Raw genomic sequence first — 72,089 nt, forward strand, 5'->3', positions numbered from 1 at the left:
TCCACATGTCGTCATCTCAGTTGTGTGTGATAGATATCTTGGTTAGGGTATTGGATTCGTGGGTTATATCTGGTACTTCTCTTTATATTATATATGTATCCCCTTTCTAGGATGTTTCCACTGTACCAAGCTATTTATCACTATAAAGCTAATATACCAAATCTCTCACATTTAATAGAAAACTTCAAACTCAATTAAGTATGACGCACATCTATTGAAATATATTTTTGAAGTCTTCTACAAGAATTTATTTTATACAAAGATCTATTTTGAAGAGTAGAAACCCTAATATTGTGATTTAGATTCGTCCTAAAAAGAAAACTTTATGTCACCTTTATTCATAATCAAAAAATAAATAAATCCCCAAGCATTCTGTTTACACCAGGGGAGCGCTAGTCTTCACGAAGGACTATGTAGCAACTCTTAGGCCTATAAAGGATGTCATCTATAGGAATCAAGTGCGTAGGTTTCTATGGGGATCAAGATATGTAAGGGCGCAGCTGTACTAGCGTGTCTTGGAGGGATTACTCTGTCTCAACCATATTCCAGACCGAAGTAATTATAGTAGGATAATGTTTGTAGCATATTAACATGGTATATGTTAAGTTGGACGAGGTCCCAGTTTTTTTTTTTTTTTTTTTTTGAGTTTTCTTCGTTAATTTTTTTTGGTATCTTATTGTACTTTTATTTTCCGCATTATATTGACTTTATCTATATAGTTAATAAATTAAAATCAGATTGTACGTTAATCATCAATGTGATTCAAAAGTTTATTTTTGAGATTATCCCAAGGATATTTCTTATCTACTTTGATTTTTGTTTTAAGTTCTTGCAAGGAATAAATCTTTAGGTTTTCAAACGAAAATGTGAGTAGTTTACTTGGTAAGCTATTCTTTTTGATACACGAGTCCTATGAATGAAAGTGCCTAAGATCAAACTTCAGATCAAGATATCCTAAATATTACTCAGTTACTATTTGGTATCTGCATCCTACTCTTTTTCTTTCAACTGTAAACTTGAGCAATTTAGAGGGAAAAAATAGATGGATGGTAACATGCCCCTTGCTGATCTTATGCTAAGCATGTTCAATAATCCTCGCTTTCTCACTTCTATATTCCATGGTTTTGTATGATAGTCATCCCTTAGCTACTGCATTGAATTCAAAGAGACATATTCATAAGGGTGTTTTAATATATTTTTCTTGATTTATATACTCAAATATGTCTCTTCAAGATACATCTTCACTTTTCCGTATTTTGGAGAATTACTTCCGGCCAATCTTCTACCTGATGCATCCTTCATTCGAGTTGATTCTGACTCTACTTCTTTTTGTTGCTCCATGACTGTTATTAAGAGTATTTTTTTCTTGGTTATCTTGTTGTGTGTTGAGTGGATCTAGTTTTTTTTCCATTGTTATGGGTTTCTTCGTATCCCTTTCTATGTACAAAAGATCGTTAGGTCATGAGGGTTTTCCATAATAATTATGACCCATCCCTTTTACCAATTTGGCTATTAATACAGGATCATTCAAGTCAGGTTCTTTTGTAATTGGGATAGGTGAATTCGTATGGATCCATCCCCCGAAGGAACTGGACATGATAATTTTTCATCATCCGTCTCGAGCAAGAATCAAAGGAGTAAAATAGATCTAAATATATATGTCACCATATCCACACATATATGACTCTATGTAAGAAAATATTTAGCGGATGCAATTTTCCGGAGTTGCAACTACCCATTGCAAAGAATTCAGTTCTTGCTTGTAAATGCCCAATACCCAAGTAGGCTTAAAAATTTGATCATGATCAAGTGCGTTTTGGGTCGTCTCACACCTTGTAATTTTTTCTCCCAAAAATATCTCGAGTCTTATTACATACAAAGGATTTACTTGTTACTAATATAGTTTAGCCTTTGTTCTTCTTTAAATCCCTTGTTTCACTCCGATAGTATTATAGATCGAAAACGATGCAAATGAAATGAATGCATTTCCATACTATTAAGTAAGTTCAATTGATATAACATAAGCCGGATCATACCACATCACTTATTCTATTGGATCTTACGGAGCCTGGTGATGCAAGACATCATTCGTCTTTGATCATAGAAAAATCTCTCCTCAAGCGAACCAACCTATCTTCTGTATGGGGCGTACGCAGTAGTTGGAACATAGACACATTTGGTTTTAAATTCCAATGTGGCGGATAAAATCATATATCTGCATGGGCCAATCAATAGTTCAAGTCACACACTCCTATAATCCATTCTCTATTCGTAGGATCCACTTCAACTATTCATATCAAATAAATAATATAATATTGTAGAGTTGAAGGTAAATATCCAAAAAAATGTCTTATTTTTCAATAATCCATATTTCTAGCAATGAAATACTACTCCTCCTCACCAAACAAATATATAATTAATTACAAATATCTAGGGTCTGTCTTCTCTATAAAGGACCAGAAATGCCTTGCTTACGTATCATTGGAAAATGCATTACATAAATACGACAGTAAGAAGAGCTAATACAAAAGTGTGTAAACTGTAAAAACGCATTAAATAGATTGGCCCACACTAGCACTTCCAATTTGTACACATTATTATTTTTATTTTTTTGACTATTTTTCCAGATGGATTCATGGGTGTTCTTGCTTTTGTCATAGACGTTGGTAAAAATTTAATGGAGATGTGAAGATATTAGACAGTTTCTGTCAATCAGTTCTGGGAGTCGCCGTGATGGTGATAATTCATACACGAAGGTAAGAGTCTCTGTGCATACTAAAGCCCGATTAACTAGGTATGGTAAAAAAAGTTCATTTAAATATTTGGGTGTTCCGCGGTTGACCTATGCTATCATCCATTGAAATGACGAGGGTACCGAGTACAAAACAATCTTTTCGATATCAATCTATACATACATACCTTGTGAAATTCTACTAAAAAAAACTTCAATAAAACACAAATGGTATATAGTTAAAGTTCAAGAGCAAACTAATAATGTGATCGTACCAAGTGGATTAACATACAAGTGCAATTCATTAATTATAACAATAACTATAATGCGGAAATAATTTAATAGCATGACACTCAATATTTTGTTTACGAGGAAATCTGCGCAGCAGAAAAACCTCGGGACCTACTCCAGTTTTGTATACTCTCAGAATCAAACCGCTATAAAAATTGACTATCGCAACTTCGTATAGTTGAGACCAAGTAAGCACTCATTCATTATTCAGTTCCTTCAGTATTCCTGATTCTCTAACCAATCCAGTCTGTATACGTGTCCCAAGATAGAGTATGTTAGAGCACTGATCGGTCGAACTCGCAAGCGTTGCTATCTCAAGCTTGTTTGTCAAGTTTCATTGCCAAAACTATAAGTCTTGATTTCTAGTCTACTTATAGCTAAGTCTCGGATTATGATAGTAAGTGTAGTTGAGCTTTAGACTCCACGATGTACATCGAACGACGACGAAAAACTACTCAAGGGAACTTTTGGAACTTCATTAACAAAAGGTATGTGGAGACTTGAACTTATCTATCACTCAAAAGTCTATCTATTCTATCTCCTATTTGAGACAAAAGTCGTATTGTGGTGTGCCAATGGAAAACACACAAAAACTCTTGCAAGTATACAAGGACAAGTTTATAGAATAGAAGGAAAGCAGGGGAAAGTCCACAGGGAGTGGGAGCACTATAAGAGAAACCTAAGCTAACAATGAAGACAGTGAGCAAGACAAAGCAATATGGCATACAAAGTGGCAGAAGTAAAGAACCAAAGCAGCAAGGTAAAGCAAAGCAGCAAAGAAAACAGCTAAGAACCAAGGCTTGGAAGCCAAGGGCAGAGGTGAGTTTGTGCACTGACTTCAGTGCACAATAGGCTTCAAAATGCAAGAACTAAGCAAAACAGTAAAGGAATGTAACTAAGCAGTGAATAAAAGCAGAGCAGGAATTGTAAATGACTGAAGAAAGGAATTGTGGCTAAGCTAAGGCTTAGATTCCACCTTGTGTCCTAATCAAATAGCATATTCCTAGGTTGAGTTGAGTCCTATGCATACAATAGAAAGGAAAGAAAAACAGCTTGCTAACAGAAATACCCCTAGTATTGACTGTGTTTTGACAGCACAATCAATCACAAGCAATCATAGCACTGCTTTCTTCCCAATGCACAAGAAAAACAAGCATATGGCATCCTATCCTAGCAATTTACCATTTGACAGTGCACCAAGGCTTCATCAAAGCCTTAGCTTGTTGCTAATTAGCTCATACTACACATGATAACAACAATAACATTCATAATATATGATAAATGAAACAACATTCTCAACATTGAAGATAAAAATCAAAACATCATATAACATTCACTATCAACTGTCATGCAGTAACTGAAATTGAAATTGTGACATAAAACAGAACAAATGTTTTTCTGGCTAGTCCAGAGATCATCCCCCTCTAACCCTCTACATCACCCCCTATTTATATCACCAAATACCCAATTTTTCCGAAACCCTAGAATTGAAATTAGAGTTTTCAATTTCCGAAATTTACTCACCAAAACTTTGAATTGACGTCGCCCCATGTCTTCTCTGCCTCTCTCGGTTCTTCTCCTGCTCCCAATTGCTACAATTGCTCCCTAATTTGAGGTGTTTTATCAACCCTCACCTAGGTCAGTTGGTGAGAGAGGTTAAAGCGCTTCGAATTAGGGGGATGGGTCGTGTCGGGTAATGATGGAGATGGTGGAGGTGATGGTGGTGACATGAGTGATGGATGATGGAATGGGTGTTTCTGTTGCAGAGAGGGGGAGAGGAAGACGAAGGTGGAGGTCGATATGGGTTAGGGTAGGGAGCTGTTTGGCTAGGTCATAGGGTTCGAGTATTAGTGTGTTAGGCGGGTGTATCAAGATGTGTGTACCACGAGCTGAAGCCGCTGGATATGGAGATGGTAGGTGGATCGGACGGATAAGGAAGAAGTAGCTTGTAGCGACCGTAGGATGTAAAATACAACGAAGTCTACGGTGCGAGATTAGGTTAGGTGTTGTAGTGTTTAGCGGAATCATCGGGATTTGATGCACATGCATAGGAGCGACCGTAGGATGCTGAAATGCTTCGATCTGACGGCTGAAATCCGAGACGGGCTTGGATATAGAAAATGGGTTTGGGTGAGGGTTTTGGGCCTTGGGTATGCCAAGCCCATATCTTCTTTAAGAACAATTCTTCCTTCTTGAGCCCATTCCTAGCTTTTTGGTCTTGTGCGCACCATTCTTTGCGGCTTCCTTGCGTAATTTCTTCCGGCTTTTCACCACTCTTCAGCTCTTTTCCGCTCCGCAATTCATCCAGACTTTATTTATTACCTAAAAATGCAAAATTAAGTAAGAAAAATATTTATTCTTGAAAACAATGAAAATACAGAATATGGGATAAAATGTAGTATTAATGCACAAAAAATGAGTTAAATGCCAACAAAAAGGGATAAATATATACAATATTTGGCACTCATCAAATACCCCCAAACTTGAATTTTACTTGTCCTCAAGTAAAACAAAACTAAGGAAATCCTACCTATACCACTGTCGCTGGTCTCTCGAATGCATTTAGCGTATGCACTAAGCCTTTTAAACCACTAAGTGTCCCTAGTGGACGAGTTGAAGTCTCGTGAAGGTTTGCTTAGAACGTACCTACAAAGTTCTAGGACAAAATATAAGCTCAGATTCCATCAAATGTGACATGCGCAAGTCAGTAGAAGCTCACAGCAAAATGGAGATGTCAATATAGCTATCAAAGGCACAATCCTAGCACTGATAACAAATAAAGACATGTGATATGAGTGTAAAGTGTATCTACACATGTGTAAAGAAAGATCGGATGTTATGACTACTAATCACCAAGAGATAGTTTCTCAGGCTAAGAACCAAGGTCGAAATCTAGCTAGCTGTCCGGACTTTACGAGAATTGTGAATGAGTTGGATGTATTTCACAATTACTCGCGTTGTACATCAATGGCATACACCCTCCTTGCTTATTACAATGAAACAACAAAATGACTATTTACATGACTCTTATTTACATTGACTACTCTCTTTTATTTTTGGAACAAGAGAGGATGGAATTGATAAATACTTGATTTTTTTTTTTTTTTTTGAATAAGGAAACACTTTTGATACATATAAAAAAGGAAACAAAAGATTACATGACACTTTGCAAGAGGTATCCCTTTTTGATGCACCCAGTTAAATTCGATGGTTGTCTTTCTTAATGTAACCTCCACCTTCTATCCCAACCAACCAAAGAACAATCTAGTCAAGTTTCGTTCAGTATTCTAAAGTGATTGGAAATCGTGACTTCCTATCAAACACCTTGAAGATCGAGGCTATACATGTATTGGTAGATCGTGCGCGTGCAAATTTCTTATCACTATGTGAATTGTGCTAGAATCAGGGTGCCTAAATATCTAGACTAAGACTCCTAATAATTACATATTTGCACAAGAGTCAACATTTCAAGGTAAATGAGCTCCATTTTTATGTTTTTTTTTTCAATTTTTTATTTTTTAATTTTTTTGAATTTTTTCGATTTTTTCAAAAGAAGAAGGAGTTCGTTTTCAATTATAGCATATTATCATGGTATCCATTCCATACCCCCAAACCTAAACTAAACATTGTCCTCAATGTTTCAAAAGATAACAAAATTATAATGCAACATATGAAGAGGAACATGCTGAGTAGAGTAAAAGGAGAGAGAATACCCGATTGTACGGCGAAGCTCGATTAAAACTCCGTTATTCAAGGCAAAAATCCATCATATTAGGAGTCACAATGGATGAGCACAAAATATATACAAAAGGAAATTTAACTAACACATTATCTACAAGAAAATTTTGGTTTTTAATGGGATTGGACTTTTTGGGAAAAATTTGGTTTTGTTGGGAGACATTTGGTTTTGATGGGAAAAAGACAAATTTTGGTTTTTAGGGAAACATTTGGAAAACTTTTTGGTTATTTAGGGAAAGAGTGGACCAGTTTAGTCCACATAGACTGGGTCCTCCAGGTTGGTTGTTTCAATGTCGGGTGGAATGGCTCAAGGAATGGTTTAATCTCTGCCCGTTGACTTTGAAAACGTTCTTGTTGGAGACATCCTCCAGCTCTACAGCTCCATGAGGAAAAACTGTGCGTACTAGGTACGGACCCTTCCATCTGGAACGCAGTTTTCCTGGAAAAAGATGTAATCGGGAGTCATACAGCAAGACTTTCTGACCAGGAGTGAAGGATTTGCGTAGAATACGCTTGTCATGAAAATCTTCATCTTCTGCTTATATAACTTGGCACTGTCATAAGCCTCATTTCTCAATTCTTCCAACTCGTTGAGTTGAAGTTTCCTTTGAATTCCAGCTTGTCAGAGAAAGTTCAGTTCTTGATTGCCCAGTAAGCTCGATGTTCTAATTCCACAGGTAGATGGCACGGCTTTCCATACACTAGACGATAGGGGGACATGCCAATTGGTGTCTTATAAGCTGTTCTATAGGCCCACAAAGCATCATTCAATCTCAATGACCAATCTTTCCTGGACGGGTTAACCGTTTTCTAGAATGTGCTTAATTTCCCTATTAGAACTTCCACTTGTCCACTGGTCTGAGGGTGGTACGGAGTAGCAACCTTGTGAGTTATTCCATACTTGCGTACTAAAACTCAAAGTGCCTTGCAGAAATGTGACCACCGTCACTGATGATAGCTCTAGGGGTACCAAAACGTGAAAATATGTTTCCTTTAGAAATGAAAGTACCACCTTGTGGTCATTTGTTCTGGTTGCTATGGCTTCTACCCACTTAGAAACGTAATCAACTGCGACTAGGATGTACAACTTGTCAGAATGGGAAATGGACCCATGAAGTCTATCCCCCAAACATCAAAAATCTCCACAATCAAAATGGGGTTCAATGGCATCATGTTTCTCCTCGAAATGCTTCCTAGCTTTTGACAGCGTTCACAAGCAACACAATAATCATGGCAATCCTTGAACAATGATGGCCAATAGAATCCACACTGCAAGATCTTTGCAGCGGTTTTCTTGGCACTGAAATGGCCTCCACATGCTTGGTCATGACAGAAAGATATCACATCTTTCTGTTCAGTGTTGGGGACACATTCCTAATGATTTGGTCTGGGCAGTACTTAAACAAATATGGGTCATCCCAAAGGAAATGTTTAACTTCAGCCAAGAACTTAGCGGTCTTGTCTCGACCAACGTGAGGGCATCCTACCTGTAGCGAGGTAGTTAACAATATCAGCAAACCAAGGAAGGTCTGAGATAGACATCAGCTGTTCATCTGGGAATGATTCTCTAATCAGCTCAAATTCATCAATAGACTCTAAAGTTAATCTAGACAAATGATCAGCAACCACATTCTCACAACCTTTCTTATCACGGATTTCGAGATCGAATTCCTGTAATAAGAGTATCCATCGAATAAGGCGAGCTTTAGCATCCTTCTTGGAAAGAAGATACTTCAAAGCCGCATGGTCTGTGTATATGATGATCTTAGACCCTATCAGATAAGATCTAAACTTGTCTAATGCGAAAACGACGGCAAGCAATTCCTTCTCGGTAGTTGAATAATTGAGTTGGGCATCATTAAGGGTTTTGCTAGCATAGTATATCACATATGGTAGTCTATCAACTCGCTGTCCTAAAACAGCACCAACAGCATAATCAGAGGCATCACACATAAGTTCGAACGGAAGCTTCCAATCGGGTGGTCGGACTATAGGAGCGGTGGTGAGAAGGGTTTTTAATTCCTCCCATGCCTTCACACAAGCAGCATCGAAATTGAAGGCAACATCTTTGGAGAGAAGACTGCACAGAGGTCTGGAGATTTTGCTGAAATCTTTGATGAATCGCCGGTAAAAACCAGCATGACCTAGAAATGATCTGATCTCCTTCACAGAGCAAGGTTGTGGTAGATGTTGAATGAGGTCAACTTTAGCTTTATCCACTTCAATTCCTTTTTCTGAGATGATGTGTCCTAGAACTATTCCTGAATTCACCATAAAATGGCATTTTTCCCAATTTAGAACAAGGTTCTTTTCTTTACATCTGGATATCACGAGGGCAAGATGCTTCAAACATTCGTCAAACGAGGAACCAAAAACAGAGAAATCATCCATAAAGATCTCGAGAAAACTATCTATCATGTCAGAAAAAATGCTCATCATGCAACGCTGAAAAGTAGCAGGTGCATTACACAACCCGAAGGGCATACGTCTATAAGCAAACGTCCCAAATGGACACGTGAATGTAGTTTTTTCCTGATCTTCTGGAGCAATGTGAATTTGGTTATAACCGGAAAAGCCATCTAGAAAACAGTAGTGACTGTGTCCAGACACACGTTCTAGCATTTGGTCAATGAAAGGGAGCGGGAAGTGATCCTTCCTTGTTACTATGTTCAACTTCCTGTAGTCGATGCATACTCGCCATCCTGTGGTTGTACGAGTAGGGACTAATTCATTCTTGTCGTTCTGAACTACAGTAATGCCTGACTTCTTAGGCACAACTTGAATGGGACTAACCCATTTGCTATCGGGAATTGGGTATATGATACCCGCATCAAGTAGTTTCAGGATCTCTCCTTTGACTACATCTCTCATGTTAGGATTAAGTCTCCTTTGCATTTCCCTCGATGGTTTGGCATTCTCTTCAAGGTTAATGTGGTGCATGCAAATGGTGGGACTAATTCCTTTGAGATCTGAGATGGTCCATCCTAAGGCCTCTTTGTGTTCCTTAAGTACTCCTAAAAGCTTACTTTCCTGTTCCGTGTCTAAACATGATGAAATAATGACAGGTAAAGTATCAGAAGAACCTAGGAATGCGTACTTCAACGTACTAGGCAACGTTTTCAATTCAAGCTTGGGTGGCTCAACAATGGATGGAATAAGCTTGGAATCAGAGAGTAAGGGTGGTTCCACTTCATATTTCCTTTCAGTGATGTCCATTTGAGGTACAGATTCGAGCAGAGATAGGACGTCACTACAGTATGCATCATCGTAGGAATCTGGGTTAAAGTTCTCCATACATGCTTGAAAGGGGTCGACGGATAGAATGTTAGTCAACGAATCTTGCATTAATCCTTCAATCATATTAACTTCATGCACATCATCATCATCAAGATTCACAGGTTGTTGACTAATATCGAACACATTCAATTCTACCGTCATGTTACCAAAAGACAGTTTCATCACTCCATTACGACAATTAATGATCGCGTTGGACGTAGCCAAGAAAGGACGTCCTAAGATGACAGGAATGTGACAGTCTGGGTTTTGTACAGGTTGAGTGTCTAAGACAATGAAGTCTACGGGAAAATAGAATTTGTCAACCTTGATCAAAATGTCTTCGACCACTCCACGAGGAATCTTGACAGATCGGTCTGCCAGTTGTAGAGTGATAGATGTTGGTTTCAACTCCCCAAGACCTAACTGCTCATAAACAGAATATGGCAGTAGGTTAACACTTGCACCTAGGTCTAATAACGCTTTATTGACTGTGTGTTCTCCTATAGTGCAAGAAATTGTTGGACATCCTGGATCCCTAAACTTGGGTGGAGTTTTGTTCAGAATGATGGAACTCACCTGCTCAGCTAAGAAAGCACGTTTGTGCACATTGAGCTTGCGCTTTTGAGTACACAAGTCTTTGAGGAATTTGGCATAAGCAGGGATTTGCTTGATTGCTTCAAGAAAAGGAATGTTGATGTTGACTCTCTTGAACAGATCTAACATCTCATTATAATGGGTACTTTTCTGTTGATAGATCAATCTTTGAGGAAATGGGGCAAGAGGAGAATGAGTTGGCAAAGGGACATTCACAGCAGTAGAATTGTCGGGCTTTCCAACTTGCTCAGATTCTTTGGTTTTCTGGGGTTGTGGAGATAGCGTGGAATTTGTATCAGATTCATTAGGTTCGCCCACGTTGTTCTCGATGACTTTACCACTTCGGAGGGTGGTAATGGCATGGATTTGATCGGGTGAGGTTTCAGTGCAGGATGTTGTGCCTGCTTGAAATATCCTCTTTGGATTTTGTTGGGGTTGGCTAGGAAGTTTACCCTTTTCTCTCTCACACATTTGATCCATCTTTTGATCTAGATTTTTCTGACTTTGCATCAAACTCTGGAACATTTCCTCTAGGGTGGATAATCTCTTGTCGGTATTGTGTTGAGGATATGATTGTTGTTGAGAGTTTGATTGTTGTTGAGGGTTTCTCGGGTGTTGATAACCTTGATTGTTCTGATATCCTTGATTGTTTTGATAGCTCTGATTGGGTTGAGATGGTCCTCCCTGAGTGGGTCCTTTTGACCATGAAAAGTTAGGGTGGTTTCTCCATCCTGGATTGTAGGTCTGTGAATAGGGGTTATGTTCTTGTTTTTGAAACATGGCATGTGCCTGTTCAAGCCTAGATTCCTGGACTGCAAGCAAATCGGGACAATTTTGGAATTGATGGTTGGGGTCGTTACAAGCAGCACAAACAGACGAAGCGACATGTTCTCGGAGAGTAGTGGTGGAAGGTTTTGAATTTTTATGTAGTTCTAACTCTTCTAATCTCCTAACTATTGATGCCATGTTTGCTCTTCCCTCGAAATCTGCTTCAATCCTAAAAGCCTTCGCTTCGGATGTAGTTTTTCCGGGTTCACGTATGGATTCCCACTGTTGCGTCTTTTCAGCTACTTCAATCAAGAAGTCCCAAGACGCATCAGCAGTTTTGTCTACGAATAGACCATTACACATCGACTCAACCGTTGTTCGGGTGGACACATCTAGACCTTCATACAAAATTTGCACAAGTCTCCATTTTTCAAAACCATGATGGGGACATTGGAGCAATAATTCATTGAATCTCTCCAAGTATCTAGCTAAGGTCTCACCCTCTAATTGCACAAAGCTATTCAGACTTTGACGAATTATCGCAGTCTTGTGATTCGGGAAAAACTTTTTGAAAAACTCCTTTATGAGGTCATCCCATGTCATGATGGATTGAGGCTGTAAAGCATAAAGCCAGGCCTTTGCTTTATCTTTCAGGGAGAAAGGAAAAAGCCTTAACTTTAGGGTTTCGTCGGACATTTGAGTGAAACGCAGAGTTCCACAAATTTCCTCGAATTCTCTCACGTGGTGGTACGGGTTTTCATTCTCAACACCTCTAAAAATAGGAAGCATCTGTATTGTGCTTGATTTCAGCTCATAATGGCCATTAGCCTCGGGTAGCACAATACAAGAAGGTTGACTGGCTCTAGTTGGGTACATATAATCCTTGAGGGTACGGGGTTCTCCCATTGTTTCTGGTTGATCTGGACTGTCTCTCTCAGAACTTAGAATTTCGATAGGTTCGTCTGGGTTAATTCTAACAAGTCTGTTTGTTTGGTCTCTGTAGGTCACAATCATGTCCTAGTAGGTACCTTAACTAACATGTTGGTCAGACAGAGCAATCGGAAACAATTTGGCCCACAAGGGTTATGAAGATTTGGTTTTGAATGGGTGTTGGACTAACAAGGGATTTTGGTTTTTGGTTTAAAGTTGGGCTTTGGAAAAAATTTTGAACTAAACCTAGCATAAATTAGCACAACTCATAAAAGAAAATAAAAACAATAATAATAATTACAAGCCCATAAAAGAAAAATAAAAGAAAATAAAAGAAAAAGAAAATAAAAATAAAAATAAAAATAATTATTACAAGCCCAAATTAAAAATAAATTAATTATTACATACCCAAATTGAATATTTAATGGGGCCCAAGTGGGTTACTCATGGTTTAGGCTTACTTGGTTAAGGAGGGAAGCCCAGTTAGGCTTTTGTTCCCTTTAGTTGCACAACCCAGTTGGGATTTAGGATCGTCCTAAGCAGCTCACGCTCAAGCCCAGCAACAGTTGAAGTGACTCAGCAACACAGGCCCAGCAGAATCTGCAGCGAAGCCCAGCAGAAAAGGCAAGCCCAGGAGCAGAAGTTGCAAGCCCAGCGAAATTGAGGTTACTAAGCCCAGCTCAGTTGGTTCAAGCCCAGCACCAGCACCTTTGGCAGGAGCAGCAACACAGCACAGCTTGGCAGAGAAGGCACCAGCAGCAGCAGCACATCCAAGGTGGTACCTGCAATGATCACAGAGTGCAAAGATAGTCAGGCCAACCCTGCAATGATCACAGTGCAATCATTGCAGTGCAATGATTGCAGGCAAGTATGCAATGATCTGCTGCAATGATTGCAAGCAGAGGGTTGCAATGATAGTGAAGCAGGCCTGCAATGATTGCAAGGCAGAGATGCTAATGGAACTCAGCAGTGGCAACACCACTCCCCGGCAGCGGCGCCAAAAACTTGGTGTGCCAATGGAAAACACACAGAAACTTGCAAGTATACAAGGTCAAGCTTTATAATATAGGGATAAGAAAGAGTTAGTCCACAGGGAGCGGGAGCATACAAGAATTTTCCTAAGCTATCAATGGGTGCAAAGCACTATGGCAGTGAGCAGTGATGGATGAAGGCAGATACAAAGAACTAAAACAGTTAACACAAGATGGCAGCACAGCAAGGATTAGATGGCAGATGATATAAAATAACAACAGCAAGGAACCAAGGCTTGGAAGCCAAGGGCAGAGGTGAGTTTGTGCACTGACTTCAGTGCACAATAGGCTTCAAAATGCAAGAACTAAGCAAAACAGTAAAGGAATGTAACTAAGCAGTGAATAAAAGCAGAGCAGGAATTGTAAATGACTGAAGAAAGGAATTGTGGCTAAGCTAAGGCTTAGATTCCACCTTGTGTCCTAATCAAATAGCATATTCCTAGGTTGAGTTGAGTCCTATGCATACAATAGAAAGGAAAGAAAAACAGCTTGCTAACAGAAATACCCCTAGTATTGACTGTCTTTTGACAGCACAATCAATCACAAGCAATCATAGCACTGCTTTCTTCCCAATGCACAAGAAAAACAAGCATATGGCATCCTATCCTAGCAATTTACCATTTGACAGTGCACCAAGGCTTCATCAAAGCCTTAGCTTGTTGCTAATTAGCTCATACACATGATAACAACAATAACATTCATAATATATGATAAATGAAACAACATTCTCAACATTGAAGATAAAAATCAAAACATCATATAACATTCACTATCAACTGTCATGCAGTAACTGAAATTGAAATTGTGACATAAAACAGAACAAATGTTTTTCTGGCTAGTCCAGAGATCATCCCCCTCTAACCCTCTACATCACCCCCTATTTATATCACCAAATACCCAATTTTTCCGAAACCCTAGAATTGAAATTAGGGTTTTCAATTTCCGAAATTTACTCACCAAAACTTTGAATTGACGTCGCCCCATGTCTTCTCTGCCTCTCTCGGTTCTTCTCCTGCTCCCAATTGCTACAATTGCTCCCTAATTTGAGGTGTTTTATCAACCCTCACCTAGGTCAGTTGGTGAGAGAGGTTAAAGCGCTTCGAATTAGGGGGATGGGTCGTGTCGGGTAATGATGGAGATGGTGGAGGTGATGGTGGTGACAGGAGTGATGGATGATGGAATGGGTGTTTCTGTTGCAGAGAGGGTGAGAGGAAGACGAAGGTGGAGGTCGATATGGGTTAGGGTAGGGAGCTGTTTGGCTAGGTCATAGGGTTCGAGTATTAGTGTGTTAGGCGGGTGTATCAAGATGTGTGTACCACGAGCTGAAGCCGCTGGATATGGAGATGGTAGGTGGATCGGACGGATAAGGAAGAAGTAGCTTGTAGCGACCGTAGGATGTAAAATACAACGAAGTCTACGGTGCGAGATTAGGTTAGGTGTTGTAGTGTTTAGCGGAATCATCGGGATTTGATGCACAGGCATAGGAGCGACCGTATGATGCTGAAATGCTTCGATCTGACGGCTGAAATCCGAGACGGGCTTGGATATAGAAAATGAGTTTGGGTGAGGGTTTTGTTACCAAGGTAACTCAGATTGCAAACCCTGATTTGAAATCTATATAAAGGAGAACTATAGAAATCGGGAAACCTAATTCCCACACCTCCTGTGTGATACTAGTTGCATAAGCTAGAGCCGATTCTCCTTTAACCTTAGGTTTTCACGAAACCCTGTAGGTTAACGACTCAAAGATTTCATTGGGATTCTGAAGCCAGACCCAACTATTTTCTCTGTAGTTGCGTGTTCCGATCTTGCTGTTTTCTATTGTGATTGAGTACTATCTTCTTTAAGATTTGCTCGAGATTTTATCTCTGATAGGCAAGATTGAAAAGTAGTCACAAACACCTTCGTCTCGTCGTTTGTGATTCCACAATATCTTGTTCCGTTAATCGATTAAGATTATTGTGAGGTGATTGATAATACTAGGATGTTCTTCGAGAATATAAGTCCGGTTTATCAATTGGTTCCTGTTCACCTTGATTTACCAAAAGACAGAACAAAACTCGTAGGTATTTCTGTGGGAGACAAATTTGTCTATTCAATAAACTTTTCTGTGTGATACAAATTTGTTTGGGTCGTAGCAACTCTTAGTTGTGGGTGAGATCATCTAAGGGAATCAAGTGCGCAGAATCTGACGTGGTTATTGAGGCGTAAGGAACGCAACTGTACCTTGATCAGTGTGAGATTGATTAGGACTCAACTACATTCCATTCCGAAGTTAACTTGGATTAGGCTAGTGTCTGTAGCGGCTTAATACAATGTGGTGTTCAAATCTGGACTAGGTCCGGGGGTTTTTCTGCATTTGCGGTTTCCTCGTTAACAAAACTTCTGGTGTCTATGTTATTTCTTTTCCGCATTATATTTTGTTATATAATTGAAATATCATAGGTTGTGCGTTGAATAGATCAATTGGTAAATCCTAACCTTTGGTTGTTGATTAAAATTGATTGATCCTTGAACATTGGTCTTTGGTACCGTTCAAGTTATTTCTCTTGTATTCAATCAGGCTCGCAAGTTCCTATTTGTTTGATTGCGGATTGAATTGGGAAATTGAGATATAACTCTTTGATATACTTTTTCTTAAGATTGAGCCTGACTGTCTAATTGATTCCCTTGAAAGTATATTGGAGTTGCTATGCAGACATCCATTCTCAACTCATTTTGGATTTTAAACCAAAACAACAACGGACTAAATATGTTTTAGTAACAAACTCACTTATTAAAATGCCAAATCAATATCTAGATTAGAGATAAAGTAGACAGTTTGGTCATACATCAAACCAAGAATAATGAACTAGACAGTTTGTTCGATCTTTACACAAGTATTATGTCTATTAAGATATACGGATTGTTTGGATCTCATAGAATCAAGTGTCCAAGAAGAATCACAAATATCAGGAACAATAAGAAGAAAAATCTTCAAAGTAACAGCTGCACAAACAACTTGATTCCACTATTTATTAACACACACAAAACGAAGCTTATTAATGTTGATCGATCATCATTTCTATCTACAGATCTTGAATCACCAGATTGTAATAGCTAGATACGCAAACAAACTTGAGTGTCCTTATGTCCGAAGAGAATGACCATAAAATAAACAAGTTTGATATATCAAGGATAACTGTACCGTTGTTTCTTAATCAAATCAATTCATCAAAAAACCAAAATAACAATACGATTTAGCTAGTTTCTTACCAACGATACTACTAAAAGCTTCTTGATCCCAAACAAGACTTTAAACGAAGACAACATAAGATGTTTTACCTAACTAGATTACTCTTATATCTTTAAAAGTAAGCTTCCTACAAAATCACTTAAGCTGTGTGCCAAGGGGTGAGTTTATAAATATATAATCTCCACTATTTATAGTTTTATGGCCAAGGCTTGATTGGAAAACGAGGTATTATTAACTCAGTAAATCCTTAAAATATTCAAAATAAATTTGTTTCCTAATTTGAAGAATTTCAACTTTACTCCAACTATTAAAACGATGTTACTTGTAGTTCACAAATAATGTTATCTAGCACACATCAAAAAATAGTAACTAGAGATATGCAAATTTCTGGGATATGGTAAGCATATATTTTCGATATCTAAAAGATATTAGAGTTTAACATATGGTCAAATCACTATGTCGAAATTTATGAACAATTCCAGTTTAACTAATATACACCTCAATCTCGATGTCTGTAAGAATTCGAAGATCACAAATCTAGCGAAAAGCGTGTTTGAACGGTCCTAAATTAGATCCTCGGGGTCGGTCCATGATTAGATCCTTATCAGGGATCGGTCCAAGATTAAATCCTTGAGATCGATCTTATATTAGATGCTTATTTGCGATCGGTCCTAGAATAGATCATTGAATCTAGTTTTCAACTTCGAAATACGTTTCGCAAGTTTACTTCCTTAAACTATGCAAATAAACACAATTCCAAGGTATGGACTCATCCGTAAATTCAGTACACTAAATAAAAAAGAATCACTAATTAGTGCAATGTCGATAACACGAAGTTCATTGATAACCCATACTTCGTAACTCTATGTTCAAGTCGCAAAACAACCGGCATATCATTTCATAATACTTTGATCATAGTATAATAACTAAGTCACCAATACTAAAGTCATTATAAATAAAATTTACTCCATATACTATGTTTTTAATAATTACTGGCTTGAAAGAACAAATGGAAGAAATTAAATAAGTCATGCCTGTGGTTACTAACCTTGAAATGAAGAATGATGTCTTCGTTATTGCTGATGCTTCATCAGGTTCTTTATGAGTAACAAGAGAAAGTTGAAAAGACGAGGGTACCCAAATATACCTCAATCTAAAACTTTTCCACCTATAAGTCCTTTCTCCGAAAGTGATTGTCTATGGACTGAATCGAGACAATACAACAAATCGGTTCACACTTCGTGGGATCGTCTATGAATACGAGATCGAGACAATACAACAACGAAGTATGTTTACTTGATAAAAAGGTTCGGACTTAACCAAACACAACATGATTACTTATCAAGTAAAGAGGAATTAACGTTTGTGTAATTTACTTTAAATTATAATAACAACAATTATAATTGCGGAAAATAAAAGAAAATGACACAACAAGATTTTGTTAGCGAGGAAACCGCAAATGCATAAAAACCCCGGGACCTTGTCCATAATTGAATACTCTCAGGATTAAGCCTCTATACAAAATCAAACCAACTTCGTATAGTTGAGACCAAGCAACTAAACCTATATTTCACCTAGTTTCGTTTGTATTCCCACGCCTCCAACTTATAATAAGTGACGTACTTGGAACAATTTCTTTGGTTCGTATTCCAAACAGTAAAGGAACAACAAATATGTTTGGTAACAACTCTTTTCAACCAAGTGATATGAGTTCGACAAAGGCTCTTCTGTTTATCTCAATAAACACCTTCGTCGGGTTCTTATATCTATCTTATTATCAACTACCGAAATAATTTTTAAGATTTTCAATCAATACTTTTAATCACAAAGAATTGTATTGATGCCGATCTACACAACTAATCAATCTAATCTACCACAAGGATAAACCGATTATAGTTGGATCCTCTTTTACGGAAACAAGTATTGTGCACACCAAAGATTATGAATCCCAAATCAGAAATCTTCAAAGTCTTCTTTGTCTTCAAATCTTCTTAGATCTTCAGTAAACACCTGCACACAATCAGCTTGAATCTCTTGTGATCAATCACGCACAGAACGGAGTCTGTTAACAATGGATTATCACAAGACGTCTTTAGATCTACAAACAGTCTAAAGATCCCCGTCGAAACTTCGATCTAGTTTGAGTGAATCTCATATCAGAAGAGAAGATTCTCAAGCATAAACAAACTAGGTGCAATCAAATTTCAACCACTGTTAGTCAATCAAATCAATCGAAAACAAAAGATAAACCGCAATTATCTAGTTTCCCACCAACGGTACTAATAGAGCTTCTCATTCCCAAAGAAGACTTTAAACTGAGCGGTCGTAAGAGATTTCTCCTAATTAGGTTACTCTCCTCTCCGAATAGGTGCCTTCACCAGTACCAGCACAACTGAGATAGTTCTTGTTGTACGAAGGATTAGTTTGCTCGAAATGCAAACTTTGATATTTATAGACCAAGGAAGTTTGGACACCAAGGAATTTCCAAAACCGAAAATATTCTCAAGATATGCAATATATTCCAGATTCGGTTTCCATAATTCATGGAAATGCTTTTTCCAAAATAATGACCGAAAATCTCTTGGAAAATCTCCAACTAGTAAATGCATATTATTAATTTTCATTTTCCTAAAATAAGATTAAAAACCTTAAATAAAAGATTCTCAATTTTATTTTATTCGATCTGGGATTTTCTTTCTTTAGCTATTAAGGAATAACTTTGAACAATTAAAGATAAGCGTTACTGCACATGTTCAAAGTATGTCGACATACTTACTTTGTAAGTCCTCTTTCATACTTACAATCTTGAAACCGATTTGCCACACTTCAAACAAGTTTAGAATTGGTTCATCTGACTTTCAAGAACTATGTGATTGATCAAGAACACTCAATCACAAATCATGGTTTAACGGTTCTACCAAAACAAGTTTCGGTTCTACCTCCATGTGAGTACTGTGCATAGTCACACTAGCTTTCCCAAATTCGGTTGACTAGGCACTAGGATCGGTTCCCCACATATATATGATATCTAACTTTTACTTGCTACACATGTCCATAGGATCGGTTCCCCTTTGCCTAAAAACGTGTTGCACATGTCCATAGGATCGGTTCCCTTTCTGCTAAAAATTTGTTGCACCTCATACAAGGATCGATTCCCCTTTGTGATAGGTTGCACCTCTTACTAGGATCGGTTCCCCTTTACCCAGAGTCGGTCATACCAATAACACAAAATCGATCATACCATCTTAGGTGATTACTTAAGATCGGTTTCACTAATAAAAGTCATACCAATACAAAAGTCAGGACTTTGTGAATAGCTTTACCAAGAACATAAACAGGTCATGAGCGGTTATACTAATCACACATATTGGTAGTTCAAAATATATGCAATGAATAACAATACCAATAATGCCTGACGATTTCTCTTTCCATTAACAAAACAAGTTCATGAATTTACTTCCTTAAAAAACATGTAAAACATTGTTTCCTAGGATGAAATCTTCATCTTATACCCATACATAATCACAATAGCATTCAAAGGATTATGTCGATGTCTTATCTACAAAGCTTAATGGTTAAGCAATAAACCTCGTATTGTATTCCTTAATACTATGTCTAACTAGAGTATAATTCATGCTTCGCAGTTTTGTTTTCAATATGCACGACTTGAAAGATACGTTAGGAATGAAATAGTTCAAGTCAAATATCACTAACCTCAAGTGGAAGGATGATGTTGTCGTTGTATCTCCTTACTTCTTCACTTCTTCAAGTCTCCGCAATACTTGTAATGTCTCATATCCCAATACTTTCAAGCTAACCTATACGAAGTTGACTCTAGTACATAATCAAACGACTCTTAAATGAGTTTTGGCTCACTAAAATATGACAACCAAACTTGACATACCAACGCTTGGTGGGTTCAACCGAGCTGTGCTCTAACAAAAGTCTCAATATTTCCATGTTCCTAGTCTAACCTAACAGAGTTTACTTTATAATTATCCGGTTGATGGCAAGACTTTTTTTGTTTATGCAAATCAAGCAACTCTGAGTTTTGGAACTAAACGTTTCCACCAAACTTGACATACCAACGCATGGTGGGTTCATCCGAGCAATGCTCTAACTATCTCCTCATTTCCAAATCTTAATAAAAAAACATATGGAGAATAGAAGAATTAAAAGACCGAGATATTACATTACACAAAAATCTCTTAATTCTATCTTCATATGATTGATTCCAAGTCTCAACAGCACTTCTCTCCTAAAAGTATTCAGAAATAAATGTCGTTATTGAAGCACTTGGATAACAAAATTTCTACTCCCCCTATAGGTGAGCTAGGCATATATTCAATCCGAAAATAATTGTTATGCAGTTCTGTAGTATGTAGTACTACACAACATGATATGTTTCTCCACCTTGATTAATGCTTTATCTCTTTTATACTATATACTTTACAACACACATATATAACATTCTCAAGTGATTGTAGATCACCCTATACTCCATATATTTCTCTCCCTTTTCGTCACAAAGAATGACAAAGGTCCGAAAAGTAAAACAAGTATTTCGAGAATAACTTCACAAGTTCATAAGAACTCGATACAGCCTATAAGAATCTAGGAGAATTGGAGGCCTAACATACCATATATGAACAACTGCTTGTACCAAACATAATGTGGTCTGCACTTGAGAAGATTTGTTGGAGCTACGTAGATTACCAAAAAGTTGTTGAACGGACGTCCATATCAAATCCACTTCAAACATGTTATTGTTTTGGGGTAAAAACGAATAACTATTAAAAAAAAGGGTGGGTGGTAAGTTGATATTTGTGTGAGAAATGCGTTTGAACTCTAAAATAAATGTACTAGTACTTTTAGATTCGAGAAATCAATTTGTACAATTATGTCCTAAACCAAAAAATGGGTGTTCCAGTCTTGCGTCAGTCATAAAGATGAGAAAGGTTGATCTTAGGAAGGGAAGAATAGAAAATATTGGGATCAATAAGATTATATTGTGTTTGATGTGTTTGTACTGCTACGTAAAGAGAGTTTTTCTGTGTTAAAACTGAGAGATAACTTCTGTAAAAATCAAGGTTAGATTATTTGAGTAAGTCTGAGATCTTTTTGAGAAATAGGTTGAAGGACCTATTTGTAGCAGCAGTAGTAGTAAAACCATTGATCTCGTAAGTGGTGGAAGTTTGTAAGAGAATGGAAGAGTAGGGAAGTGGAGATCATGGTGAAGTCAGTTCTGCTTCGTTATGGAGATTCACGGTTGTACATCCACTACTCCGTTCACTCCTTCAACTGCTAACACGACTTAGCTGCTTTATAATCGTGAGTGTTTCCTACACTGCACTTGTTGTAGGCCGCTAGATGGATATCGGTCTATTTAAGTCTATTTTAACTACAGATGTAGGCCGTAAGTGTTTGCAACTTTAATTATGTAGTGTTCTCTGCACTACACATGTTGTAGCCCGAAAGTGTCTCTATTATTTTAGTTTATTTAATTATAGATGTATTACTTATTTGAGTCAATTGATCTAGTTAGGCTGATGAATATCAATCCTAGAAACTTGGTGAGACTTATGTATGAAGACCTAAATAGGAAGATTAAGCTGGTAAGACCCGAAAATAACTTAAGCAGAAATATCAAGATATAAAAACTTAGGTATAGTTATCTAAATAAAACATGCAAAAATATTTAGGTAGAATTACCTAAGTAAAATTGGGTAGAATGACCTACTTAGAAGAACTTAAGTAGAAGTGGCAAGAGGGACCTAGGTAGAGACTTAAGTAAAAAACGTAATAAATAACAAAAAAATAATAATAATGAGAAGAAGAAGAAAATAAAATAAAAATAAAGAAAAAAGGGAGGGACCAGCCGGCCGGCGCTGGTCCTCCCTTTTCTCTTTTATTATTATTATTATTATTATTATTATATATATGGGAGACAAAAAAGAACCGAATAAATTTTTTACAATGAGTTGGTTGGTAACCTAGCTATAAGCTGGCTACCAACAACTTTTTGAGTAGCTACGCCCATAGTATGAAAGATAAAACTGCATACACCACTATTGTTGACTAAGCAATCTTTAATCGCTTTAATAAAACCATAATATCTTCGCCCAACTCACATAGCGTAGAGAAAGCAAGTACATAAACAATTTTTATATATATTTATTATTATTCTTCTTTTTTTCTTCTCTTTCCTTAATTATTTAAAAATGAAAAAAATCTACAAAGTTTAAGAAAATTAATACTACCAAACGATCAATAATTTGTAACAAGAAGTTGATTGGTAACCTAACAACAAGCTGCGCACGAACACCTTTTTGGATAACTACACATATTCTATGGAAGGGAAAGTTATCTATCCTAATATTTGCATCATGACTAGCGAGACAATTTTCAGTCTCTTCAAAAAAAACTATCGAATCATTGCCAAGGGTAGTGAAGGCAAAAATACAAAAACGATAACCATAAGCAGTGCACTTGTCAAGATTTTTTTTTTTTGCGTTTCCGCATTATAGCATTTGAAATAGCACGCACGGGCATAAAAGTGGCGTTACCTGTGAAAGGCGAAACTTCAGAGACATCAAAACATAAAACTTGTCCGTTTTCCCATTTGTAAACCAAGATATCAGCAGGACGCAATGCAGAGTCGTTATCAGACAAAAAGCCAAGCGATACTTCTTTCCTAGTTGCCACACCATCCTTATAGCAAATATCCGCAAACACATCTCTTATTATTATTATAAAAACTTTTATTACTAAACTAAAAAATTATTATTATTATTTTACCTTCCTCTTTTTACCATAATCTTAAGACCTTCTTTGTTGCGCACTCGTAATATATTTTTTGGGTTGTCCGGTGTTAGACAATAAGTCTGAAATGACAAATATCCACGATATATGTATAGAATTCAACCGAGAATGATTATAAGTTAATTTAGTGATTTATTTTGATAAACATAGAGTAATTTCTATGAATTCAGTTTTATGGAATAGCAGTAGAATATTGTAAGTTGTTTTATACCAGTAGAAATATATTAAGGAGCATTATATTTATTCGAAAACAAGGTAAAATAGGGGAATGACACAATACCGAGTTTTGATTGTGTATTTTGTATAATTAAATAAGGGAACCTCTAAAAAGTGTTGAACAAACACCAATAAGTTATGAGGCCTCGAAAAAGTGAGTTTTTAATACAAAAATAGATACTGAGTCGTGCAATATAAATATTAGATATTCATATATAAAATACTGAAAGCTCAGCCGAGTGAGACTCTAATAGTATATCAATAGACAATTTTCATAGAGGCTACATGATCAACATGAGATGCTTGTAGTTAGAGTTTATATTTTTGATTCTCTTGCGGAATATGATATAAATATATAAATTTCATATTTCTGATATCTAGTCAGTAATTTACAAAATTTTGATGCTTCTAAGTTTCTACTATCGGGTTGAGGCGATTTAATAATTTTCGTATTTGTCAAAAATCCACCATCAGCAGCTACTCAACCACCTCCACTTGACCACAACACGAACTTTATCCTCATATACCTATCGAAACTTAAAAATGTGAAGCTTTTTCTTCAAGGAAGAAAAATGTGAGTACGTTGTGGTTAGTTGTTGAGAACCATCATGTGACCTAATGGTTTTCATTCAACCTTCTTTGGAGTTGGAGGAAGTAGGGGTTCAATTCTAAACATAACATTATAAGTGGTAGTAATTTTTAAGGGCCACTGACTTACTAACCCATCAAGAAAAAAAAGAGAACGTTGTGGTAGAAAATGCCAAAAGCTAAAAGTCGACTCACAGCGAACACATTGTTTTTTTTAGCAACTTAAAATGGCCATTTCTTCTGGAAACAACAGTAAACCGTATAAAATTGGTAATCAAAGAGAGAGACTGAGACTGAGGAGACGATAACTCTTTCCATTTTGTTTTTGTTTTAAGTGTTACTATTTTTGATATTTTTTAGAGAGGAAGGATTCCCTCACACTTTTATTATCACACTATCTCACACGTTGGGCGTCATTTTTATGAATAAAAATCAAACCGTAACGAATTTGAAGCTAATATTTTGGGGATATGTTTCTCTTACCAAGTTCTACATACCTACCAAAAATGAGCACATTCTGAAATATAAAACCTCACAATCGAAACCGCTTCTTTACCAAATCCAAGCTTGTTCAATATTCAGTTCGACCTTGGTTTTCATGGAGAAAACCCCTTCTTTTTCCCATTTTTGTTAAGACCAGTAGAGGATTTTCCCCTTTTTATGTTGATTTCCTAAGTTTTCAATTGATGTTTCTTTTAATTTAAAAAGTTGATCTTGCACAACATCATTTTCCCCAACCATTTATGCGGATCTGTAGTTCGGTTGTATGGGATGTTGTACAATAGAAGAGGAGATTTCTACAATATAATGGGTTCTGATGCAATCCAGTATCCTTCTCTCTAGTTTAACCACGAAGAATTCTTGAGTATTAGGCTCCACTTTACATTTCTCGATCTTATAATACTGTTGCGTCTATGGTTTAATTTGGTTTATCTTTTGTCATTGATCTCTTCTCTTTATCTTTTATCTCCTTACTCTTCTACTGATTATTTTAGTTTTTCTTTGTCTTATGGATAACTAACCCTTTTGTTACAGCATCCATGTCCATTAATCAGTTGTAAGTTTAAGCAGTAGTGTTTATTCCAGTGGTGGATTTTCTCTAGCACTCATTTCTGATTCAATGCTAGCAGTAGTGCATCCTCCGGCAGTTGTGCACTCTCCAACAGTTGTGTTCTCCATCAAATCCATGATGGTTCCATCTACGTTGCGTAAAGTTGTTCCTTATCAATTTGGTCATAGTATTGAAGAAAGGTTTCCATCACCAATCAAGCTCAACCATCATTATCCAGCTCCTCCTAAAAAAAAAACAGAATTTGGAACGCTTCATCTCCCAGCAGTCAAAAGGTTACAACCATTTCAGTAATTATTGGCGTAACGTAAATATCAATATCTCTGGGCGTGAATTTAGTACCAGTAATTTTTGGCGTAAGTTTAGTCTTATTGCCTTCCAGCAACAAAATAATCCTAAAAATCAGCAATATCATAATTTCTTTTCCATGCACGCCAATATAAATAACCTCTTCATTTTTCTCTCTTCTCATCACAAAAAACTAAAATCGATATTCTTTTCCAATATCACTCAAACCATCCTGTTCAATTCTCATCGTCCTGTTATGGCAACTTATCCTCAACCTCAAGTCTCTAGTATCACTTCTCAAATGCAACAAACAAATATTGGGGTTGTCAAACCTCAAAGAAGAACGCTAGGATCTGCTCAAGTTATTAGCAACGCTGTAGACGAGTGGAGCAATAGTGTGCTTGGTAAGGTCTTTTGCCCGGAGATTTTAGAAGTTGGAGAAGTACGAGATGAAATCAATGCGATTTGGAAGAAATACAAAAGCAAGGAAACAAAAGTTATGGGTCCTAATCTCTTCGTCTTCAATTTTAGCACCACCAACGATCAAGAGGATATCATCAAAAAGTCCCCATGGACAGTAAAAGGTTACCTGCTTGCTGTAGAGATTTATAATCCAAGGATTCCATTGGCTGATATTAAATTTCTTCATCAAAACTGGACTGTCAAATTCAGAAACCTTCAACTTGAACATCTAAATGTGTCCATGATAGATGAGATTATTCAAGATCTTGGTAGAGAAAAATTGGAAATAGATCCCCCTAATGCACATCCAAGGATTGGCAGAATGGTGAAGGCTAGGATCAGAATGGAATTAACTTCCGCACTCAAAAGAGGTGTTTGGCTGAGAACAACATCTGGAGGTGAAGTTTGGATCAAGTATCATTGGGAAAAGCAACCGTATAATTTATGTGATGAATGCTTCGTTATTGATCATTCTGATAATAACTGTGAACAAGTTGCTCTTCAGCTACAACTTGATTCTATGTCAGCTGAAGAATATGATGTATGGAGTCGGGAACAGGAAGCTGAAAACTTTTTGTGGTGGCTGCGCTTGGAGAAAATAACGGTGATGTTAACATAAATGGTGGCAATAACACCGGTACCCCTATCCCTAGCTCGGGTCCTAATATCAGAGAAGGGTCGGTATCTCCTCTTAACCTTGGAGATGATTTCGATAATTCATAGGAGAGGAAAAAAAAAAGATCTCGCAATGGTGTTTCTGAGTCGTCTTCAAACAACATCGATTCTAAGCAATCCATCTCTTCTCTTCTTAATTCATCCGCCATTCCTCCAACTCAAACCAAATTGATTCTCTCTGCTACTAAGAATCCTGAGACCTCTTCTAGCAACCTAACTGAACCGATGGAAGGAATTGAAATGGAGGAAGTTGATGAGGAAACATCAGTGGAAGAAGGTATTACACTGATTAATGTCATGGGTTCTGCTAATAAGGTAATTCTTATCCTTAATTTTATTTCTCCAAATTTTTCAAACCCTAAGTTCTTTATTTCAGTATTTTCTCTCTATCAATCACTCTCTGCATAAAAACCCTAATTCCCTTTAAAAACTTCTTTCTTATCAACATAATAGTCCACCCTAACTCGTATTGTCTGTTGTCCCTTCGCATCTTTGTTTATTACAAGTTGCTCTTCTGCTTATGTGTGTTTACTGTCCTCAAATTCTTATTGATTGGTTTTGTAATCTTGGGTGTATTGGTTATTGATAATCCTATCCAACTTGATTACTATCTTGTTATATGTTTGATTGACTATACTTCCTTACCCAATTCTCCTGCTTGTTTAGGCTGCATTGTTGAATGCAGTTCAATTAAAACTGCAGTTTTTGGGATAAATTTTACCCGTTCTGGTTGTGTTGCCGTAGTGAGTTTTGGTTGGATCTCTATTTGCATAGAATTCTCTTATAAGTTCAGTTATCTCTATTGGTTCCCCTACTTGTGCTCAGTGTGTCTTCATCTTTCCTTGTTTTTGTCCATCAATAGTGTCTTTTTGTTCTCACACATTTGCAGTTCTAGTCCTTTTGTCATCTCTCTCGTTATGAGAATCTTGTCGTGGAATTATCAGGGCTTCGATAATCCTACAAACTAGAACTGCATTAGGTAATCTTATTAAGAGTCAAAACCCTGATGTGATTTTCTTGTGTGAAACCAAAAATGACTCCACTAAAATGGGCCAATATTTGAGAAGATTCAGCTATCCTAACAATTGGATATATCCCTCAGCTGGTCTCTCTGGTGGTATATCCTTAATGTGGAAGAGTGGGTTCAATTTAGAAATAGTAGATTATTCCGATAAAATGATAAATGTTATTATTTCTTATGATCCTAGTAAACCAGAATTCCTAGTAACCTTTCTTTATGGTTCTGTATACCATGATGAGAAGTTACAACAATGGGATTATATTAGTAAGATTGGTGAACAGGCTAACCTTCCATGGGTTCTTATAGGCAATCTCAATATTACCATGTATAACCACGAAAGGTCTACGTTCACCAGCCTTACTACTGAAGAATTTCTTATAATTCAACAAATTATAGATAAATCTGATCTTTATGATTTAGGCTTTGTGGGCTCTCGTTTCACTTGGTCTAATCGTCAGTCTGGCAATGACAATATAAGAGCCAGATTGGATAGGGCATTGGTAAATGGTCTGTGGTTGAGTCACTATGCTAACTCTAAAGTTTTCCATATTGACTCAATAAGTTCAGACCATCTACCAATTATCTTGGTGACCAACACTCTTTCACACCAAGGTAAAAGACCCTACAGATACTATAAATGCTGGTTTAGTGACCCTTCTTCACATAACGTGATCAAAAATGCTTTTTCTATTTCTGTTAGAGGGTCCCATGCTTTTCAATTTGTCAACCGACTTCGAAATGTTAAAACAGAATTGAAAAAATGGAATATTTTGCACTTTGGTAATGTCGACCAGAAAGTCAGTTCTCTTGGATCTCAACTTCAAGCTCTGAATAATCAAACAAATACTATTCAGAACCTTGAGGCTATTAAGCAAGTTGAGGAGCCGTTGGAGCATTGGCTAAAAATCCAAGAGGACTTTTATGCGCAAAAGTCTAGAGTCGAGTATATAAAGGGCCATGATATATATACTAACTTCTACCACACCTATGTGAATAGAAGAAGACATTTCAAACAAATTAGCTCTCTAAAATTGAACAATGGCCAATGGTCTAGGGATATGAATTAACTTGAAGACCTATTGGTTAACCATTTCAGCTCAGTTGGTACCACGTCTAATCCTTTTCGAAATAGAAATGTTCTGAATTGCATAAACCCTTGAATAACTAATGAGGACAATGACAAATTATCGAGTCCCATTAGTCTACAAGAGGTGAGAGATACTATTAAGCATATGAATTCTTGGTCTGCCCCAGGACCTGATGGATTCCCACCAGGCTTCTATAAGCAGAACATGGGTCTTGTGGAAGATGATGTCTTTAATACAGTCCAAAGTTTCTTCCACTCTAAACATCTGCTAAAAGAAATGAATCACACATTTCTGTCTCTCATTCCTAAAGTCAATAATCCGGTTACTCCGGCTTACTTTAGGCCAATCTCTTTATGCAATAATAGTTACAAAATAATCTCTAAGATTATTGTTAACAGAATGAAACCTCTGTTAGGCAAACTTATATCACCCTTTCAATCTTCTTATGTACCTAATAGGAACATTCAGAATAACGTGATCATTGCCCATGAGTTAGTGCATTCTATGAAAAGGAAAAGTAAAAAAGATAAATGTGGTATTATGGGTCTAAAATTGGATATGTCGAAGGCTTTCGATAGAGTAGAGTGGTCCTTTTTAATAGACGTCCTTAAGTGTTTTGGATTTTCAGATGCTTGGTGTGAGATTATTTATCAATGTATCAGCACTACTACTCTCTATTTTATTAAATGGGTCACCTTGTCCTTCTTACAAACTTAGTAGAGGTATCCGACAAGGTGATCCATTGTCTCCATATTTGTTTATTTTATGTATGGAGGACTTTTCTAGTTATCTGATTCATGCTGAACAGTGTAATCTCATCCATGGCTTTAAAGTCAGCAAAGAGGCCCCTAACATATCCCATTTACTCTTTGCTGACGACTGCCTTCTATTCACTAAAGCCACTCATGATGAGGCTGAAAATTTAATGTCTCTCATTAAAGATTTTAGCCTCATTTCTGGTCAAGTGATAAATTTTCAAAAGTCCGGATGATTTTTCAGTAAGAATGTCCATCCAGATCATTGTGTCTCACTCATTAGGTCACTTAATGTTAAGAAAATTGATCCCAATGATAAACACTTGGGTATTCCTCTTTTTATTAAAAGATCAAAGTCTGAGTCTTTCTCTCACCTTGCTGACCATTTTGCTAATGGAGTCGCTAAGTGGAAGGGTAAGCAATTGTCCCAATCAGGTAGGTCTGTAATGGTTAACAATGTTTTGAACTCCTCTCCCATCTACCACATGAACTCTTTTTTTCTACCAGATAATCTGATTCATAGAATGGAGCAATCCCAAAGGGATTTGGGGTGGGGGAAAAGATCAAATGGTGGTTCTTATTATCTAAAAAAAATGGGATAAAGTTTGTATGCATAAAATGAAAGGTGGTTTAGGTTTTAAGAGTCTTAAGTTTACTAATGAAGCCCTCCTGGATAAGACTGCTTGGTTGCTTATTCTCTCTGAAGATGAACTTTGGTTTAAAATTTTGAAATGCAAGTACTTTAAACACTGCCATCCTTTGCATCATAAAGTTATTAGAGATACCTCTTGGGTTTGGAAGAGTATATGTCATGGTCTTTGCATCATTAAGAATAATGCTATTTGGGAGGTTAGGAACGGTGATAGTATTCATGCTTTTCTAGATAATTGGGTGCCTAATATGTCTTCCCCCTTATGCATCTCTTATCCTAACCCTGATATGTGTGTGAGCAACTTTATTGATCAAGTTACTAAAACATGGAACCCAGACCTAGTACACGCTTTTCTCTCTCAGGAAAACTGTCAAAAAATCATGAATGTTAGGATTCCTTTGACAGGCCAAGACAAATTGATATGGCCTTTTACTAAAAATGGTAGTTTTACTGTTAAGTCGGCTTACAAGTTGTTAGCTGGTGAATTTCCTACTGCTGATCATAATACTCAAGTAAATTCAATCTATAAGAATCTGTGGAAGGCTTCTCTTCTGCCTAAAGTCCAACTGTTCTTGTGAAAATGCATAGAAGGCATTCTGCCAACTAAAGTTAGGTTGTCTGTTTTTAATTCCAACTTGGAAAATACTTGTACTATGTGTGTATCTAACACTATTGAAACTGTGGAGCATCTTATACTTCACTGTTCCTTCTCTAGATTTGTTTGGGCTTCGCTACCATTTGGTAACTTGGTTCTTCGTGATTCTGTAACTATAGCAACATTCATGCCTGGATTAACAAATACCTTTTAGCCAACAATGACCCGTGTTGCTCTGTTTTAACCATAGCGTGGTTTCTGTGGAGGGATAGATGTTTTCACATCTTTCAACAGAAACAACTTAAAACTCTAAGTACTGCTAGACTTGCTTCTAGACTCATTAGTGATACTAGTGAATTCCTTATTACTAGTAGCTCTAATATTCATTGTCCTGCTAGTCAAGTACCTGCGCCACCATCTAATGGACATCTTCCACATGACTGTTATATTATTTGTTGTGACGCATCTTATGATAATGATACTAATAAATATGGTATTGGAATTGTCATTTTCAATCAAGCAGGTGAATGCAAAGGATGCAAGACAGTTGCAGGACAAGCCATGAATTCTGAAGAGGCTGAATGCTTAGCTCTACTTGAAGCTTCAAAATATGTTAAAGCAAGAGGATACAACAAAATTTGCATTAGAAGTGATGCTAAAAATGCAATCTCGTTTATGAACAATAGTACAGATCAGATTAGCTGGTTCAACAACTCTATTTTAGAGGATTGTTTATTTATTTTAGGTGATCTTAGTTTTGTTAAATTTGAGTTTAATAGAAATTACAATGGTTTGGCGGATACAACAGCTAAACATAGTAGAAGATTCAATGTATCAGGTGAATGGTTGGACAATAATCCTCCATTTGGCCTAAATATGATGTAATCTTTCTCTCTTTTCAATATATCATTTCATTCCTAGCAAAAAAAAAAAAGAAAAAATGCACGACTAACTTCTGAGGTAATCATCAAAAAAAAAAAACCCTCACAATCTATCGGTCTTAATTTCGACGGCCAGAAATCCGTTGATTTTCAACGGCTCATTTTCAAAGTAGTAGATGGTGGTGTTATATGTCTCGGAATACGCTCATTTTTGGTAGGCACGTAGAACTTGGTAAGAGGAACATATCCCCAAAATATTAGCTTCAAATACGTTACGGTTTGATTTTATTCGCAAAAATGATGTCCAACGTGTGAGATAGTGTGATAATAAAAGTGTGAGGGGATCCCTCCTCTTTTTTAGAAGCTATCTTAAGTTTTTTTAGAAGTTATTTATGTTGCCTCTTTGGTTTATGGGGATGGGGAGTCTTTGAACCCCTCTTGTAATTTTTGTAATTACGTTTTTTATTTTAATAAAACTTTGGATTAAAAAAAAAAAAAAAAAAAAAGGCTAAAAGTCTCCTTCCAAGCAATTTCCAATTTGAAGTCGGTCACATACATGAATATTCATTGATCACAAACCTTTGGACTTGGCAAGAAAAAGGAAAAAAAGGAAGACCAAAGGCTAAAAGTCTCCTTCCAAGCAAATTCCAATTTGAAGTCGGTCACATACAAGAATATTCATTGATCATGGAACTCTCATGTTTATATTTATATCCTCTATCCTCATTTTTAATAACTAATGTCTTCATTTTTTACTCTTTTTTTTTTTTTTGAAGAATTGATTAATAGCTTTATTTGTTCTTTTGACAAATCACAGTTCAAAATATATATATACAATGAATTTATGGTCATTAACTTGTAACCAAAGGAACGATTAGATGACCGACCATAACCGAAGAAAAGTTAGTTAGCATTAACTATTAAACTGGTAGGGTAATCAATGAATATGACCAAAAATTCTTTGCACACCTCTTGTTAGTTGTTACACAGTTAGATGTCATTTAACCAGAATATTTGCAAACCCCTTGACACCACAAATTCAAGGACAACACGATATACACGCTGGTGATCTGTTTAGCTATAAGAAATTAAACATTTCTTTACACAAAATTGGTTAAAAAGACCAAAATCAACAATTCCTGGTTAAAATGGACAGTTAGATTTTGATACTGTTTAAATGGATAAAAATGTAAAAATAGGCAGGATGTAACCAGTTTCATCGCGCCCATTTTTAAATATTTTTTCTTATTTTTAATTTACACAGGATGTATCCAGTTTCATCCTTACTATTTTTAAATTTAAGCTAGGATACTATTTTTTTTTGACATTTCACCCAAACTATTTTTTACTCGTCCATTTGAACCGTGATTTAAAAATATTTGGACAAATGACCCATTTTCCGATTTCTTTAACCCTTAGTTTAGCTATAACGCTTGTGAAAGTTTTTGATAAATCGAAGACCGAGACCTCTCTCTTCTAAAAACTCTCGTCATTAAGACACTGGATACCTAAATCCCATGATCTAAGATTATCATTACAATTAAGACATTGTATACCTAAATCCCATGATCTAAGATTATCATAAATAAATTAGTAAGTTTTGAATTGACTTTCTACTTTCATATTTCTAGGACGCCTAATGTATCATTTTACGTCTCATTTTTTCCCTTCAAGCAGTAAAGACATTCTTAAATGAATTTCCTCAGGCTCACGTAATTTACACAAACCGAAAATACAATTCAGCAGCAGACATAATTGCCAAGGAAACAAGAATAAAGAGCTTATAACAATTATCTACGGAGATACAACAAGGAATTAAGACCTCTAGTATTTCATCTAATGTCTTTGATAGAAATGAAATTGTAAATATCCTGTACTACATTTGCTAATTAATATATTTGCATCATTACATCAAAAAAAAAAAAAAACTCTCATTTATTGAAACACTTGCATTGGAAAACATAAATATGCACCAAATGTTTCAAATGTTTTTTCTTCAAATTTGTTAGCATGATAAGGTAAGGCCGGTTCTTACTGGGTGGCAAACCCAATCATATGCCATCCCAAATGGTCTGGCAAACAGATCGCGCCATTATGGTAATACCGTTAAGCAATGGAGTCTCTAGCGAATGATGGAGACTAAACTGCTAGCGGTCAATACTCGATCGTTGGTGATCAAGACTCGATCACTAGCGATTTAGTCCATGTCGTTCGGTGGAGACTCCACCTCCCACGGTCGGTCGGTGCTTCATCGTATATAAATTGTACCATCCTCTTCAATTTTCGTTTAAACATATTTTTTCCGGAGAAACTTTTGTGAGCAGTTAATTTGAAAATGAGTACTAAAACATCTAGTCAAAGAAAAAGAAATAGAAAAGACAAAGTAAAATCCATATCCACAATATGTGTTGGTGTCTGGATTCATGATAAAAAAAAATGTTCGCAAATGTTAGACAACTAGTTGGTCCTGGTGTATTATCGATGCATATATCTAGCCATCCCAAACGAGTTGGTTTAGCAAAACTAAGAGGTGGTGATTTAGATCAATATTGTGTTTGAGCTCTTTTTCTTGCATGTTCGAAAAAACGTGCGAAGATATCCTTGGCAGCGTTTATATCATAAGAAAACTAAAAACCACAAGACTCAGGTTGTGTGTTATATTGGTACGTTGGTGGAAAACTACAAATACGTTATTTTTCAAGGATTTCAAATGTGGTAAGTTTTATTTTTCTGATTCAATCGTTTAGTCTAATTTAAATTAAATTTTTAGATTCAGATTCAAAATTTAATTACAACCATATTGGTTTAGGGTTTACATTGTTAGATTTATACATGTTGACGGGAATAACACGTAAGGGATTTACTTCCATTTAACAAAATAAAGTGGGAGCCGGAAGGAAAATGGAAACAACTACTTCCCTTGTACTCAAATGATGTTGGAAGAAAGCCAGAATCCAGAAAATTACACGCAAATGGAATAAAGGTATCTGGGTTGGAGTTTTTTAAAGCCTTATGCTAAAAGGGTTGAAGAACAGGGACATTCAAACACTGACGATTATCCTGAGTTTGAACGTATTTTTTTGTTATACGTGCTAGGACAAGTTATGTTCCTCGATGCTCTAAAAGATTTAGCGAAAGCAACAACATATGATTGGAGGATGCAATTTTAGGTGAACTATACTTAACTCTCGGTGAATGCTCGTATGTCCATTCGGATAGCTGGAATGGATTTTGGGTCATATTGGAGGTAAGTACCACAATCTCTTTTCATTTATTTGATCCAATTGTTAAACTGGTAAATGTACTAAAACAAAGATGTTTTTATCAATGTTATTTTAAGTATCAGTGGTATACTTATTTTGGTGTTTGTCAACCTGGGCTTCACGATACTCGTATATGTTTCGGCTACAAGGCAGAAAGGTAAAGGCAATCAACCAGTTTCCAACCTCGATAATTTCATTTGATGACTGGGTAAAGTTGTTACTTAATCAACAACATTGGAAAGAAGCTGAATATTTGATCCAAACTCCAGAGAATGATTTTGATTACTACAGTTGGTTCCAGAATATTTACAAGCCATATATTGTTGTGCAACCACAAAACTCGGGTAATATGAATTTTCCAACAATCGGTAATATGCTACTTACTGATATTCTATCTCGACCTCCACCATGGTCGCGAAGCATATACGCAACCTAGTAGTCAAATGGGTTCATCAAATATGCCCCAAATATCTTGGGAAGTCAAGACTTTATCTCCTTCGGGAGATATTATTACTGTTCCCCTTGGTAACGAATGTATTCCTCAGAGGTATCCATATTAAGGGGTGGTGGCATCACCAAAAGAGTATCAGAACCAGTTGAACACTTTAACGCATTTTCTCGATGGATTCCATACTTTTCACTTGAGAGAGATGCATAACCATAGGAAAATTTGACGTTCTCAATGCCTCACACTCTAGCAGTTTCAACTTATGATGGTATAAGTTTAAGTCGTGTGGTCCACATCGTCCCGATATAGGAACAAGTGGTCGTGATGACATGAGTACAAGCCCTGGTGTTAGCAGTTAAAGAAGTCGTGGAGGTTGTGGGGCTCGTAATAGTTGTCATTCTACTTAGAATTTAGTGGAAGGCATTTTGGTAGGTGATAAAGGATATGTGGAGATGATGGATATCCGGGTCCAAACCCCTGGTGTAACTCCTGGTTGTTTCTTGCAAATGCCCCAAGGTCAGGCACACATTCCTGCTGGTGGTGGCTCGAACATTGATACATTTAGCAATCTGCAATTTTTACTCCCACCACATTGGCATTTCACCCGTTTCAAGCACCTGCTCACCCAATTCAACCATCTCTTGTACCATATCAAGGTTATGCTGAATCACTTGATGCTACTCAACCACCATCTCAGACTCAAATTGATGAATATGACAGTTTAGATTGATTGAACTACGCACAACCAGTGATATTTCAATTATATAGAAAATATAATGCGGAAAAGAAATAACACAGACACCAGAAGTTTTGTTAATGAGGAAACCGCAAATGCAGAAAAATCCCAGGACCTAGTCCAGTTTTGAACACCACACTGTATTAAGCCGCTACATACACTAACCTACTACAAGTTAACTTCGGACTATAAGGTAGTTGATCCCTAACCAAGTCTCACAACGATTAAGGTACATTCGGGTTCCTTACGTCTTTGAATCCCAGCATGACTCTACGCACTTGATTCCCTTAGATGATCTCATCCACAACGAAGAGTTGCTACGACCGAAAGTCGAAGACTTATAAACGAATTTGTCTCCAATTCTGATAGATAAATCTGTCTTCCACAAAATTACCTATGAAGTTTTTTCCTATCTTTTGATAAATGAAGGTGAACATGAACCAATTGATAATACGGTCTTATATTCCCGAAGAACAACCTAGAAATATGAATCACCTCACAATAACTTAGCTATATGGTAGTAGAAGAAGTTATTGTGGAATCACAAAGAATGAGACGAAGAGATTTGTGATTACTTTTTATATCTTACCTATCGGAGATAAATCTCGAGCAAATCTTAGAGAAGATAGTACTCAATGCAATAGAATAAGTAAGATCAGAACACGCAACTACAGAGAAAAAAGTTGCGTATGGCTTCACGAATCCCAAATTAAGTCTTTAAGTCGTTAACCTATAATGGTTTTGGAAAAACCTAATTTAAAGGAGAATCGACTCTAGTAACAACTAGGACACAGGAAAGTGCCGGGATTAGGTTTTCCAGTTGCTAGAGTTCTTCCGTATATAATCTTTCAAATCAGGGTTTGCTTTCAATCAAATCTAAGATAGCTTAGTAACAAAGCATTTAATATTCACCGTTAGATGAAAACATGATTTAAGATTCAAGCTAAGTCTGCTTAAAACCAAAGAAATATCTCTCCACCGTTAGACGGTCTTATCTTGTTACACATAAATGAAATATACCTTCATTTAGATATGGGTAACCGTACCTAAACGTGTATATTGAGTTGGCTCAACAATAGTTAACCGAAGTTATCCATATGAACACTTTTGTATTAACCACATTCATCTAACACTTCTAGATAAAATATGATGATCAATCAATCATGAAAGATAATCAAATGAATCTAATTGTGTTACTAATAAAGTTGTTCAGATGTATAAGTCTCATAGCTTCTGACAGAGATCCATCTAATATTCAAGTTACTAAATGATTTGGTGAAAACAAGAGGAAAGCATGCCATTCAAGCTAAAAGATACTATACATTTTTGGGGCAAAAATCTAGAATTCAATGGATTAAATTTGGATCTACTAACACTGGATTTTTCCATGCAAATTTGAAGATCAGGCAAAAAAGAAATACTATTGGAGAATTGGAGGATGATAATGGAAGACTATTCACTACTAAAGTTGATATTGGTAACACTCTTATAGAGCATTTCAACAACAAATTCAAGCACCAAAATGTTACTTTTGCAGATGGCATCTTTGGTAGTATTCCAAATTTAATTACTCAAAATGATAATCTGATGATGAAGTTGTACCCGAGGCTGAAGAAATTAAGAAAACTGGTTTTAGTTTAAATCCAGATGGAGCTCCTGGTCCAGATGGATATTCTGGATGTTTCTGAAAAAGCGGGGGGTACAACAACCACACCCAATATTTCGATTAGCAATCTGTATGGACTAAATCCAATATACTTTCAAGAGAATCAACTAGACTCAATCTTAATAAAGTATATCAAAGAGTTATAATATCTCGATCTCTCGATTTAATTCTTACTCAAGCAAATAGAAATCTGCGAGTCTAATTAAATACAAGAGAGATAACTTGGATGCTACCAAAGACCAATATCCAAGTGTCAATCAATGTAAATCAACAACCAAAGGTTGGATATTCTAATTGGTTGATCTAACGCACAACCTGTGATATTTCAGTTATAAAGATAAAAAATATAATGTGGAAAAGAAATAACACAAACACCAGAAGTTTTGTTAACAAGGAAATCGCAAATGCAGAAAAACCCCGGGACCTAGTCCAGATTGAACACACTCTATATTAAGCCGCTACAGACACTAGCCTACTACAAACTAACTTCGGTCTGGACTGTAGTTGAACCCAATAAATCTCACATTGATCCAAGGTACAATTATGGTCCTATGTCTCTGATCCCAGCAAGATACTACGCACTTGATTCCCTTAGCTGATCTCACCCACAACTAAGAGTTGCTACAACCCAAAGTCGAAGACTTTAATAAACAAATATGTATCACACAGAAAAGTCTACGGTAATAGATAAATCCGTCTTCCACAAAAATACCTACGAGTTTTGTTCCGTCTTTTGATAAATCAAGGTGAACAGGAACCAATTGATAACCCAGACTTATATTCCCGAAGAATAGCCTAGTATCAACAATCACCTCACAATAATCTTAATCGACGCGACGAAAGAAGATATTGTGGAATCACAAACGATGAGACGAAGATGTTTGTGATTACTTTTATATCTTTCCTATCGGAGATATCAATCTCAAGCCAATCGTTACGATTATACTCAATACGATAGAAACAACAAGATCAGATCACACAACTACTAGAAAGTAGTATCGGTCTGGATTCGCAATCCCAATGAAGTCTTCAAGTCGTTAACCTACAGGGTCTCGGTAGAAACCTAAGGTTAAAGGAGAATCGACTCTAGCTTATACAACTAGTATCACACAGGAGGTGTGGGGATTAGGTTTCCCAGTTGATAGAGTTCTCCTTTATATAGTCTTTCAAATCAGGGTTTGCAATCAATGTTAGCTTAGTAACAAAGTATTCAATATTCACTATTAGATGAAAACCTGATTAGATTCAAGCTAATATCTTTCAACCGTTAGATCGAAAACTTAGATTATTACACACAAATGAAATGCACGTTTTAGGTTTGTGTATCCGTACCCAAACATGTACATTTGTTGGTTCAACAGTAGTTAACCAAATGGTTAGCCATATGAGTACTTTCATATCAACCATGTTCTTCTTCACCATAACTATTTCAAATGACTCAAATGAACTAGTTAGAGAGTTGTTCAATTGTTTAGATCTTATATAAGTATACAAGACACAATCGAAACAAAAACGATTTGATTCACTCGAATCGATTCATGAACTTTATAGCCACGGTTTGGAAACTTGCATTCCTTAGTTAATATAAGTACAAGTTCACGAATAATCGTTTTTAGAAAATAACCAACGTAAGTACGCGGACCAGGTACGTCGACTTAAGTACCCGGAATAAGTTTGTAAAAGTTTACAAACTCCAGCAGATTTTCTCGGGAAGAGAACCTCCGACAGTACGCGGACTGGGTACGCGGACTGGGTTCGCGAACTCTGTTCCGGTTTCCTGAGCAGCAAAGTACACAGACTTTGGTTCAAGGAATAAGGAATTATACATGTATGTGTTACCACACAATGCTTATATATAACATTGGTTATATAATCTAAATTCTCATTTCAATCATTGAAACATTCTTAGAGGAGGCTTATATAGTTGTTATTCACAAACCATTTTTCGTCAAAGCCAATTTCAAGTGATTGAAACATAACATGATTTTCGTCACTAGGTAAAGATGAACTTGGCCAAACAGAAAGCTTACCAACACATATTTCGAGAAATAGATAAGCGAGATAAACTCGGCTCGAAATAGAAAATGTGTATGATCAAAGTCTATATAGCAAAACGACTTTTTTATCAAGATAGGAGATAGAGTAGATAGACTTTTGAGTGATAGATAAGTTCAAGTCTCCACATACCTTTTAGTCGATGAAGTTCCACCAGTTCCTTGAGTAGTTCTTAGTCTTGTATGATCGCCATGGAGTTCTTGAGCTCAACTACACTTTCTATCCTAGTCCGAGACTTAGCTATAGTAGACTAGAAATCAAGACTTATAGTTTTGATCACTAACATTGACAAACATGCTTGAGATAGAAACGCATACGAGTTCGACCGAGCAGTGCTCTAACAATCTCCCCTTTTGTCAATTTTAGTGACAAAACTATCAATACATATGGAATACAAAAATAGATAAATAAACTTTTGTAGCTCTTCTTCCACATGCCTTATCTTCAACATTACTCGAAATCTTCGTCACTTCCAAGTACTCAAATGATTCCAAAGGTTGTAAGTTTAGCATCATCGTTGTTGAAAATCCGTAGCTATAACAATGAGAAAACAAAAATTCTCAATCATTGTTATACAGTGTCATAGTATTATTATACAACATCAAAGTTCAATTGTATCACAACTTCGACAACAATACTATGGTGATATGTATCACTCCCCCTTAGTCAATACTCCATCTCACATGGAAACCACTCCCCCTTACATAATGATCCGAAAACCATATGTATTTGTAGTGTGAACTACACAATTCTCCCTCTTTTTGTCAATAAAATTGGCAAAGGTACGAAAACGGGATCCTAATGAAAATTTCCATAGAGACATTTCATGACCAAAAGAAAGTGCATATCAACTTGTTTAGATGCAATCATATAGCCGAAGCTAAATGCTTTCATCAAGATACAAGATAACTCCTATAATATTCCACAGCCGTACTCCCCACAAAGATTTGGCAATTAAGCAAAAACTCAATTAAGAACTCTCTCCCATAAAATGTCATTCCCGAAAGAACAACAAGAGCGACCTTAATTTCATAAGAAAAAAAAGGATTTCTTTGGACATAACAAATCACATACGAATATGAATTTGAATCCAAAAATACTCAATTAGATTAACCACAAGAGAACCCAAAATTAATCTAATCGGAATTTCTCAACATAAGAGAACTTACGGAGCCTCACAATATATACATAAAATATGGATCAGGGAAGATCAATACTGCGGAATAGACAAGGATTCATTATATTTTCCATCACTATTTGAACAATGACATACATTAGATATAATCCTCGTAAAAAAAAGTTCATCCTATCTTCCATCAATATTTGCATAATGACATAATAGGCTTCAAACTTTTGTAATGTCAAAAGTTCATTCATTCTTTTATCAATACATGCATATCGACATACGAAGGACTTAACTTTTGACAAGGTATGGGACAATCATAGTTCACGGACGCAAACACACATATCCCATAACAAATTGCAATATATAAAACCATAAAGATTAATACTGCAAAAATCATCTTCCAAACAATTTTTTTAGAATTTAAACAAATAAACCTAAAAACATGAAGATGAACACATTGGACATAGCTATGTGTAATCACAATAATCGCTATCCCAAATTCTAGTTATTCTTCTAAACAAAACAATAAAATAAAATTCTTAATAGAAGATTTACTAGGCAAATAAAATCACAATTTACTTATCATCTTCATCATCGGAAACACTCCAAGATGCTTGAATCATGTTCAATTCTTCCTTGAGCTCGGGAAACTTAGTTGCAACCAATGACAATTGTTCTTGCACGCACTTCACCCTTGAATTTAACTTACACACACCCTTGTGAATTTTTTGAAGAAGACTCAAGGTGGTAGGGTCATAATCGTCAAGGGAATTATCTCTTTGTCTTTTGCAGACATTCTCCCTTATACGTTTGAAAGTACAGGGACGAACCGGTTTGGGAACCCCAAGAGAATTTCCAATTGAATCAAAACCACGTTCATAGAAAATTTGACTAATCAAGCAAAGGTAACCTAACTTCTTGTTGGGTGAAGTCATCGAAGTCATTTGAGAAATGATGAAACCACAAATATCAAGACTCGGAACACCCAATTCAAGGAAATAGACCACTTCCGCAAACTCGCGACTCCACCGAGAATTCCCAATTGTGGAGGGACAAAGATTAGAGATACCAAGTTTTCCGAAAGCCATCAAATCAACACTAAGAACATTAGTAGGAAACTTCCCTTGATTCCAAGCAACCTTATTACAACAAAGGCCAAGAGAGATGTCCTCACGCGATGGTCATTCATCACTTGGTCTAGGTAGACGAACATTTCCCAATGGAATTTTGGTAATCTTCGAAATCAACTCTCTATTAACAAGAAATATTTTTCTATTTATCATGGTTTTGAATTCCATTTTTTCGAGATCAACATCATGAACGTTGGTATATAAAATTCTTGTGAGAGTATCAAATCCTTGACCAAGACCATCAAAGATGTTTCCAAGATTGAATTTTTCAAAGCAAACTAAATCCTCTTTATGCCCACTAGAAGAATCCAATTTCTTTTCTAAAATAAAACCCATAGATGAAATCCTTTCAAAAACATTAGCACAAGAATCATTGACAAATCTAATTCTAATAGAATTTTGGTCTAAAGGAAGATTCATGCTAGCGGAACCCAAACTTTTTGAAGTTCTTTTTGAAACCTTGAAATTCATCATGAGATCTAGAAATTGGAAAGAAACAAGAGGGGATTACTTACTTGGAATGAACTTTGACTACCCCTTTGTCTTATTTTCCTCCAAGGAAGATTTAATGGAGAAAAATCATGAACCCTAGAAAGTTCACGTACGCGGCTGATGGGATGAGGAAGAAGGTGCGCATACTTCTTCTTTATATGCCCCACTAATGGGATTAGACCCGTTTATGAACCGCGACCCACAAAGGAAATATGGGATTTTCTTTGATGTTCGCACATCAAGGTTGTGCATCACGTGACAACACAATTTCTGAGAGAAGACGTATGCAGTAGAAAGCTCTATTCGAAACTCCAAGAAGGATAGAACAACATTTCAACCCAACTGTACACAAATCAAACCATTTCTTGACCCATCTCAAGATATATACAAATAGGGTGGTGCCACGCTTGTTACAAAGAGGCATGATGTCCAGAGGAATCCTCATGCAACATTTCTTGTTGATATTTGTGAGCAGTTCCAGTGAAATAATTAAAGTAATGATGATAATCAGGGTTGTCAGAGCTTTCTATCTTCCTTTTGATGTGACTAGAGAGAAGATTCTTCCGATTCCTAGTTCCTATGTCAAAAACATGAGAACCCACATTAGATTTGCTTGTGTTGACAGAGTATTCGGTTTGTACATCATTATTCCATGGTTTTACATGTACAGAACTTTTATCGGGTCGATTCTTAAACTTAACTGAATTAAGTTTCTCTAAGAATCTGAAAACGCTTTCGAAAGCTCTGAATAGATCTTTGTCAATTGATCCATTACGATAGTATTTCTCTAAAAGATTAAGAGTTAATATAGTGAGGTTCCATATCTTTGAGCGTAAGCGTAACATACGTTTTCTCAATCTTCCCTTCTTTTTATTTTTTTCTTTAGATTGTTTCTCATCTTCTAAATTTTCCTTTTTAGACGAAATGAGATTATCATGAGAAAACGGAGGTTTTATCCATAATAATCTTTGAGCAATCTTTAAGGATTTCTGGCGTGCGTTACAGATGCCAAGAGCAAGTTTTCCAAAGAAATTTCCCATAGGGTAATTTTTAAGGATCAGACAAACACAAACTTATCAGGTTTAAAGTGTTTGCCTGCTCTGATACCAATTAAAAAAGTGGGGGTACAACAACCACACCCAATATTTCGATTAGCAATATGTATGGACTAACTCCAATATACTTTCAAGAGAATCAACTAGACTCAATCTCAATAAAGTATATCATAGAGTTATAATATCTCGATCTCTCGATTTAATTCTTACTCAAGCAAATAGAAATCTGCGAGTCTAATTAAATACAAGAGAGATAACTTGGATGGTACCAAAGACCAATATCCAAGTGTCAATCAATGTAAATCAACAACCAAAGGTTGGATATTCTAATTGATTGATCTAACACACAACCTGTGATATTTCAATTATAAAGATAAACAATATAATGAGGAAAAGAAATAACACGGGCACCAGAAGTTTTGTTAACGAGGAAACCGCAATTGCAGAAAAATCCCGGGACCTAGTCCAGATTGAACACACATTGTATTAAGCCGCTGCAAACACTAGCCTACTACAAACTAACTTCGGTCTGGATTGTAGTTGAACCCCAATCAATCTCACACTGATCCAAGGTACAGTTATGCTCCTACGTCTCTGATCCCAGCAGGATACTACGCACTTGATTCCCTTAGTTGATCTCACCCACAACTAAGAGTTGCTACGACCCAAAGTCGAAGACTTTAATAAACAAATTTGTATCACACAGAAAAGTCTACGGTAATAGATAAATACGTCTCCCAAAGAAATACCTACGAGTTTTGTTCCGTCTTTTGATAAATCAAGGTGAACATGAACCAATTGATAACCCGGACTTATATTCCCGAAGAACAGCCTAGTATTACCAATCACCTCACAATAATCTTAATCGACGTGGCGAAAGAAGATATTGTGGAATCACAAACGATGAGACGAAGATGTTTGTGATTACTTTTATATCTTTCTTATCGGAGATATCAATCTCAATCCAATCGTTACGATTGTACTCAATACGATAGAAACAACAAGATCAGATCACACAACTACAAGAAAGTAGTATCGGTCTGACTTCACAATCCCAATGAAGTCTTCAAGTCGTTAACCTACAGGGTCTCGGTAGATACCTAAGGTTAAAGGATAATCGACTCTAGCTTATACAACTAGTATCACACAGGAGGTGTGGGGATTATGTTTCCCAGTTGATAGAGTTCTCCTTTATATAGTCTTTCAAATCAGGGTTTGCAATCAATGTTAGCTTAGTAACAAAGCATTCAATATTCACCGTTAGATGAAAACCTGATTAGATTCAAGCTAATATCTTTCAACGGTTAGATCGAAAACTTAGCTTGTTATACACAAATGAAATGCACGTTTTAGGTTTGTGTAACCGTACCCAAACATGTACGTTTGTTGGTTCAACAGTAGTTAACCAAATGGCTAGCCATATGACTACTTTCATATCAACCATTTTCTTCGTCACCATAACTAGTTCAAATGAACTAGTTAGAGAGTTGTTCAATTGCTTAGATCTTATAGAAGTATACAAGACACAATCGAAGCAAAAACGATTTGATTCACTTGAATCGATTCATGAACTTTATAGCCACGGTTTGCAAACTTGCATTCCTTAGTTAATATAAGTATAAGTTCACAAATAATCGGTTTTAGAAAATAACCAACCTAAGTATGCAGACTTAAGTACCCGGAATAAGTTTGTAAAAGTCTAAAAACTCCAGCAGATTTTCTCGGGAAGAGAACCTCCGACAGTGCGCGGACTGGGTTCGCGGACTCTGTTCCGGTTTCCTAAGCAGCAAAGTGCACAGACTTTGGTTCAAGGACTTATACATGTATGTGTTACCACACAATGTTTATATCCAACATTGGTTATATAATCTAAACTCTCATTTCAATCATTGAAACATTTTTAGAGGACGTTATATAGTTGTTATTCACAAACTATTTTTCGTCAAAGCCGTTTTCAAGTTATTGAAACACATGACTTTCGTCACTAGGTAAAGATGAACTTGGCCAAAGCGAAAGCTTACCAACACATATTTCGAGAAATATATAAGCGAGATAAACTCGGCTCGAAATAGCAAATGTGTATAATCAAAGTCTATATAGCAAAACGACTTTTGTCTCAAGATAGGAGATAGAGTAGATAGACTTTTGAGTGATAAGTTCAAGTCTCCACATACCTTTTAGTCGATGAAGTTCCACCAGTTCCTTGAGTAGTTCTTCGTCTTGTATGATCGCCATGAAGTTCTTGAGCTCAACTACACTTTCTATCCTAGTCCGAGACTTAGCTATAGTGGACTAGAAATCAAGACTTATAGTTTTGATCACTAACATTGACAAACGTGATTGAGATAGCAACGCATGTGAGTTAGACCGACCAGTGCTCTAACAGTTTCTACAGAGCAACTTGGAGTATTATTGGGAAAGACCTTATAAATGCTATTCAGTTCTGTTGGAGAAAACAGTTCATTCCTAAAGGTATGAACTCAAACTTCTTAGTACTCATTCCTAAAATTCAAGGAGAAAAAAAGGCTGCACATTTTAGACCTATAGGTCTAAGTAATTTCTGTTTCAAAGTATTCACCAAAATAATAACTTCAAGATTTAGTGCTCTGCTGCCCAAATTGGTGTCTCCCCAACAAGTGGCTTTCATTAAGGACAGATGTATTCATGAAAACATTGTGCTTGCTTCTGAATTAGTTAATGATATGAAGATCAAAAGGAGGGATGGAAATGTTGGATTGAAACTTGATATCACACAAGCATATAATACTTTGAGTTGGAATTTTCTTTTAGAGGTTCTAAGAAGATTTGGTTTCTCCAACTGGTTTTGTAAATGGATTTTCAAGCTACTTGATTCTGCCAAAATATCAATTTTATTAAATGATGGTCCTGTGGGATTTTTTGATACTGGAAGAGGTTTGAAGCAAGGAGATCCCCTCTCTCCAGTTTTATTTGTGCTTGCAGAGGATGTTCTTAGTAGAAAGCTTTCTACAGCAGTTAATATGGGGCACATACAAGCTATGGTATCCAGAGGTGGAATTCAACCTTCTCATCTACTTTTTGCAGATGATATATTCATCTTCTGTAATGGAACAAATAAGAGTTTGCTCAATTTGATTAAATTACTAACGGATTATCAACAATCTTCTGGCCAAGTGGTAAGTAGAGAAAAGAGCAAGTGTTTTGTGGATGGTGTGGTGGAAACTAGAAAAAGAAGTATAGCTAAAACACTTCATATGGACTTGGCAACCTTTCCTGATAAGTACCTGGGAATTATGCTAATGCCTGGCAGAGTGAAGAGAGTGCATGTTCAACCTTTTATTGAAATGTTGCAGAATAGACTTGCTTCTTGGATTGGTACTCTTCTTTCCTTTAAATCAAGAATTACTCTATTTAAACGTGTGCTTAGTAGTATACCTGTATACAACATGGCAATTTATAAATGGCCCAAAAGTGTGATTCTTGAATGTGAAAAGATTATTAGAAACTTTCTTTGGACTGGTGATCCAGAGTCAAGGAAATGTATTACTTTGAAATGAGAGGAAGTTTGTATTCCAGAGGAAGAAGGAGGTTTGGGTATTCGCAGTCTGGAGGCTATCAATAAAGCAATGTTAATGAAATTGTTATGGAAAATTCTGAATGAGAATGGAGAGTGGGCTCAGTTTTTTAGAGCTAAATTTATGAATGCTCAGGGTAATTGGATAAATCATCATAAACAATCCTCTATTCTGCCTGGTATTAAATGGGTAAAACAGGAAACTTAAGCAGGCATTAGATGGTTAGTTGGTGATGGAAATCAAATTTCTATTTGGTTTGGTCAGTGGATTTGGGATGGTCCCTTAATTAATCAGGTGGACTCTACTATTCTTATTGTTACTACTAGCTCACAATGGAAGGTGAATTCTCTAATTCTAGATGGTCAATGGAATGTGCCAATTGAACTTCAGCCTTTTCTACCATTAGATCAATTACCAGTTATTTCTCAGGGTGAAGACAGAAGGATTTGGTGTGGAAACCAGCAGGGAAAGTTTACAGTAGTTGATGCTTATAATAAAGTTAGATTTAAAAAACAAGCTCATTCTTCTTTTAAGAAAATTTGGGTTCCATGGATTCTACCAGATATTCCTAGTAATGTATGGAAATTAAAAAGAGGCATATGTGCTACAGATAAAAATATGAACAAGAGGAGTTTCAGTTTGGCCTCTAGATGCTTCTTATGTAAGCAAGATCAGGATAGTGTGGATCATATTCTTTGGTATTGTAATTTTGGGCACATTCTGTGGAAGTGGTTGGGAGGAATTTTTCCCTTCCTGAATCCTGTATCATTTGCTAATATCTTCTCTTTTGGAAAAGACAACAGTTCAATCATAAAGCAATTATGGAGAATGTCAGCTTTTACACTAATGGTGAAAATATGGTTTGATAGAAATATAGCTGCTTATGATGGGGTAAATACTTCAGTTGATCAAGTGAAAAATAAGGTCTTGCATCTCACATCTGAATGCAGTATCAGGATGAAGGGATGCATGTGGAATGATATGTATAATTTGCTGATTTTAAGACATTTTGGACTCAGTTGCAGGCCTGTGAAACAAATGAAGGTGATGGAATGCTTTTTTCTTTTACCAATTCTTGGATGTCTTCTTATTTGCTGTGATGGTGCTTCTCGTGGAAATCCAGGTATTTCTGGTTATGGTTTTATATGTAGAATTGCATCAAGGGAATTGTATGTGCTGAAAATGGTGGACTTGGCATTGCTACAAACTTCATTGCTGAAGTTATTGCAATTATCAAATCCCTAGAGTGGGCAGTAGAGAATGGTTGGTTCAATATTTTAATCCAGTCTGACTCTCAAGCTACAATTAAAGTTTTAACTCAGGTAATCTCCCTTGGATTGTTCTGGCTCGTTGGTACAGGTTAAAAACTATGATCAATTCTCTTCAATTCAGACATGGGTTTAGAGAAATTAATTTTTCGGCGGACTCTAGCTAAAAAAGGTTGTATGCTGAGTTTGGGTCAAAGCAGAAGATATCTTATGCGTCCACCTTTCCTCTCAAGACTGGAATGGCCAACAGAAAAATATTTTAGATTTTGTTGATTTTTGTTGTTTTCAGTTTTAATTTTGTAATGAACTAGTTATTATTTGGTAATAAAATTTAATGACTTCGCAAAAAAAAAGTCTCATAGAAGTATATAAGAACACAATTGAAACAAAATCAGATTGATTCGTAATCGTACAAAGTACTTATACCGAAATCAATTCATGAACATTAAGCCACGGTTTGCAAAATTGCATTCCTTAATTTGTTAATGCATTTGCTCCTGAGTATGAAAATATACTTAACTAATTTTAGAACTTAAGTAATTAAGTTTGCAAACAGATACGCAAATTATAGCTTTCGGACTTTGGTCTTGTCCAACAGTTTGCAAACCGATATGCATATTGCTGTCCCAGACCTTAACTCAGGTAGAACCATTCGCATATTGGTATGAAAACTTGGTTGCCGGATTTTAACAGTTAAAACCGTTAGCATACTGGTATGCAAACAAGGTTTCCGGACCTAAATCATACCAAAACAGTTTGCATACTGGTATGCATACTGCGCTGTATCCAGACTAAGGATAATTATATAAAATTCCTATTTCAATTATTGAAACATCCTTAGAAGACGATAATGGATGTCTCACACATACCATTAGCTTATAAGTAATTTTCAAGTGATCGAATGATCAATACAAAACTTTCCGAGTCGACATCAAATGACCGTCTAACACAAATCATGTAAGATATTTCAAGGCAATTTTTACATGATCATCTTTTGACTTATTATTTAGTTTCCGACAAATAGATTGTTTCCAACTAACCTCGTCAAGAATATGATGAACGTGGTTAAAGAAAAAAGCTTCCAACACATATTTCGAGAAATAGATAACCGAGTTAAACTCAACTCGAAATATCAAATGTGTATAATATAAAAGTCTACATAGCTATACGACTTAGTCTCATTACGAGATATAATAGAATATACTTCTGAGTGATAGATAAGTTTTAGTCTCCACATACCTTTTGTTGATGAAGTTCCTCCAAGCTCTCCTCAGTAGATCTTCGTCTTCAATCGATGAACTCCGTGAAGTCTAAAGCTCAACTACACATTCTATCATAATCCGAGACATAACTATAAGTAGACTAGAAATCAAGACTTATAGTTTTTATCACCTAAACTTGGCAAACAAGCTTGAGATAGCAACGCTTGCGAGTTAGACCGAGCAATGCTCTAACGGTTACTATGATAGATGTAATGTAATCTCACTTTTGTTGGATGATCATTTAATGTAATTGCACTCTTGTTTGATAAATGAAAATCTACTTTTACATTCATGCTTAAACTAAAATTCAAGAAATTAAAACATATAAACTGGATTAAAATTGGGCAAAAACTCTTAAGATTTCATAATAACTTCCATATTTTAACTTTTCTCCGTTGTTGGAGAGCCACTCCGCCTGATACCCTTGTTCAAGGTCCACCAGGCTTTCACCACTCGTCATGTTTCGAGCCGCTTCCATTATCAAAGGAATATACTTTTTAACACCTTAGAAATTATGTTGAATCGAGCACTCAATACCATCACATAACGATTGTTGGGGCTTATCGTTTCTTCTTCAAATTTCAGAAAAACACATTCCCAAAACTACATGGCTTGGAGCGCGCCACCAACGATGGGATGATTAGTGAACAAAACATAATTCCTGCAAATACATTCATCTTCTGTACTATTAAAATTTCGACTATGTGCTCTTGCCACATTAATTCTTGATCTTCTTTTTTCATTTTTCACATTGGCTCGGTTTGCAGCTCTTTGATTTTCGACAGCATGTTGATCTTCTATGAACTGACCCATGTTCATATTTTGAAAAATTGGAAGAGCTAAGAAAATATGAAGAAGGTGTGAGTTAATGAAATTGAATTGGGGTATTTATAGGGTGTGGATTTATGGTCGTGGGATCATATATTAAGCGGTGTAGTCTGCACTGGGAGGTCGAGTTATTACCACTAGACCGCTCGGTAGAGACTAGCTCGCCTGGATAATTTCTGTTTGTCATTTTGTCATGCCCATATTGGGTGCAAGAGCGGAAAACTCATGGTTTTTCCATGCCCATAGGAACCTGCCTAAGGTGACATATTTATGGGAGAATTTTTAGGATCTTAGTTAAATGCCTCATTTAATCTATATAATTTTTTTTGATTGTTTTCAACGGTGGTCTTGATCTACATCCTTAACTCCTAATGGAGTTATTTCTAACAATTACGGGGTTCGAACCCCCTAACTCCGCAGTGGGAGGGAGTCTGATGGTTGGAATTTAATTTATATTTGTTAGTGAGTATATTATTTAGTTCCGACACAATAAGGTTATTGCACCTCCGGCTACACATATTTCCCCCTATAATATCCAAGAACTATGATGTTAATAAAAATAAAGATGAAGTGGTTTATTTGAACTGTTTACGATTGGTAAAATTTGAGAGACTATACTAAAGTTAATTCTTGAAACACTTAGATTTCCTAGATTTTTGTTTCTTATTCTGATATGTGATTTCAATGTGGGGACAAATTAGGAAAACCTTAGGAAAATATGAGAAACTTTCATCTATTTTGTGATTAAAAATAAACGCTAAATATTCATGTAAATTGGGACAGAGGAGGATACTTTAATAATTTGGTCCCAGATTTAAATTTATCTTTATTAAGGGCCTGACAACATGTATAAGGGTATGGACATCTTTTGATAACTTAGGGCTTAAATTAAAATATACTAATAAGACAGATGTGCTATGCACATGCTTGAATTTAGTTCTTTTAACAACACCAAATTTGATAACAATGAAAAAAGAATCTTAAAATTTAATATTCTTATTTGTACTCATTATATAGATAATTCAAAAAGCTTTCCAAATATACCAATTTTGCAAAAATCCGATGTGTATTTTGAAAGATATTAAATTTTTTGATCTATTTTTAAAACAATGACATTCCCGTGAATAAACAAACATTGATTCAATGTACATTTTCACCCTTGAATACATATGCGTAGTAGTGGTTGATATTTGAGGTCATATTAGTAATATCAATGTTACATCAAGCTATTTTGCCTTTTGTGACCAACCAAAATACTTTTTTTTATATCTATATCCCTCTCTGTATGTATCTAAATTAGGGTAATCTATAAGTAGGGCCTTGGCCTAATTTGTTGTAGATACATGTACTCTGATAGCCATTGACTACTATTTTTTATGGAAAGAGCGGCTTTGAAAAACCCCTAAATTTATTTATTAGATTACCTCGTTCAAATTGAGGTTTGGATTGTTACATAACAGAAGGTGTAGATAGATATACCCTTATGTTTCATCATTATACATTGCACATTGACACAACCAATCTACAGTGTGAATTCTTTGATCCACATGAAACCAAATAAAATGGAAAAGACTAATTTGGATAATGGTATTCTAATTATTCTTCTGCCATTTTAGAGGCTTTTTCTTCGGTAAAATAAAATCCATTGTAAAAGTAGTTTCCGCTGATCACTATGATTACAACTCATTCCGATAGCCATTGATCTTCTTTGCATAAATCTTGATCATCGTCACGTCAAAATTGATTTTCAAACTTATGCTTGAATCTCTCATCGGATTTCAATATAAGAGCCTTGACTATAACAAAACGAACCAATGACAATTGGAATTGGAATTATTACAAGGCATGAAATAACCATTGTATACGGAAGAACAATAACATAAAAATAAATTCTAAAACCTAAAACAAGTGATTTTCTTTGAAAATAAGAAAAGTTAACTATACAATTACAACCCCAAATTTATTTGAAATATCTGATATATTCTATCATAGTAAATCTAGGTTTGAAGAAGAAGAAAATTTTGAAAAAAGATAGGTTTGGATAACTTTTTTTGGAAAATACACAAAAAAGGAGAGAGTTAAATGCATGCCCTCATTAGCTGTAAGCTACTAATGTCCGATGCAATGATAATACATGTACTGCGGTAGCCGTAAGCTACCAGAATCCGATGCAATAATAAAGTGGAACTTTGACAAGTGGGAAAGTAGAGTTCTTTAACAGGACATACATTATACATGGGAGAAGAGGTTCGTAAGCAAGAGGATTGCCCTCGGGCTTCACTGATTAAGCAAAATGAGTTTCGTTTGTTTAGAAAGGAATACAAAATTTACCATCTTCGCCTCTTCCTACGAACTACAAATACAAGGCACCAAATTCTAAAAAAGTACTGCATCCTTGAAGGACAAGATTCCATTTGCACCCTCCGTTTGAGTAAATCATACCTGTGTACCAGAGTCGCCAGCAGAACAAATAAGAAATACTTGAATAAAGCTATCCTCTTGTTTACCTAGAGTTCAATATAAAGTTCAGGAATCTAAACTAAGCTTAAAAAGCTCCACTAAAGCAAAATCAACAAATACTCATGAATAAAAATCATTGTAATCAATGAGCTCTAAATTTTGGAAAACTGCACCCAAAAAGTTCTCAATTATGTCAATATTAACAGTTCCGCCCGTTTCCACTTAGTTATGAAAACATGATTTATCTACTTCCCTAAGTATCTGATTCAAATAAAATAGCTGCCAGGATCTTCCCATCTGCAGCCAAGATCCTTCTCACATGTCATCAGTAGGTGCAGCATGGAAATGCTTATCTCAACCACAAGTATAGATAGTTGAGAACCAGAAAACAAAAATAGGGAGCAGATGTAGCTTAGAAATAAAATACAGGGTAGAGGGTTCCTACTAATATGTCCTGCATACCTTGCGCAGTATTTGCAAGGGTTTGCACATATCAATTAGCAATCAGGGTGAAATTAGAGTGAAAAGATTAGAAGAGAAGGGAAGAAGATCAGATTAGGGACTAGGAGAATTCATGGAATCAAAGAAGGAGATAAGAAGCCATTTATCTAGAAATATCTCCATTTCATAGATATCTTACACAATGTTACATATATAGCCAAACCTATAATTGCTGATACAAACTACCCAAACCACCTATTACATGTGTACATATCAGTTTAAAAGATGTTTACTACACAGTGCGGATTAGATTTACTGTGGGGTTTGATAGACGCATTACGCATATGAATTTGCGGTGATACGGGATTTCCTATAACTAACAAAGAAAGGAACCACTGTACTCGAGGAACTAATGTGCCGTTCTGTTTATCAACTGCTCGTTGACCTAACAGAAGCAAAAAGTTCTACCGCATCTAAGACCTTTGTCCCTTGTCATGCTAAAACACATGTCCAGGGGTTAACTCTTCTCTCTATTAACTCAATTTCAGAAAAACTGTTTATCATTAGAAGAGGAGATATATCTCCTCAGCAAGTGCCCCTATTGTTCAGTTTAAAAGTCAAATCGAATAACAAACACAAATTACAAAATACACAAAAAGGAATCCCGTCTTGACAAGAAAAGGGTCTATAAGATGGCTAATACACAATGTGGACTGGACTTAAAGTGGTATTACTGTAAACACATATGACTGATGCCAAATGATGGATCTATCAGCTGGCAACTGTCTGCATAGGTTCAAAAGATGCCTAATACAATATGTGGATTGGACTCAAGGGGAATCAGGTAACACACATGACTGATTGAGATGATGACAAATTTTTTAAAATTGGCCAAGAAGGGAATTGACCATGGTTAAGGAAATACTGCCATACTATTGATTTGTTCTATTTCTCCACTGCTCATTGAGCTCACGGATTTTATTTTATTTTTGTTACATGTGCTGAAGCTGTTGTCATCAATTTCCATGTTAATAGGCATGTTCAAGGGCAATCTCTTCTCTCCACTCCTCTCTGCTAAACTCATACTTTTGGTAAATGTTTTTATAAGACATGTTGGCAGGCTTCTACTCAAAAGAGTAACAGGATACTATACCTCATCCAGTCCATTGAGTATGTAGTCTCACGTGCCTATCTAATTGAGAGCTTACGATCACCTCTGTAAAATGAGGGACAGCACCATGTTAACACTACTCTTTATCTAAAGAAAGGAAGGGAACGAACACACTTTAGGAACTACTGCAATACTATTGTTTTGTTCTACTTCTCCACAACTCATTGAGCTAACAGAAACAAGGGAAAAGGAAAAGAAAAGGCCACAGTCGTCCATTATGTTAAAAAGAAAAACATGTTCCAGACCAAGGTCTCTCTCTCTCTCTTCTAACTCATATTTTGGGTGAAAGTTTGCTTCTTATCTATAAATGAAGAGGAAATATATCTCATTTCCCCAGCAAGTACCCATAATTGCTCAGTAATGACAATCAAATCAAACCACACGTATGCAAGTGAAACACACACTACACAAATTTGCAGTTTCTGATTCAAAAAATGAAAACACAAGAAAAAGAGTCACATTTTCACAAGAAATACACATTTAATCACCTAAGTAGCATCATGTAAACACAAACAACCCATTCACTTCATTAAAAGTCAAATACAAAAGAAACGGTCAAATTTGAGAGATTAATAAATTCACCTGACCACCACCATTTTCTAAACAATGGAAACCTTAGCGCCAGCAGCTTCAAGTTGTTTCTTAGCTTCTTCAGCTTCTTCTTTAGAAGCACCTTCCTTAAATTTCTTAGGCAGACCTTCAATCAACTCTTTAGCTTCCTTCAAAGCTAAATTAGTTAAAGCTCTTACAGCTTTAATAGTAGCAATTCTTGAACTACTAGGTACTTCATCAATAACAACATCAAACTCAGTTTTCTCTTCAACAACAGGAGCAGCCTCAACAGCACCAGGTGCAGCAGCAACAGCTGCAGGTGCAAATGCAGCTGCAGATACACCAAGTTCTTCTTGTAACCAATCAACTAATGTTCTTGCTTCTTCTAACGTTAATTTGGTTAGCTCTTTACCAATAGTTTCTACTTTCTCAGTGACAGCTACTGCTGAAATTGGGGGTAAGAATGTGCATTTTCTTGATGAGGTGAAATTAGGGTTTTGATGAATGGGGGGGAATCTTAGGGTTTGTTTCTGGGAGGAATGAAATGATGATGAGGTTGTTGGATAAGGCTTTGGTGAAATTGAGGTTAGTGTTGCGAGTGTTGATGCCATCTTTTCTTTGGTTTCTCTCTCTTTTTTTCTTTTTTTTTTCTTTCCTTTCTTCTTCTTTAAAGAGTATGTATAAACTTGTGAAATGAAGAGGAGAAAACCCAAGGAAAGAAAAAGGGATAACGTGATCCAACAATTTTTAAGAAACTTAGGGTCTGTTTGGCACGTTTAAGTCGAAGGTAACTGAAGGAAGTAGTGCGTCAAGGGCTTTATTTAAATGTTGGATGTTGGCATGGATCCATTTTTTTTCTTCAAAAAAAATGATATATTTCATTAAAGAAACTAGGACTCAGAAAGAATCTCTGATACAAAAGAAGTAGAGACATCTAATCTGGGAATAGGAGATTTTTCAATATTAGATTTATCTACTAGGATATATTTTAAGCTACATAGAGGAGGAGGAGACTCCCATTCAATAACCGAATTTAAAGGCCTAACAAACTTTGCTAAAGTATTTGCTACTTGGTTACCTAGTATAGGAATAGAATGAAATTCCAAAAAGTTATGACAGAGTTTAGTTATCCTGTTGGCTTCATCAAGACAAGCTTTTGCACGCCAGGAGATGTCCGGAGAATGCCCCTGTAGATACTTGAAAATGCTTTCACAGTCACCCTCTATGCTGAAACTTTGAATATTCTTTTATTTTGCCCAAATTGCTGCTTGTAAGACTCTTATAGCTTCTGCTTCTTGTGGATTTCCCTGCTCTTCCTTCTTCACACTTTCCTACATCATTTCTTAAAATTAAAGCAAAGTCAGAGATCCAAGCTGCATCTACATTTATCTTTATGGTATCTTTGTCAGGTTCCTTTCATGTCTGCATTTGCTTCTTCCTTTTCATCCCTTTAGGTTTAGGGTTTTTCTTTTTCCTTATTGACCAAAAGTCTAACTGTCTCTGAACTAAAGCTAAGTGTCTAGTTGTTTTAGATTTGTTTTCAAATACTCTGTCACATCTTTCCTTCCAGATAAAACACATCTTAGTTAAAAGCATTTCAATGGGTATGTCTGTCCTAGGATTACTCAACCAGTTGTTACAAAGATCTAAGAAATCACTTGATCTGTTTAAGGATAAGTGCACAGGATTGGGAGCTGCTTCCCAAATTTCCTTAGCAAAGGGACAATGAAATAAAAGATGCTCAGTTGTTTCTACTTCTACATGGCACATAATAGAGTTAGGAACTACATCTTTAACTTTTCCAAAAAGCTTTGCATTAGTTGGAAGTGCATTTTGCAAGCATTTCCACAAAAATAACTTAATTCTTTCGGAGATATTCAAATTCCATAAGCCTTTCCAAAAAGATTCTGGTAAAGAAAGACTAACTATGTCTTGTCCTGATTCATTTAGTTTATCATACAAAGATTTGACAGTGAATTCACCTGATTTTGTTAAAGTCCATCTGAGTTGATCCTTCTTAAGATTTTGGTTACTATCTTTAAACAAGCAGATTCTGCTTATTTTTTGTGCAATATCAGTAGGGAAAGAGGAGGTGAGTAATGGAATATTCCATTTGCATATTTCTATGTCAATCAAATCTGAGACCCTAACTAAATTACTGTTACTGGTTGTTTTGAGATTTTATAAAGTAACTTCAAGACCTGAAATCCATTTATCGACATGTTCATTCACACGGCATAACAATTGCATTTAGTTCCTATTACTTCCAAAAGGCTACATTGAATACTCATTAGGGTGGGATTAGGGTTGGGTCGACCTGCCCAACTCGTACTCAACAAACGTTGGGCAGGCATGAACAATATAATTCAAAATGTTGGCATGTCCAAAAAATTTACTAGTTTGGGTTGGCAAGGGCACAAATTTTACTAACCCTCCGAACTCGAGAATTTAGAACATAATTATGTAAACTATTTTTAGTTGGGATATTTTTTTTTAATTTAGAGTAATCCTCGTTAAATTTGCAATTTTAACAAAGAAAATTATATATAATATATCTATCTCATTAGGCCTATTCCTATGCACCATGTCAAAATATTTTATTTGACATACCAGGTGGCATGACAAAATGAGTTGTGCTACTATCGTAAAACAATTAAGCTATGGAATTCCTAGCGAGCGATATTGTCAATAGCGTCAATGATAAAGTCTCTACCGCTGGATATAATGTTAGTATCGCTCGCTCTAATGACTAGCTCTAATTGCTAGTTCTTTCTCGCCTATAAATAGGTAATTTTCAAACTTAATTTTACACCAAAATTTTTACATAATTTTTTTTCTTTCTATTTCTCTCTTTTCCAATATAAATTATTTCAAAATTTCTTAAATGGCAGAATTTCAAACCCAACTTGATTTGGCAACACAACTTGATTTTTCTGGAGTAGCGCTTAAAGGTGTTGTTAAGAAGATATGTCATAGTGATAAAGAATTAGGTAAAAAAGAAAAGAAATCCTGAAGTTTTGATGTTAACCAACTCAAACCTGCAGCTAAGAAAAGGAAAGGAAGAGTTCAAAGTAAGGAAAATCAAGGCAAAACAAATTTAAAGGCAAAAAAGAAGATAAACAAAGAAAACTCCGTTCATGAGCACATTGATTGGAATTTATGTGAAATGAAGAAGATAAATGTTAGAGCATTGTTGGGTTGAACCCACCAAACGTTGGTATGTCAAGGTTGGTTGTCATATTTTAGTATCAAAACTTAATTAGAGTCGCTTGATTAAATGTACTAGAGTCAACTTCGTTTAGGTTAGACTAGAAAGTCTAGGAATGTTGAGACATACAAGTATTACCTTGAAGACCTGAAGATCGTGAAGATATATCGACTACAATGAAGACATCATCCTTCCACTTGAGGCATAATGAACATAACCGTGCGCTGTCATTGGCACTGGTGGAGCTTACCCTCCCTCCTATTGGATGGTGAACAAAACCACGCGCTCTCATTGGCTAAGAGAAAAACTATTCGTATTCATCGGATGAAATTTCTTGCAATATGGTGAGTTGATGTGACAACGTGCGGTGTAGATTGGTAGATGGTTGTATAACCCCGACGGACGACCCTCATTATTTGATATGTCTAATCGCTAGATGGCCAAGATATTTGATTGGACGACCTGAAATTATTATATATAATTACACTGAGTTTACATGATTTTTTTAAAATCATGACCCTAGAATTTTTCTAAAAAAAATACTATATAAATTTCACGTATTTATGATAAAAATCCAAAAAATAAAGAAAACTACTACATTATTTTTGGACATTTATGATTAAAATCCAAAAAATCAAAATACATATTTATGGAGTAAAAAAATCAAATTTATATTTTTTGGATCGTTTGTAAGGTAAAAAAATCTAAAATTAAATATATTAATTTCGAATATTAATGATAAAAAAAAGAACTATATTAGTTTCAGACATATATAGTAAAAATCCAAGCATGTTTAGGGGAACAAATTCCAATTTTTGACAGTTTCGGTTATTAACCCGTATAATTCGGTCGTAATATATTTGCTTTTTGTATTTAATAGGTTATACTCCCTCCGTTTCACAAAGATAGTCCGCTTTGACTTTCTCAGAATATTAAGGAGACCATACTATTTTACTTGACTACCCTTAGTTACTTACCTGTTTTATTTTAATAAAAATGCTAGTAATAAAGACTATCCAAAATTGTCGTGAGAATTATAAATACGAAATATAAAAGGAAAATTTAAAAGATATCGAATTTATGAAGTATAAACTTTATAAGGAATTTAATTTTTAGAGTTAAATGTATATTTTCTTAAAAGGAATGAATGATATATATGTTTCCTCAATTATACTAATTTATTTAATATTTTTAGATTGGGTCACGTTAAAAATGGATTTATGATTATAAAGAATTCAAGAGTATATTAGAGAGTTCATTGAAAAAGTATGACCATAAACAGAAGTTGGACACAATTTTGAAACTGACGAAAAAGAAATAGAGGACGGTCTTTCAGAAACAGAGGGAGTAATAAATTTCTGTATAAATTATACGTGATATATTTCATTCACTAAATATCCTTTAGAAAACAAAGTAATTCCATGCAAGATATACTAAATATCTTTTGAAATCAGAATAAACAAAGTAATTTCATGCATAAAAGTAATTTTATGTAATATTATGTTTTAGGTAAACGGTGTATTGTACTGTAATTAAAAATCTCTCATAAAATGAAAAAATATATTTTCGTATAAAATGTAAACTCTAATGACTAAATACATCAGTTTTTACGGATTAGTCAAGAGTAATATAACAAATAAAATATGCTAGCCAAAAACAATGAAATTCTACGTATTTCTAAATTTTGATTAACATTGTTTTCCAGAATAGTCATTTTGGAGTTTTTTGCATCTGTCAATATAAAGCGTCCGAGCAAAAACCAAATCCATTATTTTGCGTCTGATTTTGATATTCGTCAATTGTTTATGTTAAAGGTATCCTGATTTTGGTTTGGTGTTTTACGCGGTAGTTTCAGGTACTTTTCGTGATTTATAATTTTTTTTACTTACATTCTAAGCTTTTGAGAAGTCCATTCTCTTATTTTATTTGTATAGGCATCTCTCGCGTTTCAGGCCTTGCGAACACCATTCGTGTAAGTTTTTAGCTCGTATTTTTTGATTATTCCTGCCAGATTTTTGGGTTTGGTTTCTCTACAAAAAAAAAATCGAAAAAGGACAAACTATTGTTTGCTTTATCTACTGACCCTAAAAATATTTTTGCAATGGGATCCAAAAAGATTTCCGCAAGAAAATATGATTACATGAAGATTTGGTAATCGCTTTGTATCTTTCAGATAAAGTATATGCACATTTACTTCAAGAAATATTAGTATCTTTCGGATATTTGTATACGCAAATGTACAAGAACTGAACCAAAATGTTAACCATCTCTTATATGCACAAGATAATATTCCAACTGCATGCCGGGTTTGTAGATTTGAAATCATCTTTTCTTGATGTCCCTAGGATTTTCTTCAATTATTAATTTAAACCTAAACAGAAGATTATGTTTAAAGATAAGAAAAAAGAAAAAGAAACACAGAGACATCATTTGATTACAGGGAACTAAAAGGGATAAGAAGGACAGGAACATCTTCAGGCAACGAAAATAAGTTCGTGTGAAGCAACATGTTCCTCGAGCGTAACAAATCAATGAAAGAAATGGGATATCAAATCTACTTTGAGTCATGAAATGCATTGAAAACCATCTAGTTGCACACAAGCTAGGTCATATTATACTGAGACCGGGATAATTATTTTGTGGAGTATCTGTAAATATGAGTGTGGTCTATGTATTTTTATTGAAATCAGTATTCTGCATGTGTTCCTACTTTATAACATAGGTGTAGTGGAACAAAAGAATTGGCATTTCTCCATATATTAAGCTTTAGGTATCTCGAATACTCTAATGCATGTAATTTTAAGCTTTTAAACTTTGCACATCTTTCAAATTCAGGTGTGAATACATTTTGTAACGGCATGCATTCGTCTCTTGGGAGCTAGTTGCAGTGATGCGCAACAAGACCTCTAGGGAGAGTGCTCAAACCCAATCATCTTGGAGTTGGACTTAGATCTGGCATGCTTTTTTATACTTATTATTAGAGCATTGCTCGGTCGAACTCACATGCGTTGCTATCTCAAGCATGTTTGTCAATGTTAGTGATCAAAATTATAAGTCTTAATTTCTAGTCTACTATAGCTAAGGTCTCGGACTAGGATAGAAAGTGTAGTTGAGCTCAAGAACTCCATGGCAATCATCATACAAGACGAAGGACTACTCAAGGAACCAGTGGATCTTCATCTACTAAAAGGTATGTGGAGACTTGAACTTATCTATCACCCAAAAGTCTATTTATCTCCTATCTTGAGATAAAAGTCGTTTTGCTATATAGACTTAGATTATACACATTTGCTATTTCGAGCCGAGTTTATCTCGCCTATCTATTTCTCGAAATATGTGTTGGTAAGCTTTCGCTTTAGCAAAGTTCATCTTTACCTAGTGACGAAAGTCATGACAAGTTTCAATCACTTTGAAAATTACTTACTTTGACGAAAAATAGTTTGTGAATAACAACTATAGAATATCAACGTCCTCTAAGAATGTTTCAATGATTGAAATGAGAGTTTAGATTATATAACCGTTGGAGGATATAAGCATTATTGTGGAAACACATATATGTATAAGTCCTTATTCCTATAGAGAACCGAAGTTTGCGAACTTTGTTGATCAAGAGAACCGGAATAGTGGCGTGAGCCAAGTCCGCGAACTGGCGGAAGTTCTCGACCCGAGAAATTATGCTGGAGTTTATGAACTCCGTCCAGGAACTTAAGTCCGCGAACCCAGTCCGCGAACTTGAGTAGGTTATCTAAAAACGATGTTTGTGAACTCATTCTTATATAAACTAAGGGATGCAAATTGCAAACCGTGGCAATATAGTTCATGAACCGAATCGAGTGAATCAAATAGTTTTTGCTTTAATTGTGTCTTTTGTAGTTACATAAGATTTCCTTGCAATTGAACAACTCTCTAACTAGTTCATTTGAGTCACTTGAACTAGTTAGGGTGAAGAAGAATATGGTTGAGATGAAAGTGATCATATGGCTAACCATTTGGTTGACCATTGATGAACCAACAAATGTACAAGTTTGGGTACAGTTACACAAGCCTAAAAAAGTGCATTTCATTTGTGTGTAACAAGCTAGTTTTCGATCTAACAGTTGAAAGATATTAGCTTGAATCTAATCAGGTTTTCATCTAACGGTGAATATTAAATGCTTTGTTACCAAGATAACATTGATTGCAAACCCTGATTTGAAAGACTATATAAGGGAGAACTCTAGCAACTGGGAAACCTAATCCCCACACCTTCTATGTGATACTAGTTGTGCTGAGGTAGAGTCGATTCTCCTTTAACCTTTGGTTTCTTCTTCTAAACCAGGTTAAAGACTTAAAGACTTCATTGGGATTGTGAAGCCAGACCGATACTACTTTCTTGTAGTTGTGTGATCTGATCTTGATGTTTCTATCGTACGAGTACAATTGTAATAATTGGCTTGAGATTGATATCTTCGATAGGCAAGATATAAAAGAAATCACAAACACTTCGTTTCATCATTTGTGATTCCGCAATATCTTTTTTCGCTGCGTCGATTAAGATTATTGTGAGGTGATTGATAATACTAGGCTGTTCTTCGGGAATATAAGTCTGGTTTATCAATTGGTTCATGTTCACCTTGATTTATCAAAAGACAGAACAAAACTTGTAGGTATATTCGTGGGAGACGGATTTATCTATTACCGTAGACTTTTCTGTGTGATACAGATTTGTTTATTAAAGTCTTCGACTTTGGGTCGTAGCAACTCTTAGTTGTGGGTGAGATCAGCTAAGGGAATCAAGTACGTAGTATACTGCTGGGATCATAGACGTAGGAACATAACTGTACCTTGGATCAGTGTGAGATTGATTGGGGTTTAACTACAGTCCAGACCGAAGTTAATTTGGATTAGGCTAGTGTCTGTAGCGGCTTAATACAGTGTGTGTTCAATCTGGACTAGGTCCCGGGGTTTTTCTGCATTTGCGGTTTCCTCGTTAACAAAATTCTGGTGTCTGTGTTATTTCTTTTCCGCATTATATTTTGTTATATAATTGAAATATCACAGGTTGTGCGTTGTTCGATCAATTAGAATATCCGACCTTGTGGTTGTTGATTTAAATTGATTGACACTTGGATATTGGTATTTGGTACCATCCAAGTTATCTCTCTAGTATTTGATAAAGACTCGCAGATTTCTATTTGCTTGAGTATATATCAAATCAAGAGATTGAGATATAAACTCTTTGATATACATTTTATCTAAATTGAGTCTGACTGTCTAGTTGATTCTCTAAAAAGTATATTGGAGTTTGTCCATACAGATTGCTAAGCGAAATACTGGGTGTGGTTGTTGTACCCCCACTTTTTCACTTATAGCTACAATGAGGATAATACCAGTGTTACTAAGTCTAAATTTCTTGCCAGCGGGGTTTTAGGAGTTCCATTAACATCGAATATAATTATAACAAGAATGAGCGGCAACCTAGAACTTTATATGGTGTTCCCTAGCCATCTCAACATTACCGACTTTCAAATTCGGCTGAATCTATTTCATTACACCTAAGCTCTCAATTTACAAAATGGCTAGCACAAATTCAATTTTTCAGAATCAACAAAGTCAAATGAATGATAATAATCTTCTAAGTTACTTAACCGATCAAAAAAAAATCTAAAAATCTTATAAGTCACTTATAATTTTGTCTTATTATCTCATCCCTTGTTCCGAGAATTGACTATTTTGAACACGAGGTTGGTCATGAACATGAGCAATGTGCAAGTGATACTTATTGTGCGTAAACAAGGAAATCACTTTGTCTAAAGCCATTTTTTTGCCTATTATTTTATTTTTACCTTTGAAGTATTGTCTAAGAATTCCATTTTTAAGTTCTAAGTGATAAAAGGATAATATCAAATCTCCCTAATTATGGTGGCCTAGCACACCTGGTTCCTTTTTTCCTTGGAAAGACGGACATGAATATGGATCTTAAGGCTAAAGACGTTGTTGCATTCTGTCTTGAAACAAAACAATTTCTTTTAAGCATTAGAAATCCGTTTCCGGTGGTCTAAAATTTAGTTGATGTGATTTCTGGATTTAATGTGTAGGTCACTCTAAGGTATGAATATTGAGAAGTTAATTTAGTGTTCTTATTGCTTGGTCCGATTCATAAATTACGGTTCTTCATTTAAGCAAGTGAACAAAACATTTTTATGTTGAAATTGTCGCAGAGAACATTATTGGGTATGCCATATTATCTCAAATTGAATTTTCGCTTCTATTAAGTGGATATCACTTTTATAAAAATAGTTTCTTTTATCTATCCTTTATGTATTTCCTCGAGTTTCTTTTATAACGTTTTTTACACACTTTCTCTTCCAATTATTAGCTATTGAATTAATTTGAATACAATATATAGTTATTTTATTTTATTTTTACGGTTTCTAAGAAAAGGACCAATAAACAAAAAATACAATAAAATAAGAGTTTAGAAATTAAGAACTCACCAGATCAGAGATGCATAAAAGGGTTTGAAAATTCCACCATTTGTGAGGTAATGTTGCATTGAGTGCTATACAAGGGTGTCCGCTGTGTGGTTAATTCCCATCAATATTAGAAAAATAAATCGAGCTAAGCAAATATTCACTTGGTGCTATAAAAAATCTATAAAGTACGGGTCTGGTATCTCTTTGGTGAGATTTTCCATTCTCTATCTTGAAGTTGTGTATAGACTATTAGTGCCATATGTCATGCTTATGTTGATTCTTAATTTCTGCTCTACAGAGTAGTTCTTATGTTCTCCTCTCCAATACGATCATGAACCAGTTGGTGTCGCTGCTTCCAAGATAGATAAAACTTTGTTAGAGCATAGCTCGGTCGACCTCGCATGTGTTCCTATATCAAGCATGTTTGTCAATGTTAGTGATCAAAACTATGAGTCTTGATTTCTAGTCTACATAGCTAAGTCTCGGACTAGGATAGAAAAGTGTAGTTGAGCTCAAGGACTTCATGGCGATTCATCATACAACGACGAAGATCTACTCAAGGAACCGTGGAACTTCATCAACAAAAAGGTATGTGGAGACTTGAACTTATCTGTCACTCAAAAGTCTATCTCTTCTATCTCCTACTTCTTATGAGACAAAAGTCGTATGCTATATAGACTGGATCATACACATTTGATATTTCGATCCGAGTATATATCGCCTATCTATATCTCGAAATCATGTGTTGGTAAAGCGTTTCGCTTTGATCGGGTTTATATTCACCTAATGACGAAAGTCATATTGTTTCAATCACTTTGAAAATCGCTTTGACGAGAAATAGTGTAACAACTATATAACGTCCTCTAAGAATGTTTCAATGGTTGGAATGAGAGTTTAGGTCTACATAACCAATGATGGATATAAGCATTGTGTGGAAATACATATGTGCATAAGTCATATTGCTTAATCCGAAGTTTACGAACTTTGTTGATTGAGAGAAACCGGAGGAATTGGCTTTGCCAAGTCCGCGAACTGACGGAAGTTCTTGTTCCGAGAATTTCAGCTGTGATTCCAAATTCGTTCGTGTAGTACAAGTTCGCGAACTCAGTCCGCGAACCTAGTCCGCGAACTGGCGGAAGTCTCCTTGTCGAGATTTTCTGCTGAGTTTGGAAAACTCTGTCGGTTGTCTTAAGTCCGCGAACTTGCTTGCGTACTTGAGTGGGTTATGATCTAAAGATGTGCTATGAACATAAAATTTAAATTACTAAGGAATGCAGTATGCAAACCGTGGCTATAAATTTCATGAGCCGATTTAATCGAATCGAATCATCTTTGTTTCAATTGTATCTTGTGTAGTTACATAAGATCTCATAGCAATTGAACAACTCTCTAACTAGTTCATTTGAGTCAATTGAACTAGTTATGGTGAAGAATAACAAGGTTAATATGAAATGCTCATATGGTTGACCTTTTGGGTTACTATGTTGAACCAACATACACGTACACGTTTGGGCATGGTTTTCACAAACCCAGTAAACGTATATCTCAAGTGTGTGTGACAAGCTAAGTTTTCGATCTAACGGTTGAGAAATATTAGCTTGAATCTAAATCAGGTTTTCATCTAACGGTGAATATTGATTGCTTTGCAACTATGGCAAAACCCTGATTTGAAGAATATATATAGGAGACATCTAGCATTGGGAAAAACCAATCCCCACACGTCTGTGTGATACTAGTGCGCTCGCTAGATTCGATTCTCCTCTAACCTTTGGTTTTCTTCTCTAAAACCAGGTTAACGACTTAAAGACTTCATTGGGACTGTGAAGCCAGACCGATACTACTTTTATCGTAGTTGTGTGATCTGATCTTGCATCTTCTATTGTACGAGTACAATCTATTGATTGGCTTGAGATCATGAGAGTTCTCCTATAGGCAAGATAAAAGAAGTCACAAACATCTTTGTCTCACTGTTTGTGATTCCTCAACATCTGCTTGTGTAATCAAGAAAGATCGTTGAGAGGTGATTGATTAATATAGGTTGTTCTTCGGGAATATAAGACCGTATTATCAATTGGTTATGTTTCACCTTGATTTTATATCTTAAGACGGAACAAAAACCTAGGGTTTTTCTATGGAAGACAGATTTATCCTTTGATAGACTTTTCTGCGTGAGATAGATTTGTGTATTATCAAGTCTGCGATTTTGGGTTGCAGCAACTCTTGGTTGTGGGTGAGATCAGCTAAGGGAATCAAGTGCGCAGTATCCTGCTGGGATCAGAGGCGTAGGAGTACAACTGTATCTTGAATTAGTGGGAGACTGATTGGGGTTCAACTATAGTCCAGTCCGAAGTTAGCTTGGAGTAGGCTAGTGTCTGTAGCGTCTTAATACAATGTGTATTCAATCTGGACTAGGTCCCGGGGTTTTTCTGCATTTGTGGTTTCCTCGTTAACAAAATTTCTGGTGTCTGTGTTATTTCATTTTCCGTACTATATTGTTTATCTTTATAATTGAAATAATACAGGTTGTGTGTTAAAGTTTAATCGATTAGAGATCCGACCTTGTGGTTGTTGATTTCATTGATTAACACTTGGACATTGGTCTTTGGTACCGTCCAAGTTATTCCTTGTATTTGATAAAGACTCGCTATTGTTTTTAGCATGAGTAAAAATCAAATCAAGAAAGAAATATTAACTCCTTGAGATACTTTTATCTAGATTGAGTCTGACTATCTAGTTGATTCTCTAGCAAAGTATTTTGGAGTTAGTCCATACAGATTGTTAAGCGAAATATTGGGTGGTGTTGTTAGACCCTCGCTTTTTCAATTGGTATCAGAGCGGGCAAACACACTAAGACCTCAACAGTCTGTGTTTGTAGCGATCTGACTCTATGGACAAGAGTACTATCTCTGATAAACGCGTCACCAGTAATAAAGATTCTCTCTCGTCTAAATCTATTAAAGAGAAAAGTTCAATCTCGAATATAGAGAAACCTTGTGGTTCGACGAGACAGACAAACAATGGCACGAGTGTTCATGATTACCCTTCGAAAGAGACCTCCTCTTCTAATGAATGAGATACAACTGAAGAGAGTAAATTGATTCTAAATCTTGTTAGAATTCAAGCTGTTAGAATGAATCAGTTAAAACACCATGTCAATGTTCTTCTTGGTATTGTAAGAGATTGCAAAGTCTATGGCAGCGCTGAAGATCAGTCTTTATGCTTGACTCTTGAGGCCAGCCTCGAAAAGGATGCCTTGGATATTGAACGCCGCTTGAATAAACTCTCCATTCAAGGATGTTCAAAGCAATCTAATGAACCAATAACTTCTGATGCTTTACTTTCAGAAGTAAATACAGATGTTATGTTTCCTCCAATCATGAACTTGAGACATTCTGTAAAAGAGACAACTCTTCTGACGGTAATATTAAGACTACATCCTCCAATCATTCCTATGATCAAAAGGTATGTCTTGTTTGTGAGACCAAGTATTCTGTTAGAAAAAATAGAAACTCCAAGTTGAATAAAGACTCCTTAGTTCAACTTCAACACACCCTAGATTTGATTCTCAAAGGTGTGACTGACATCCGTATGATTGAGCCAATTGGTTTTCGTACCTATCCTGTGTATGCAACCAGGAAAGTCAGTACAGTGAGTTCCTCCAATGTTCAAGGGCAGAATAGATGTCTTAATAAACATCGTCCTAAGGGAGTTCAACGCTTTGTCTCTAAATGCAACATTGTTCCTGTTGAGAAGATCATTCCAGAATAAAGGAAAATTGATAAGATAAGAAAGGATATTAAAGAGATAATTGTAAGATACAAAGAGCTTGTCAACAGATTATCTTCTTGTTCATGTCGAGGCACTTCTGGTAAGAACTCTAACTATGTCTCTTACTTTGACGACAATAAATTTTATGATAATTTCTCATGTCAAACAGGATCCCTCTCTAAGACTAAGAGGAAAAACAAACTTAACCAAAGACATAAACCTCGTAATGAGCATGTGGCTCGTACTTGTGCTAATTAATCACAAGGTTCGAGAACTTACTCATATAAAATCATGTTGAGTGAGTTGTGTTAAAAACAGGTATACTTGTTACTTGCATCTGTTAAGTTAAGCTATTTTCTTATCATCCATAGCTAAACTTGTGTGACAGATCCGCTAAGATCAAGTATTGGTTAAGTCAAAAGAAAATGTTGCATATTGTCTTAAAATTTGTTTTTAGGACCTGTTTTCAAATGTTTGAAGGACTTTATTTCTTGGGTATTTGTTGTACTCGAACGGATTCCGTTCTGGCCCGAGTCAACAGTTTTTTTTTGAAACCCTAAATTGTTGTCCCCAAGGTTAAAATATCCAACCTCTTAGGGTTACAAGTCACGTACGTGTACTTCTGGTGGTTTTTGGATTTTCAAAGAATGTCTCCCCTTCTTGCTATGGTGGTTTCGGAAAAGGATTTCTTGACAAAAGTGTTGAGGTTGATTCCAGGAGGAAGAGAACACTTGTAGAATAAGATCATACCAATGCTTCATGCTTCTTTGCTTATTCTCATGAAGATGTTGAGAAGGATGATATGATCTCTGCTGAAGTTGTTCATGATTTTCTTAAGTACTTTGGGGAGGCAAAACAACAACTTGTTGATACTTTAAAAGGTCTTGATAAGGTAAAAACTGAGTTGGAAAAGGTTATGTCTGACCTTGGTCTCATAAAATCTCAAATCAATGATCTTCGTAAAGAGAATCATCTCTCTGATGAAGCAGAAAAGGTTGGCGTTCACAAGCCCGAAGACTCCATGTCTTGTAAGGATCTTGTACTGCCCATATCCCTATTCGCTGTCAGGGAAACGATGGAGTCTGATTCTCTCTAGCTTGTCTTTTTGTTGCCTAGTATATCTTCTTTTTTGATTAGTTGGAAGAATAACTAGCATTTTGAATAGCGAAGATTGTGACTTGATAAGCACGTAAGTGCCACATTTTATACCCATATTTATATTAGTTAGGGCTCGATATTTTGACTAATATCACTATTTTAGTGCTTTTGTAGAAAGTACAAATGAATTCGATCATTCTGCAAATGAATGCCTAAGTTGCAGCTTAAAGGCATTTATGACACAATGCAACCAGTGTTGCTGCTGGCGGCACCAAAGCTAGGGAGCTGAACTAAAGTTTGTTGGCTGGCAAGGCAGCAACAACCCATGTGCCGCAATAGCTTCCCATTTGATGGCCGGAGATATTGATTCAATTAACAAAGAAGATTCTGTCTTAAGCACGTGAAACGGCTAGTGGGCCAAGACAATTGATGGGACGTGGAAACTCTACCACTACGTGTTCTTGAGATACAGAAGATGATGATGGAAGAATATAGAGCCGTATCCACAGCCAAGTAGGTGTTTAAAGGGTCATTTGTTGAACGAAGTTATGGGTTTTGCTGGGAGTGAACTGCAGTTGTTCATGATGGCTAAACAAATGGGTAGAAGGCATTGGTGATTTTCATGGTAAACGATAAGAAGATGGTGCTGTAGATTTGGCAGCAACCATAAGCGCAGTGTATGGGGGTTTGTATGGCATCGAACTGGTGTTAGCTTCATGAGCTGTACAAGACGATTAAGGAGAAATGGTGGTTGTACAGGGCAGCAAGGAATCAGTGATGTAGTGTTGTTCGTGGTGGCTGGTTTGTACTTCGAACTATTGATATCGATTGAAGTAATCTGGCAGCAACAAAGCATGGTTTCAAGATGGGTTGAATCAGCTGTTGGCAGTGATGGTGCTGTGAATTCCCAGCCGGCACTAATTGTACCAATGAGGCGTTATTGCAGGCGAAGGCTGTTGTCGTGACCTGTGAGTATAAATGGCAGGGAAGATCGAATCATTGAAAGCAACAACGAGTGGATATGGGTTGAAGCTGTTAACGTTTTATGCCGTGAAGAAGGGAGATGTTGATCACGATGGTAGCTGTATCGATGATTAGCAAAGTTTAATGGTGGTCGCCGGCAATGGTTAGGAAGCAGAAAGTGGTGTCTTCTTTATCTTTATGCCGATGGAGTTCAGCGATGAGAAGACGAGATCAATTGCAGCCGATGAATCGTGATTGATGCAAAGAGTCGTAAGAAGAAGAGACACCAGTCTGTTATGGTTGCAACGGGTGACTGGAGGTGCAAGTAACCGAGATTCAAGGAGTTGGTGTTGCTGCCATGTCATGACAAGACAAAGAATAACATCGAGCAGCATTGTTTTTCTTCTTATCAAATGGAAGGGACTTTGAGCAGCTCATGGCTAAAGCATCTTCAGCATATATTTTATCAGATTTTGGTACGTTTCTTTGTCTCGTTCAAGAATCTGTTGTCACAGATTATTCATGCAGTGAAACAAAGAGTCAATGCAACTGTAAATGGTGGACTGAGGTTGCAGCAACAACAGTTCTCTACGGTGAGATTGTACGATGGAGACCTGGAGGTTCGAATGGGTATGGCTGAAATAGAGAAGGTTAATGGTTTGGCATGGATTGTTCTCTGCGTAGTGGTGTTGTCCTTCGATTCCTACAGTGGGTGATGTTCGAATTCAGTTAAGAAGAGCTTTGATTCCAGACTTCAACGGCAGCAGCAAGATGGCGCTTCAGTGCAACTCGACATCGATTGCATGAACTGAAATGGTGTTGGTGGTTATTGGATGGGAGTTGTGCTTAGTTCTGCGAAGGAAACAAGAATGAAGATGGAGATCAAAATTCCAGGGAGAGATGCAGGTGATGAAGATGAGTTTGTTCTGAGCTGGTACTGGGTCATACATAGCCTGATATTTTTAGGGTTAAGACCCGCTACACAGCTGATCATCTTTTTTTTTTAATCTTTTTTTAACTTTTTTATTTTGTTTTTTTAGACCCGCTACACATAACTTTTTTTTTAATAATAACTTTTTTTATTATTAAAAATTCCTAACGAAAGTGCCATGACTGCACATAATTATTTTTGTTTTCATCTTCTTATGTTTATTTTTTAAGTTTATTGGTTTTAAATTCTAAAAATATTTGATGGATGATGTTATTGCAGTATTAATCTTTATGATTTTGTGATATTGCAATATTTTTATGGGATATGTATTGTTTGCGTCCGTGAACTTGAAGGTCCCATATGTTGTCAAAAGTAAAGTCGTTCATGAATTGGTATTCGTATTAATGAAAGGACGAATGGACTTTTGACAAATACAAAAGTTATGCCTATGCA

At 36.0% G+C, this 72,089-nt stretch overlaps 2 protein-coding genes across 4 annotated transcripts; one reads left to right on the plus strand and one right to left on the minus strand.

Moving 5' to 3' along the window:
• Positions 1–24,795: 24,795 nt before the first annotated feature.
• LOC113300088 lies at positions 24,796–31,759 on the plus strand. The gene is made up of 2 exons (XM_026549267.1): positions 24,796–27,029; positions 31,349–31,759. Exon 1 carries the CDS (start codon positions 25,717–25,719, stop codon positions 26,656–26,658), a length of 942 nt encoding a protein of 313 aa, XP_026405052.1. The 5' UTR covers positions 24,796–25,716; the 3' UTR covers positions 26,659–27,029; positions 31,349–31,759.
• A 20,967-nt stretch (positions 31,760–52,726) lies between these two features.
• Positions 52,727–55,912, minus strand: LOC113300089 (50S ribosomal protein L12, chloroplastic-like). Of its 3 annotated transcripts, none has more exons than XM_026549270.1 (2): positions 55,244–55,912; positions 52,727–53,096 (listed from the first exon to the last, which is right to left on the minus strand). In XM_026549270.1, exon 1 carries the CDS (start codon positions 55,822–55,824, stop codon positions 55,261–55,263), a length of 564 nt encoding a protein of 187 aa, XP_026405055.1. In that variant the 5' UTR covers positions 55,825–55,912; the 3' UTR covers positions 52,727–53,096; positions 55,244–55,260. The 3 variants fall into 3 exon arrangements, with proteins under 3 accessions (XP_026405055.1, XP_026405053.1, XP_026405054.1); XM_026549268.1 differs by having other exon boundaries at positions 52,727–53,031; positions 55,244–55,905; XM_026549269.1 differs by lacking the exon at positions 52,727–53,096 and adding an exon at positions 54,404–54,706.
• Between the last annotated feature and the right edge of the window lie 16,177 nt (positions 55,913–72,089).

Source organism: Papaver somniferum, chromosome 7, assembly GCF_003573695.1.
Source record: "Papaver somniferum cultivar HN1 chromosome 7, ASM357369v1, whole genome shotgun sequence".
NCBI lineage: Eukaryota > Viridiplantae > Streptophyta > Magnoliopsida > Ranunculales > Papaveraceae > Papaver > Papaver somniferum.

Coding starts and splice junctions, on each gene's coding strand:
- LOC113300089 (XM_026549270.1), bottom strand. CDS start 55,824: ATGGCATCAACACTCGCAACACTAACCTCAATTTCACCAAAGCCTTAT.
- LOC113300088 (XM_026549267.1), top strand. CDS start 25,717: ATGCACGCCAATATAAATAACCTCTTCATTTTTCTCTCTTCTCATCAC.